At 30.6% G+C, this 71,171-nt stretch overlaps 7 protein-coding genes and 1 non-coding gene across 22 annotated transcripts in view; 6 read left to right on the forward strand and 2 right to left on the reverse strand.

Annotated features, from left to right (window-relative positions):
* The first annotated feature begins 5,605 nt into the window (after positions 1-5,605).
* LOC137808408 (S-adenosyl-methionine 4-1-methyl-2-pyrrolidinyl-3-oxobutanic acid methyltransferase) lies at positions 5,606-7,590 on the forward strand. Its single transcript, XM_068609499.2, has 4 exons — positions 5,606-5,824; positions 6,045-6,443; positions 6,563-6,817; positions 7,032-7,590. The coding sequence occupies exons 1-4, from the start codon at positions 5,750-5,752 to the stop codon at positions 7,407-7,409; spliced, it is 1,107 nt and encodes a 368-aa protein (XP_068465600.1). The 5' UTR covers positions 5,606-5,749; the 3' UTR covers positions 7,410-7,590.
* A 526-nt stretch (positions 7,591-8,116) lies between these two features.
* LOC137808896 (U1 spliceosomal RNA) lies at positions 8,117-8,275 on the reverse strand. Its single transcript, XR_011080769.1, has one exon. It is a non-coding gene; the product is annotated as a U1 spliceosomal RNA (small nuclear RNA).
* A 19,424-nt stretch (positions 8,276-27,699) lies between these two features.
* Positions 27,700-30,248, forward strand: LOC137808409 (S-adenosyl-methionine 4-1-methyl-2-pyrrolidinyl-3-oxobutanic acid methyltransferase). The gene is made up of 4 exons (XM_068609500.2): positions 27,700-27,832; positions 28,863-29,267; positions 29,345-29,608; positions 29,683-30,248. The coding sequence occupies exons 1-4, from the start codon at positions 27,758-27,760 to the stop codon at positions 30,028-30,030; spliced, it is 1,092 nt and encodes a 363-aa protein (XP_068465601.1). The 5' UTR covers positions 27,700-27,757; the 3' UTR covers positions 30,031-30,248.
* A 7,830-nt stretch (positions 30,249-38,078) lies between these two features.
* LOC137808410 (S-adenosyl-methionine 4-1-methyl-2-pyrrolidinyl-3-oxobutanic acid methyltransferase) lies at positions 38,079-40,449 on the forward strand. Its single transcript, XM_068609501.2, has 4 exons — positions 38,079-38,235; positions 38,463-38,861; positions 38,981-39,235; positions 39,459-40,449. Exons 1-4 carry the CDS (start codon positions 38,161-38,163, stop codon positions 39,807-39,809), a joined length of 1,080 nt encoding a protein of 359 aa, XP_068465602.1. The 5' UTR covers positions 38,079-38,160; the 3' UTR covers positions 39,810-40,449.
* A 2,074-nt stretch (positions 40,450-42,523) lies between these two features.
* LOC137805976 (toMV susceptible protein tm-1(GCR26)) lies at positions 42,524-43,992 on the forward strand. Of its 4 annotated transcripts, none has more exons than XR_016519570.1 (4): positions 42,524-42,890; positions 43,154-43,369; positions 43,481-43,602; positions 43,868-43,986. XR_016519570.1 is itself a non-coding variant. In XM_090300454.1 (3 exons), exons 1-3 carry the CDS (start codon positions 42,738-42,740, stop codon positions 43,550-43,552), a joined length of 441 nt encoding a protein of 146 aa, XP_090156580.1. In that variant the 5' UTR covers positions 42,524-42,737; the 3' UTR covers positions 43,553-43,621. The 4 variants fall into 4 exon arrangements, 2 of the variants coding, with proteins under 2 accessions (XP_090156580.1, XP_090156579.1); XR_016519569.1 differs by having other exon boundaries at positions 42,647-42,890; positions 43,469-43,602; positions 43,868-43,992; XM_090300454.1 differs by lacking the exon at positions 43,868-43,986 and having other exon boundaries at positions 43,481-43,621.
* A 9,341-nt stretch (positions 43,993-53,333) lies between these two features.
* LOC137808411 (S-adenosyl-methionine 4-1-methyl-2-pyrrolidinyl-3-oxobutanic acid methyltransferase) lies at positions 53,334-55,155 on the forward strand. The gene is made up of 4 exons (XM_068609502.2): positions 53,334-53,480; positions 53,708-54,106; positions 54,226-54,480; positions 54,688-55,155. Exons 1-4 carry the CDS (start codon positions 53,406-53,408, stop codon positions 55,027-55,029), a joined length of 1,071 nt encoding a protein of 356 aa, XP_068465603.1. The 5' UTR covers positions 53,334-53,405; the 3' UTR covers positions 55,030-55,155.
* A 7,222-nt stretch (positions 55,156-62,377) lies between these two features.
* On the forward strand, positions 62,378-69,113 carry LOC137808412 (TIM-barrel signal transduction protein). Of its 12 annotated transcripts, none has more exons than XR_016519295.1 (9): positions 62,378-62,653; positions 62,844-63,582; positions 64,222-64,428; positions 64,692-64,907; positions 65,019-65,226; positions 65,492-65,780; positions 67,557-67,735; positions 67,826-68,079; positions 68,808-69,113. XR_016519295.1 is itself a non-coding variant. In XM_068609504.2 (9 exons), exons 1-9 carry the CDS (start codon positions 62,522-62,524, stop codon positions 68,957-68,959), a joined length of 2,250 nt encoding a protein of 749 aa, XP_068465605.1. In that variant the 5' UTR covers positions 62,378-62,521; the 3' UTR covers positions 68,960-69,113. The 12 variants fall into 12 exon arrangements, 6 of the variants coding, with proteins under 6 accessions (XP_068465605.1, XP_068465604.1, XP_068465608.1 ...); XM_068609504.2 differs by having other exon boundaries at positions 62,929-63,582; positions 65,492-65,739; XR_016519292.1 differs by having other exon boundaries at positions 62,387-62,653; positions 62,929-63,582.
* Positions 69,114-69,515: 402 nt separating this feature from the next.
* The window catches only part of LOC137808413 (abscisic acid 8'-hydroxylase 1), a 4,497-nt gene continuing 2,841 nt past the window's right edge, over positions 69,516-71,171 (reverse strand). Inside the window, exons 4-9 of the mRNA XM_068609508.1 lie at positions 71,133-71,171; positions 70,750-70,836; positions 70,554-70,632; positions 70,336-70,442; positions 70,117-70,235; positions 69,516-70,034 (exon numbers count right to left, since the gene is read on the reverse strand). The exon at positions 71,133-71,171 is cut by the window's right edge and continues 213 nt beyond it. Of these exons, the coding sequence (XP_068465609.1) occupies positions 69,920-70,034; positions 70,117-70,235; positions 70,336-70,442; positions 70,554-70,632; positions 70,750-70,836; positions 71,133-71,171 (546 nt within the window). The 3' untranslated portion in view covers positions 69,516-69,919. The remainder of the gene's footprint in view (positions 70,035-70,116; positions 70,236-70,335; positions 70,443-70,553; positions 70,633-70,749; positions 70,837-71,132) is intronic.

Genomic DNA, 71,171 nt, shown 5'->3' on the forward strand with positions numbered 1-71,171 from the left:
AAAGCAAACAGTGTTATCTGAAGGTCATAAAAGCAAACTCAGTTTACATCCAGGAATGACCAAGATGTATCAAGATCTCAAGAAGTCTTATTGGTGGCATGGCATGAAGAATGATGTATCTAAGTTTGTAGCTGCTTGCCTGACTTGTCAGAAATCAAAGATTGAACATCAACGACCTGGAGGCATGTTAACTCAGTTAGACATTCCAGTGTGGAAGTGGGATAGTATCTCAATGGATTTTGTTACCCACTTACCACGTACTTTGAGGAAGCATGACTCTGTTTGGGTCATAGTGGACAGGTTGACAAAGACGGCACACTTCCTACCTATAGAATTGAGAATCTCTATGCGAAAGTTGGCCCAAATTTACATAGATGAAATAGTCAGATTGCATGGTGTACCCTCCAGCATAGTTTCAGATAGAGATCCTAGATTCACCTCCAGATTCTGGCAAACACTTCAAGAAGCTTTGGGGACTAAACTCAGACTTAGTTCAGCGTACCATCCTCAAACTGATGGACAATCAGAGAGAACTATCCAGTCCTTAGAAGATTTGCTTAGGACTTGTGTGTTAGATCATTTGGGCAGTTGGGATGAAATTCTACCATTGGTAGAGTTCACTTACAATAACAGTTACCAAGCTAGCATAGGAATGGCTCCTTTCGAGGCATTGTACGGAAGAAAGTGTAGGACACCTCTGTGCTGGTTTCAGGATGGTGAGAGTGTGTTAATTGGACCAGAATTAATACAACAAACCAATGAGAAAGTCAAAATGATTCAGGAAAGATTGAAAACATCTCTCAGCAGGAAAAAATCTTATGCAGATCAAAGAAGAAGACCTTTAGAATTCTCTGCGGGTGAGCATGTCTTTTTTAGAGTTACACCGTTCACTGGTGTAGGAAGAGCACTCAAATCCAAGAAATTGACTCCTAAGTTCATAGGACCTTATCAAATTCTCAGGAGAATAGGCCCTGTGGCTTATGAAATTGCTTTGCCTCCTCCTTTAGCTAACATTCACAATATTTTCCATGTATCCCAGCTACGAAAGTATGTGCCTGATCCTAGCCACATTCTAGAGTCTGATTCTATCCAGGTCAAAGAAAATTTGTCGTTTGAAGTGAAGCCAATCAGAATTTTAGATTCACAAGTGAAACAACTTCGTGGAATAAGTATTTCCATGGTGAAAGTATTGTGGGATCTCATATCTGGAGACTCCACTTGGGAAATTGAAGAGGAGATACGAGCATCATACCCCAATCTCTTTCTTGGTATGTTCATTTTCGAGGACGAAATTTTTTGTAGTTGGAGATAATGTAACAGTATAAAAAAGAAGTAGAAGCCAAAGACCCACCGTCACACACATTCTTTCTTTCTCTCTCTCTCTCTCTCTCTCTCCAATTCTCTTCTCTCCCTCTCTCTTAATTTCTCTCCCAATCTTCATCTATTTTAGAATCTGATCATACCACGCTGTAGCAGAAGAGTTAAGGAACATTTCTACCCGATCAGATTTTCAAACAGAGTAAGTTCATTTTTACTCTAAATATCCTTTGTTCTCTATTTTTCTTTAGGATTTAGTCATCAATCTTGGTGGGGTCAGTTGAGAAGTTTAATCCTCTCAACTTATTCTATTATATACTGAAATTTTGTTATGTTTGGATAATTTGCATTAGGCCCGTAAATCTTGAAGCTTATCCAAACGGTGAAAGTTGCTTGGAAAGCAAGCAATTGAGGTAAGGGAAGCTAAATTTAATTTTTAATAGCACCCTAGGATAGAAGATCTGAATGCGGAAGGGACGTGGTCCCAATATTCAATTTTTCTTGCAGGCATGTTGTGTGTTATATATATTGGGTTGTTTGTTTATATGTTATTTAAATTTGTAAAAATATTATATTTTGATGGTTTAATATTTAAGTATTGTTTTTTTATTTTAATTACGTTTTTTAATGTTGTGGATCGTGTTTGGAATGATATTGTATTGACGGAATGGTATGGAATTGAATTCATACATTTGGGATAATGTATGGACTGATGTTTGCTGTGTATTAAGTATTGATGTCTATGTGGTAACAGAGATCTCCGAGCTTCACTGATGATCTAAGTCACATAGACTAAGATATCAGGTGGTGAGAAGCTGATGGGGGAGTTCATGCACACCGTGACATATGAGATGCACGACTTGGGTTGTATTGAACTTACCCTGATCCTTTATGTTGGATTCGCTGGTAATCTTTGGATCAGGTGATAGTCTCTGGTAGGACTTACTTAATACGGGTCTTCCGGAAGACGTTGTTTGTTGAATATCTTGGATGTGTAGATCCATGTGAGATCTATGTGATTGTTTTAATGTTGGGATTTGAAGAAGATTGTATAATTTGAGAAATTGATCATGTAACTTGGTTTTCTCTTTTGATTTAATTGCGTATATTATAAAATTCTATTTTCACTAGCTTACCCTTGCTTTTCTTGTTGTGTTTGAACTGCGATGACTGTACTACGTACACGAGCAGATGATCTTACAGGTGTCTGAGGATCAGAAGAGTTTTAAGGCGTTGATTTTGAAACTTATATTGTGAATATTTGTATTTCTATATGTCCTAATCACGTATTAGGAATATTTTGAAAAACGGTAAGCTTGTATAGAAATATGTAGAACCGGTATTGTAATAGTTATATGTAAATTATGGGGTGTTACAGGTTGAAGTTGTTTTCAATTATAAATAGAAAATCACACAAAATACAATTTATCTTTGTAAACCACCATATATTCCACTCTGATTATAACATAAACTAAGGTATTATATGAACTTTTTTATATACATTCAGATTGCGACAGAGATGTAGAAAGGTCTTTCAGTAATAAAGGTAAATTTTTTTTTGGTATAGTGGATTCTGTTTGTTGGAGATTTTACATCCATTATGAGAATATTTTATTAACTTCACTCCATGAGCCGTTTTTATGGGATTGAATTATACTTAAAGTTTAGTTTGTAATTTTGTAATAATGTTAAAGATATATTATGTAGAATAGTGTTATAAGTGATAGTCTATGAAAACAGAACTTATAAGAAAAGCTTTCAAATCTTTAACTTATTAAAATCAAGTCTCAATTTTTCTCATTAGACAAAATAGTTTTTAGAAGAATGCAATTAATTTTGATTTAGAAATGAGATTATAAAGAATCAAAACTTGATAGTTTTAGTCAATCAAAACAAAGCTTAGGAGAAAAAAATTCAGAACTTTAATTATTAAAATTATATTTTAATATATTAAAAATCACCTTAAAGTAATTTTAATAAATTAATTTATTATTTAATCAATTAGAACAAAACAACTCTAACTTGACTTAAGACTTAAATAATTTTAATATATTAAAAAGTGATTTTTAATACATTAAAACATAGTCAAATGCTCACTTTCAAGGTTTATATTATTTTAATTGGTTAATTTGACATTTTAGTGGATTAAAATATTTCTTAAATTTTGTTCATCAAAACTAAGAACATCTAAATAGATTAAAAATATATTTTAATTAATCAATTAAAACCCAGTGGCATATGATTAAATCATGACAAACATAACACATGGTATCACAACCTATAAAATCACTATTGAAAGTCATCTTCAACAACCTTTGAGTTAGAAGTTTCACCACTTGGAGCTTTATCATACATGTGAATGCATTGTCAGAGTATTCAAAATGATCACTCCAATTTCCTTACATATAGTTAAATTTGGATGATAAGATGTAAGTTGAGAAATTAAAAATATATAAAAACATAAATGAAATTAAGATAATTTTTTATATTAAAATAACAAGAAAAAGGATACAAAATATTTTTATGATTTAATATTTTATCATTTATATGTTATTATTATTATTAATAAAAAACAAAAACAAAAAACTATTTGACGTGTGAGAAAGAGAGAGGAAGAAGAAAAAAAGAAAGTATTTGTGAGTGAAGATGGATATAGACTTAAAATGTGTGGATGTGATTCTATTGAAACATGTGATTTCATCAGTGTACGAAGATTGTGATGTCTATGGATTTTGCAACATTGTGCCTGGATTTAATTGGTTTCCAACTGATACATTTTTGACTTTTTGTGGAGTAAGTTGTTGTTTTATTATTAAAATCAATTTTTTAAATAATTAAAAATTAATATGTTTGAAGCACTGAATTTGTAATATATTCACTTTTGAATAACTATATTAATTATTTTATTTTTATTTAAAATGATAATTAAGAAATGTATATTTTATTTTTTGTAGTTAAATTAATATTTTTAAAAAAATAGAGAATGTAAGTAGCTCTTATTCTACCGTGTTACTTCAATCAAAGGTATAAGGAAGTAAATGTTAAATTCGATAAAAGGTTATTTTACGATCAAGTTAGTACTCTATATTAAGAATGTATGATGTATATTGATAAAAATGTACCTTACTCTTGTACAAAAAGCTTATTTATAGTGTTTAGTAATGAGCTATTTCATTCCTAGGTCGTATCCGACATATATCTTCAATAAAACAGTATTAGTTGATTTATCTCATAGCTCCCGAATTTGTCGAGGTACAACCCGAATGTATAGGACTGTTATTCTTATTTGTAGGGTGTTATCATACTTGTCATGTATCTTTTATTTACTCTTTAATGTAGTTAATAACCTAGGATAGTCATCAATGCAACTTAAAACATAAGTATATTAAAATAATAATATTAAGGATTGTATATTAAAACATAAGTATATATACTTGTAAAAAAAAAAGTAACTTAAGAAGATCACGCAACTTTAGAATCAATTTTTTTAAAAAAAAATTAAGAGAAAGATAATTGAAAGTAAAAAAAAAAAAGTAACTTAAGAAGATAACGCAACTTTAGAATCAATTTTTTAAAAAAAAAATTAAGAGAAAGATAATTGAAAGTAAAATACAAGAAAAAGTTTGTGAGTGATTTAACTTATATAATAATTTAAAAATAAAATAAAATGATATATTTATAAAAAAAACCAAACAAACACAACCTTAGAAATTTCAAACTTAAAGATAAGGTTAATCTTAATAGGGGAGAAAATATAATGAATGAAAATAAGAAAAAAAATGAGAAAAAAAAATGAAATTATAGCCATGACAACCCATTATGGGTAAAAGGGAAAAGAGTCATATACAGTTGACATTTATAATGAAAGAGAAGAAGAGAAAGGAACAAAGTTGTGTTTGTTGAAGAAGTATGCTACTAATTATCATTTTATTACAATTCCAACCTTCTTTTCTTTTATATTATTTTCATTGAAACACAATTTTTTACATTTTCCATCAGTTTCTTTTCTTGTTTCACTTTAATTTACTCCATTTAAAGAACCTTATTTCCCATTTTAATTACATTCTTCTCTATATTTTTTTCATTCCCTCACCATTTTTTATCCTAGGATCAAAACAAAAAGCTAAGGTCGTTATCAACTTCACTATTTTTGGTATGCTTCGTGACTTGAATGAATAGCCTAATGGTAGTTAATATAATTTGGCAACCAGAAGTTCTTAGTAATAAAGGACCCACATTGTACCAAATATCAATCACTTAAAGTCATAGCCACAACACATGATATTTTATGTTATGAAAACAAACCTTCTACAGTTAAAGACAGTTTGCACATCTATATATACAGGTATGTTATGAACTTGATGAGAACATAGAAACACATAATTAAGGAGAATATCCCAAATCGAGATAAAGAGAGATATAAAAGAAAACAATGGAAGTATCTCAGGTACTGTGCATGAACGGTGGCGTTGGAGACGCAAGCTATGCAAACAACTCTCTTGTTCAGGTATAGTGAAACATGTTCACAACACTCTCAGCTTGTCATCATGCTTGCTGTGTTCATTTCACCCATTAAAAACAAAGTTATAAATAGAATTTTGATTTGAAGAGCAATGTTATATATAATATACGCAATATTGTTTTTGTTTTCTCTCTCATTAGCAATAAGTTCAATTATCACTTAAAACGAATTTCATAGTACAATCATTGGTTGTTTTGTTATGCAGCAAAAGGTGATTAGTTTGACAAAGCCAATAAGAGAGGAAGCCATAACTAGCCTCTATTGCAGTAAACTCCCCAAAAGTTTGGCAATTGCAGATTTGGGTTGCTCTTCTGGACCAAATACTTTGTATGTTGTGTCTGAACTCATCGAGACTGTGGAGAAGCTTTGCCGACAGCTGAACCATAAATCTCCAGAATACAAGGTGTTTCTGAATGATCTCCCTGGGAATGACTTCAACAACATCTTTAAGTCCATTGACAGCTTTAAAGAGAAATTGCAAAATGAAATGGAAGGTGGTCCATGCTACTTCTCTGGGGTTCCCGGATCTTTCTATGGCAGGGTTTTCCCAAGTCGAAGTTTGCATTTTGTCCACTCCTCTTACAGTCTTCAATGGCTATCTAAGGTACATGCATATGCAAAATGGAGCATTTTTGTTAGTTATACTCACATTTGTATTTTGTAAGAGCTGGTAATATCATATATGAAGTATAAATAATAATTATGTATTGGTGATTATATTAGGTTCCTGAGGGTGTAGACAACAACAAGGAAAATATCTACCTAGGTAGAACAAGCCCATCAAGTGTTGTGAGAGCTTACTATGACCAATTTCAAAGAGATTTCAGTCTTTTTCTCAAGTGTCGAGCAGAGGAACTAGTTGAAGGAGGTCGTATGGCTCTGACATTTTTGGGGAGAAGACACGAGGATCCATGTAGCAAGGATGGTTGCTACATTTGGGAGCTTATGGCTTCGGCTCTTAATGATATGGTTTCTCAGGTAATGGATTACAGATCCAGTTTTTGAGGAGGTGAAAACATGACAATCTGACTTTTAACATTAAGAAGGGCTTCTTTTCTTTAGTATTCTCTTTCCTAAGTTTCTTATATAAAATTTTTATTGTTTAATATTAATTTCCTAAGTTGTCTGTTGAAACATATATATAAATCTGGCAAGATGCATGCATATAAATCTTTTCACTGTTTTGCTGCAGGGAATGATAAAGGAAGAGCAAGTAGATAGTTTTAACATCCCACAATACACCCCATCACCATCTGAAGTGAAATTGGAAGTTCTTAAAGAAGGATCATTTTCTATCAATCGTCTAGAAGTGTCTGAAGTGAACTGGAACGCTTTAGATGATTGGAACGCTCTTGAGTTTGAATCTGAAAGGTTTGAATCAGTTGGTGATGGTGGATACAATGTTGCACAGTGCATGAGGGCTGTGGCAGAACCTATGCTGGTTAGTCACTTTGGTGAAGACATCATTGAAGAGGTTTTCACCCGCTACCAACAAATCTTGGCTGATCGTATGGCCAAGGAGAAAACTAAGTTCTTCAATGTTACCATACTTTTGACTAGAAAAACATGAACAACAACTTTGCGTCTAAGGAGAAAATTGAGTTCATCAATATCACTGTATCATTGACTAGAAAAGAATAAGCAAGAAGTTTGTATCTGTGTGTATGGTTTGCTGGTTTGGTTTTTTGGCAATTATGTATAACTAGCAAAAATATTAAGTTGGAATAGAATAAAATTATTGTGTTTGTTAAGCCATTTTTTTTATATTTATATTTTATTATGAAATAATTTTTTTGGCAATTTAATAGTAAAAAATAAAATTTTATACCATCCACTACAAGAAAAATATGAAATAGAAACCAATTTAGAGACAAAAAATAATTAGTTGCTATAGTAACTAAATTAGAAACCATTTTAGAAACAAAAAAAATGATTTCTAAATTAGTTTATATTATTGCTAAATAGTTTCTAAATTGGTATCTAATTAACAACCAAGGTTTTAACTACCAATTATTTAGTTTCTAAATTTGGTAGAAAAACCTTGGTTGCTAATTAGAAACCATTTAACAATAATAGAAACTAATTTAGAAACCAAATTGTTTTGAGTTTCTAAAATGATTTCTAATTTAGTCACTATAACAAATAATTATTTTTTGTCTCTAAAAATTAGTTTTCATTTTATGATTTTCTTGTAATGATTTTTTTTTTGAATAAAATAAATAATATTTTTTTTAGATGTGAACTGAATGTAATAAATTTTAAGGTATATTTTTTTAAGTAGGGGTTGCACTAACACAAGTCTCCTATGATACAAATTATTGTAGGTTCTGTCACTTGGACAAATCTTAGAACAACACCCCTTCTATGTCCAATGAAAGTCATTGCTCTAGGCCATAGGCCTTTCAGATCACCCATTGACCCCGTGCAGATAAGTAACAAATTTTAAGGTATTATTGTCATTCATTATGTTATAAAATGATTTGCTTAAGGTTGTATAATGATTAATGGTAAATATTTAAAGTGTTGGAGATCATCGACTATGGAGTAGGACATTTAATAGTATATTAAGAAGTAAATTTTAAGCTTAACCTAATCTTATAAAACCGGCTTATAAGGTTAAGTTTGCACTTACTTATATAATATGAAATATCATACATTTTAATCGACGTGGGATCTTTAACATACCCTCTTACGTCGAGATTGTCAATTTGTGCGTTAGACTATAAATTTATGGTGGTCTGATAGCAGCCCAATAGCGGGTGGTCTGATAAGTTTAACAAATTCTCACTAGAATATAATAAGCGAACTTTAAGTCTAAATCAACCTTATGAAACCAACTTATAAGGTGAGTTTTACATTCATTTATATGTCCTACTCTTTAGTTAATATAGGACAAACAACCTAACATATTAATTAGAAAGTTAAAATAATAAAAAAATTCTTTATAATTCCTATAAGAAAATGTAAATTTGAAAAAAAGATCATAGGTAGTGACAATCTTGTTCCATCACCCATGATGATCTGATATGTAGGATTTCTTCATAGAGAATCATTTCATTGGTATAATAGGTTTCCATCTAGTATGTTTGTAGAATTATTTATGAATAAGTATAATCTACCTTTGTGTCGTTTTTGTTAAAATACGAGTTTTGGTCTAATCTCTACATATTTTTGTATTTTCTTTATTTTTTCTTTTTTTAATGTGATGACAGATGATTGTTGTAACTTGTGTCAGCCTAACTGAGATGTAAAGTTCATAAAGATACTTAACATGGAAGTTTTTATAAAAAAAAAAAAATAGGCTTCCTTTGCAACTTTTATGAGTTTTCTGATTTCTCATATTTTGAAAAAATAAAATAAAATTCTTGCAATGGTATGATCAATTTAAAAGTCATTTTTTTATATAGGTTATATTACTTTAGACATCTCATATAGTTAAACTAAAGTTCCACAATCTAATTATTATTATTATTATTATTTTTATATTATTATTACTTTTTATTATACAAAATATATTTTATTTACTCCTAACAAATTTATTCAATTATGTTTGTGCTCATTGACTTTTTTTATTGGGCAAAAAGCTTAAACATATATAATGGATTGAGTTTTCATTATAATAATATACTTGGAACCAGAGTATATTCCGCATTCACTTCACGAGAGTAGTCCGTTCTTCTTATTATTATTGCACTGAAATATTAATTTTTATTAAATTAATTATTTAAAAATGTTAGGATAAGATAATAAACTGAACTGACTTAGTAAGAACATGCATACATTCATAATATTAGTAAAAGAAAGGTGGTGGATAATTCACAATCAAATGAAAAAACCTAATTATTTTTTAATTAAATCATACATTTATACTACAATTTTTATCACTGTGTATATTTCTTGTTTTAATATTAATCCATCTTAATATTATTGGAAAGTGTGTGAAACTTGTCCAAACAAGATACAAAGACTTAGAATTATTTTTCATGGTATTATACACATGTGTAACATTATTATTTCTCAATTTCAGGAATCATGTTCTTCAATCAACCATGCATATTCATATTAAAATATTGAGAGTGACGCTTATCAATTAAACATGTTAGATAATTTCTTAAAAAATAATCACAGTGAAGATGCTCTTATTAAAAAATTAACACATGAACAATAAATATTTTATTGATATATGCCCCATTTTGTTGAGTAAATTGTAGAAACTTTACAATATTATTTTCATATTCCTCACTTATTTGACTTCAATTTAACTTATTTGATTTCAATTTATTTAACTTCAATTTATTGTGTAATATTATTCTCTTCTAAAATTGTACGCATCATTAAAAAAATATTAAATAAAAATTAATTTTAGTGATAAAAAATCATTAATTACTATGTTGACTGTAAGAGGAAGAAGATGAGTAAAGGTGAACTGTAAAAAGTGAATATTATTCAGTAAAAGTCTTATTACATAGGGTTGAACCCTTTAGTTATATATGGGAAGGGCCTATGTAAATAACCCACTACAACAGAAACTCACTGCTAAGTAACAGCACTCCCAGTATTATATCTAACACCCCCCATAAACTTATGGGTGAGTTATCAACCACCCTAAGTTTATCTTTGAATTTCTGAAACATTGTTCCTGATAAAGGTTTAGTTAGAACATCGGCGATTTGAAATTGAGACGGGAGATGAACAACCAACAACTGCTTATGCTGAACACGGTCACGGACGAAATGTAGGTCAAGCTCGAAATGTTTAGAACGGGAATGCAGAACAGGATTGACAGCAATATGAACAACACCTAGATTATCAGAATGGATTATTGGAGTGGAAGAAGGGATGCGCAGTTCTGTCAGTAGAGACTGGATCTAGGTAATATCAGCAAGGGCAGCAACAATGCTTCTATACTCAGCCTCAGTACTGCTTCTGGAGACAACTTTTTGTTTCTTTGAAGACCAAGACACAAGATTGCGACCCACAAATATGCAATAGCCAGTGGTAGACTTGCGATCATCCAAGTCTGTGGCCCAGTCGGAATCACTGAAACCAGTGATAGAATAGTTTGGTGAAGGGGTTAAGAGAAGACCGTGAGTTGATGTGCCAGCCAAGTATCGCAGAATACGTTTCACAACTTTCCAATGATGAATTTGAGGCTTATGCATATACTGGCAAACACGGTTAACCGAGAAGGAGATTTCAGGTCTGGTAACAGTCGCATATTGCAAGGCACCAACAATAGACCGATATAGAGTTGGATCATCAACAGAAGCAGATTCATCAGCAGTGAGCCGTAAAGAAGAGAGCATTGGGGAGGGTTGGGGCTTTGAGTTGACCATGTTGGTTCGACGTAGGAGATCGTTTATATACTTTGCTTGAGATAGATGAATAAAGTTGTTTTTGAGCCAAGAAACTTCGATTCCCAAGAAGTAATGCAGCGATCCAAGATCCTTCAAGGCAAAGGATAAGCCTAACTGTTTGATGAATTCCTGCACTAAGACCAAAGAACTGCCAGTAACTAAGATATCATCAACATAAATTAAAATAAAGATAGTGTGAGATTGAGTAAACCGTGTGAAGAGAGAGGTGTCACTCTTAGCAGCAACGAAGCCTAGACGAAAAGAGTTGCGAAGAGCTTGTCAAACCAGGCACGAGGTGCCTGTTTGAGACCGTATATGGCTTTATTCAGTCGACAAACAAGAGTAGAATCAGTGGAGAATCCAGGTGGTTGTTGCATGTAGACAGGAGATGATAAGTCACCATGGAGAAAGGCATTGTTGATATCAATTTGATGAATTGGCCACCGTGAAGTTAGTGCAATAGTCAGGACAATTCAAATAGTGGTTGGCTTGATGACAGGGCTAAAAGTATCAGTAAAATCACAAACTTCAGATTGTTGAAAGCCTTTGGCTACAAGCCGAGCTTTGTAGCGTTGAAGAGACCCATCAGAGTTGTATTTCTGTTTGAAAACCCACTTACAACCAACTAAATTAGCACCAGCAGGCAAAGAAGTAAGAGTCCAGGTGTTATTTTGAACAAGAGCATGATATTCAGATTGCATTGCACGAAGCCATTGGGGATGTTTCATAGCTTGTTTGTAGGTGGACGGCTGAAAAGAGTCATTAGTCACAACAGTATGGAGAATTTTGGGTTTAGATATACCTGCCTTAGCACGAGTTACCATGGGATGAAGATTGTTAACTGGAATAGGAGAAGTAGTCTGACAATGATTATTAGTAGTAGATATAGGTGATGACTGAGTGGGTGTAGGTGTAGGAGAGGAACAATTAGGAAAAGAAACCACAGTTATAGGTGAAGAAGAAAAGGAAGAAGCAGTAGTATTGCTCTCATTATGAATAACAAAAGGATTATCATGTTGGGAAAAGGGAAACAAATATTCATTGAAAATCACATGTCTTGAGATGATAGTCTTCCCAGACTGAGTTAGGCAAACATATCCTTTGTGTGTACTGTTATAACCAAGAAATAAACACAAAGATGACTTAAAATCAAACTTATGTTGATTATAAGGCCGCAAAAGAGGATAACAGGCACACCCAAAAATACGAAGAAAGGTATAATCAGGTTTAGATGAAAACAACTTTTCATGAGGACTTATATTATCTAAAACAGGCGTTGGTAAAAGATTAATAATCTGAACAGCGGAGATAAAAGCCTCACCCCAAAATTTGAGAGGAAGAGAAGCAGCAGAAAGAAGGGCCAAACTTGTTTCGGCAACATGTCGATGTTTGCGTTCGATAGATCCATTTTGTTCATGAGTATGTGGACAAGTAAAACGATGAGAAATACCATGATCATGCAAGACTTTTGTTAAGGAAATAAACTCCTTAGCATTATCAGTTTGAAGACTTTTGATGAGAAAACCAATTTGTTTCTCAGCAAGTAATTTGAATAGCAAAAAGACAACAGTAGCTTGAGATTTTGAAGTTATAAGGTACAACCAAGTATACCTAGAAAAAGCATCAAGAAAAGCAATGTAATACATAGATCCATCACGTGCAGTAACATGGGAGGGACCCCAGATATCAACAAAAACTAATTGAAGAGGAGCGGTATAAACAGTGTGTGAAAGAGGAAAAGGCAATTGATGACTTTTGGCAATAACACACGAATCACAAAAGAGAGAATTTTTATTACACAATATATTGTTCATTCGCATTACACATTGAACAGTCCTAGATGAAGCATGACCAAGTCTTTTATGCCACAATTCGTACGGAGTCATAACAGAGTTGTGAGAACTAATATTCACAGAGGGTAGCAAAGAGCGATGTAATGAGGGAAAAACATACAAGCCATTACGTATGTTTCCTTGGAGAAGAATCTCCTTGGTATCCTGATTTTTGACAAAGCACTGATTAGGATAAAATTCAAAGAACACATTATTATCACGTGCAAACTTAGAGACACTAATAAGATTTTTGTTAATGGAAGGAACATGCAAAAGGTTATGTAAACAAAAGGAAGCATTAGAACCAGAAGAACACAAAGAAGCAGAACCAAGATGTTGAATATTCATACCTGACCCATTTCCCAGTTGCACAGTATCATTACCAGAATAGTTCATTTTCTTGGAGAAAACAGAGGAATCATGCGTGATATGATGAGTGGCGCCGCTATCGGGATACCACAGAGGGTCAGTGACGATGGAAGGGGTTCCCAAAATTGAAGGTTCAGGGTCACCTACAGAGGAATGCTGAAAACTGGCAGTATTAGCAGAAACATTGGATGGTAAAATAGGAGCAGACCTGTGCCAACAATGAAGAGCAGTGTGGCCAAATTTGAAACAGAGTTGGCATTGAACCCGAAGAGGTTGAGAAGAAGAAGAATCGAAAACCCCACTCCATGAACTCTTCTGTGAGTCCCGAAACTGTGGTTGTCGTTTATTGAAGGAATGACGGGCAGAGCCACGGCCGTCACGCAAATTGGTTCCACGAAACGAAGATCGTGAAGGGGCCGAAGGGTTCCATTGAGTGGATGCAGTATTAGCTTGAATGAAAGGACGATCAAGAGACTTATGTTTGTCAAACCTCTCTTCTTGAGCCAGGAGCAAAGCTTCAATGTCCTCAACAGTGTAGGGATCAAGACGGGACGTGACAGAGGTGATGAATGAATCATACTCCTCAGGAAGACCATCCAAGATGGCTTCAAGATGATCTTCTGTGGAAACCTTAGAGCCAACAGCCGCAAGAGAATCGATAACCCGCTTGATGTCAAGAAGATAAATGCTGATAGACCGATCCCGCTTAGGGGTTTTCAACTGGGTTTTGAGCTTGCGAACATGCGCACGGGTATTGGACGCAAAATAGACATTCAGCTTGTCCCAAATTTGATAGGCCGATCGTAAACCCACCATTTTGGTTAACAAAGAACTCGACATAGAAGCCAACAGCCAAGCAACCAGAAGATTATCTTGTTGTTTATGGAGAAGAAAAAGGGGATTAGGGTTTTCTTTACCAGAAGAGAGAAATGGCGAAGGAGTGGAAAACGATTCCAAAAATTTGAGTAAATTGAGGCCTTCAACCTGCGCAAGAACCTGTTGACTCCAAATCAGGAAGTTGTCATCAGTGAGTTTCAGGGAGAGAGACGTAGGAAAGGTATGAAGTTGAGAAGAAGGAGAGGAAGAGGATGAAGGCGTTTCGTTCTCGGAAGCAGGAGAAGATGAAGAAGACATGATCAGATTCAAGAAAAAAAGGAACCTGCTCTTGATACCATGTAAGAGGAAGAAGATGAGTAAAGGTGAACTGTAAAAAGTGAATATTATTCAGTAAAAGTCTTATTACATAGGGTTGAACCCTTTAGTTATATATGAGAAGGGCCTATGTAAATAACCCACTACAACAGAAACTCACTGTTAAGTAATAGCACTCCCAATATTATATCTAACATTGATTAAATTATATAGTATTTTAGAATCACTACAAGAAAATCATTAAATAGAAATCAATTTTAGTGACAAAGAATAATTAGTTACTATGAATAAATTAAATACTACTTTAGAGACTAACAAAATTATTGGTATTTAAAGTAGTTTTTATTAATAATAAAATTTATAAACTAGTTTCTAAATTAATATCTAATTAGTTACATAAGATTTTAGTTACTAACTTCAAAATCTAATGTAGTTGATAACTAATTAAATATTAATTTAAAAATTAGTTTATAAAATTTTATTAATAAAAGAAATTGCTTTAGATACCAACATTTTTTAAATATATAAAATAGTATCTAATTTAATTAATATAATAACTAATTATTATTTTTTTAAAATTAATTTTTATTTAATGATGTTTTTACCAAGTATACATTTTGGTAGTGATCGTACTCTCATCTCTAGAATTTTTTTTTTTTAACTTTTGAGGATGTTATCTTCTTGACAACATTTTTGCACAGTACATAATTTACTCTTAAAAAAATTCTATTGACTTAGAGGATTGCTTTTGATTTGACCAACTATTTAGCATAGTATCTCCTAGTTCTTGTTTTTCCTATGGAATGTTTGAAACAATCCTTGGAAGAAGATATCAGCTCAAAGACTATTTATAGTTTTTTTTTTATCAGCAAGAAATATTTATTTATACTCATTGAACAATTTCAATATTTCTTTTATGTCCTCATAACGTCCAATTTAAACTTAATAATTACATTTAATGTATCTAATGCAACTTTAAATGTTATTCTTCTTTAGTTAAGACCGTGTCGTGTCTCTAAGATTGCTTAATACTACTAGAAAGATGAGTTATTTTGGAAATTATATTAATGGTATGATCAAATATAAAAAATTAAGCTAAAGTTACAGAATCATAATTATTGTTATTTTTAATTATACAAAATATATTTTATCTACTCCTAGCAAAGTTATTCAATTATGTTTGGTTAATGACTTTTTGTGGGCAAAAATCTTAAACATATATAATAGTTGATTTTTCATTGTAATAATATACTTGAATCCCAGGGTATATTCCACATTCAATTCATGAGAGTAGTCCATTCTTCTTATCAATAATTGCACTGTTATATTAATTTTTATTAAATTAATTATTTAAAAAGTATAGCATCATTCTAATGGTTTTAAAGTTAGGAAGACCACTGAACTGACTTGGTAAGAGCATGCGTACATTCATAATATTAGTAAAAGAAGGTGGTGGATAATTCACAATCAAATGAAAAAACCTAAATAGTTTTTAATTAAATCATACCTTTATACTATAATTTTTATCACTCTGTATATTTCTTGTTTTAATATTAATCAATCTTAATATTATTGGACAAGTGTCTGAAACTTGTGCAAGCAAGATACAAAAACTTAGAATAAATTTCAAGGTATTATACACATGTGTCTAATGAAAACATTATTGTTCAAAGAAATCATGTTATTCAATCAACCATCCATATGCATAGAGATTGAGACATTATCACTTCACCATGTTAAGTCACATTAGACAATTCCTTAAAAAATAATCACAAAGAAGATGTTATTATATTATATCAACTTCTATTCTCTTATTAAAAAAAATAACACATGGGCAATATTTTTTTCATTAATATACATTACAAAAAAAAACATTAAATAAAAATTAAATTTAGAAAATAATAATAATTAGTCACTATAATAACTAAATTAGATACTAATTTAGAGACTAAAAAATTATTCGTATCTAAAGTGATTTTTATTACTAATAAAAATTTATAAAATGATTTATAAATTGGTATCTAAATTAGCTATCCAGGTTTTAGCTACTAATATTTTAGATTCTAAATTAGTTTCTAAAAGACTAATAGAGACTAATTTAGAATATAAAGTAGTAACACTAAAAAAAAATCATTAAATATAAATCAATTTTAGAGACAAAAAATCATTAGTCACTATATTAACTAAACTAGATACTAATTTAAAGACTACAAAATTATTTCTATCTAAAGTGGTTTCTATTATTAATAAAAAACTATAAAATGATTTCTAGATTGGTATCTATATTAGCTACCTTGATTTTAGCTACTAATATTTTAGATTCTAAATTAGTCTCTAAAAGACTAATAGAGACTAATTTAGAATATAAAGCATATTAGATACCAATTTAGAAATTATTTTATAAATTTTTATTAATAATAGAAACTAGTTTAGATACCAATGACTTTTTTTAGTTTATAAAATGGTCTCTAATTTAATCAAATAATAACTAATTATTTTAATCTTTAAAATTAATTTCTATATAATGATTTTCTTGTAGTAATATACGTAACATTTTGTTGAGTAAATTGTAAAAAAAGTTCAACATCATTCTCATATAATCTCACTTATTTTACTTGAATTCATTCAATTTCTATCATTATATTAACTAACACAAGAATTTGGTTTGTGGATGAATATCTCATTTTATTATTTCTTTTTGAAAAGAAAAAAGGTGTGGCTATATTCTCTTAGGAAGACTCACTTTTTTTTTATATTTGATTATAATGAAAATTTTAATAAAAAAATGTTATAATTAACAAAATTTCAACAACATTTTGTATTTGACTTTAAATAACAGAAAATGAAAGTAAAACATAAAATAAACCATAAAGTATATGTTCAAAGATCATTACAAAATATAATCAACTCAAATTTCATAAAATATATATAAAATATTGATTAAAAATAATAATTAACTATAAAAAGTTATTAAACTGATAAAATTTAATTTTCAAATATCTCTTTGCAATTAGATTATGAATTTAATTATGCAACATCATTGATCAGAATTTTAACACATAAAATATGTTTACTTTATTGCAAATATTTACAAATATTGTTGCAAAACTTGTAAAAAAATAAATAAATATGATAAGAGATATGATGATAATTTATTTTATATTGGATCATCTAATTCGAGTTATATCGATTTTCTTTCATAAAATTCTTAAAAGATTCCATTATGTAGTCTAAAAATTATACATGTATTGTCTCTTATACTTTTGATTTATATAAATACATATAAAGTTGTTGAATCCATGCTTCATGTATATGATAAATCCAACTATTTCTAAAATACTTTTTTTTAGAATTGAAATGTATAAAGATTAGAAGAGTTTAGAAAAAAATAGTACTTTTCATAAACAATTAATTTGTAACAGTAGTTCCAACATCATTCATAATTGTAATTATAAAGATTTGAAGAATGGTAGTTATAGGTAAAATAGTGAGAAGTTATACCTAATTGAATTGAAGTTGAGTTGTTAAGTAGTCACATTCCATTCCACCCTTATCTTAAGCTGGGGCCTTACATGTCCCTGAAAAAACTAATGGTGGATCATCCTCCAGCCACATAAATCTGCTACGTCTATATAGCCATTATATTTCCCAATCAACTAATATCTCTTTACTCAATCTGATTGTGTTCTCATCAATAATTGAAATCAGAATATAAAAAATTATAAACTTTATTTTATTTTATTTTTTAAAACTAATTGTAATTTTTTTCAATTAATTAAATATATATATATATATATATATATAATTTTTATAACAAAGTTATTGAAACTTTCGTTTCATAAACTTCACAGTAATTAGTGCGAATTAATCCTAGGCATGATGAGATATTAAAGATTCCGCGATGAAATTAATTTTTTTTTCTATCTATTTATATAGAAAGACCCAAAAAATCTTTTGATAGAATGTTACTATTTTAAAACATATCAATACTTTAAAGTAATTGTATTCTTCCTTTTTATGGTATAACGTCATCTTTTGAAATTTTAGTGCAAGTCCAGGCAATTAAAGAGTTTCAAATTGCAATCCCAGAACCAATAATTGTTACTACATTTGCAATAATGTTATGCTATCTATAGTCTAAATATCCTTTTAAAATATCAATAGTGAAAAGGTAAAATTGAATTCACCCAAGAAAATATTTATTATTTTAAATTGATTAAGCTTTCTGTCATAATTTTTTTTTATTGGATGATATGACGTATGAGAAATTATACTATATTTCATGATAAAATTGATGTTTCTAAGACTATTTCGGTAATTAAAGATTTAACCTGTTTAGTGAAAAATTCGTCTAAAGCCTTTAATGAATAATGATATGTTGAATTTTGACGGGATTAAAATTTTTTTGTATTAATATTCGTACTAGTAAAGTTCTTCGTCTTCTTCTCGTTAGATGGGAGTTCCATTCACTAGGCTGAGTTAAAATTAACACTGATGGGGCTGCTAGGGGATAATCTTAGTCTTGTTACGTGTGAAGGTATTTTCCGTGGGAGTATGAGAGAGTTTATTGGTGTTTTCTCTGCGTTTCTTGAAGTTCAGATTGCTGGATTGCTAAATTTTATGGAGTTATACCTGTTATGGAGGAAGCTCAAAAAATGAGGCTTACTCATATTTTTCGTGAAGGGAATGAGTGTGCTGATAAGTTGGCTAATTTATGATTTATTCATAGAGAATAATTTCATTGGTAGAATAGACTCTCATATAGTTTGTTCTTAAAATTCTTCATGAATATGTATAGTCTACCTATGTGTCGCTTTTATTAACATATGAGTTTTGCCCATATATTTTTTTGTATTTCTTTTTTCTTTTTTTAATAATATTTTTTTATGTGATGACAAATGATTATTATTATTTGAGGTGTTAGCTTAACTGAGATATTAAGTTGCATAATAATACCTAATATCAAAGTTTTTATAAAAAAAATCTAAATTAAAATATCATGAGTGAAGCCATTGCAATCAGAGTAACACAAATAGTATAAGAAATTCCCAACAGAATAAATTCAAAATCAATTTAGAAGTCAAACAGAAGCAAGTTTATCAGCATTTGGAACAAAGGAAAAACATAAATGGATACATTGCAATTTCAGCTACAATATCAATGTTTTTGGACTCTCCTAAAGTGAATTTATTTTTTATCACTAAATAATAAGACATTTAAAGATGTTTCCATCCATATGTACGAAAAAAAAGAGGCCAATTACTTCTAACCCAAAAAAATTCCAGCTCAAGCCAACAACAAAACATAGATTGTTTCTTCCTGCACCTCCATATCTTCTTTTCTTCTGCCACCTCCATACACATCATGAAAATACATTTTTATCATTTTTTTGTCATCCTCATAAATTAGTTTCCAGATTATGTAATCCGGAACACATTTGAAAAAAGACTTCCGGATTACATAATCTGGAAGTTAAATAAGACTTCCGGATTATGTAATCTGGAAAGTAATCATGCATATCAAAAAAGACTTCCGGATTACATAATCAGAAGCTAAATTATAAATTTGAAAAATGACTTCCAAATTATGTAATCCGGAATATTATAGAGGGGCATTTTTGGAAATTAAAAAATTTATGGAGGTGAGAGAAGAAGGTATGGAGGTGCAGGAAGAAATAGTCCAAAACATAACAAAGATAACAAAGAGGAACATTTGCTTGTAATGAAAGTGTTCTCACAATTTAAAATTGGATCCTCTTGTGGAAAAGGTCTCTTTATTCCTTATTCATATCTTTATTTTAACTTCTTTATCTTTTAGTATTTATTTCAATCTTATTTAAAATAAAATATTTAATTTTAGAGAAACTAGAAAACAAATTGTCTATAACTTGAGTACTGTTTTAGAAGAACATGGAAGTAATTATGTTACAAATATATTAAAGATATTTGTGTTTTGTAAATTTAAATGATTCAAATTTTTACTTTATTTTATTTTTTATTTAATAATTTTCTTATGAAAAATTAATAAAATTATATAAAGTATTTAAGAAATGTTTGAGTCCGTTTACAGGAAATACTCTAATAAAAATGATAAAAGATAAAGAAACCTAAACAGTTGTAGAAAAAGAGATTTGTAATTTTTTTTCATTCTTTCGCTTCATGACCTTTAGCTGCATTTTTCCATTGCCATGGGCCAAATGTGAAATTCATTTCAAAGCCGGCAATTTCTCCCTCCACCATATCATATAAAAAAAATCACCCAATCAAAAATTTTAAATCCAACTTTACCCTTGTCACATATATTTACTTACGGATGTTAATATCCGGAAGTCATGTACTTGTCTATAGATATTGACATCTGAAAAGGTCAATTTTTTCTATGGACATTAATATTTGGAAGTGTTATGTTTGTCTACGGATATCGTCATCCAGAATTGTACTTTTTTATTGTAGATATCTTTATCTGAAAGGCACCATCATGCTTCTGAATATATATATTCGGAAGTCAATCATCCTCAGGTTTTATTTTTTTGCATTGCGATGATTTTGGTACTTTTAAGACATTAAAAACCCCTAAACTAAATCAGTTTGAAGAATATAAATAAAGAGTTCGTGATGTAATGAGTTGCTATGGTGTGATAGTGGATTGCTTGGTAGTGAATTATGAGTTATGGATATCAATATTCAAAAGTATTTTCTGAGTTTTTTCATATTCAAAAGTATTTTCTGAATTCTGAATTTTGATATGTGAAAGTTAGTTATAAGTTATGGATTTTTATATCAGAATTAAGTTTACCAAAATTAATATCTAGAAGGTTTTTCATATAATATTGTTGGTGCATTTCAAAAATGGTATGGTATAAAGTATGTCCAACTCCCAACAAACTTTCAAAGAACTAATCAATTACCGACATAATGAATTACCGACATTTAAATGTCAACGGGGAATTCCTTCACCACAAAATATGCTCACAGTGCACCTAATAAATTGACAATAACTCCTTCACCACAAAATATGCTCACAGTGCACCTAATAAATTGACAATAACTACTTTTGCTTTGTATCAGTGGAAGCTATTCAAAGCATGGAACGGAAAAAAAAAATGCCACTATAGTGTGTGAGAATTATAAATTAGGTAATAAAAGAATAATTCTTCAAAGAAAATGAAACCGAGAAAAATGAAAATAGATTAATTACTATAAAGATTAATTTAAAATTTCGAATAATTAATAGTTAATATTTTGAAAATTCATTCAATATAATAATTAATTATTATTTTTATCGTTAAAATTAATTTTTATTTAATAATTATTATAAATCATATTATATATATATATTATATATTAAAAAAATTATTAAATAAAAAATATTTTTAGAAACTAAAAATAATTAGTTGTTATATTAACAAAATTAGATATTATTTTAGAGACTAAAAAAATTATTGATATTTGAAATTAGATATCAATTTAAAAATTATTTATTTAGATACTAATAATTTTTTTTAATTTCTAATTTTGTTAAAAGATCAACTAATTAATTTTAAAAAAAATTAATTTTTATTTAATGATTATTTTGTATTTATATATATATATTTACATTATAATAATATCGATTTAGAATGATAATTAGTATTTATTAATTTTTAAAGTTAGTAGTTAAAATTTTAAAAATTAATTAAATAGTACTAATTAAAGTGTAAGTGTTAAAAAAAAAATAGGAGATATAATTTTATGAAACAGAACTTTATTGTAATTTTTTTTTCGAAAATTAATTGAAATACATGCATATGGTTTCACTCACGTACTGTAATAATGAAGTAGAACCAAAAATTGTGTCATTGACTTTCAGCAAAAGGCGATTAGTTTGTCAAAAGCCATAAGAGAGGAAGCCATATTCCTGGGAATGACTTCAACAACATCTTCAAGTCCCTTGACTTCAATATTTTAAACAAAGTTTTTGAAATTTTAACATATGAACTCCTCAAAAATTAAATAATATAGTTATATAAACTAGGACACCCACTCTCAATCACGTTCAACATACACATATCACAATTAGATATGGAAAATTACACTACATAATATATTCTACAAGAAAAATACTAAATAGAAATTAATTTTAAAAATAAAAAATAATTAGTTACTATATTAATTAAATTAGATTATTTTAGAAATTAAAAAAATTAATGATAGTTAAAGTATTTTTTATTATTAATAAATAATTTTTAAATTATTATTTAATTAGCTACTAAATTTTTAACTCGAATTGAACAAAAATTATATGATGGGGTTAATGTGTGGGATGGTCTACATGATGATGATATTGAGAAATCCTTTTCTAATAAAGCAATAGATAATATATCAAAGGGATATGAATGTACAAATGTGTTTACTACAAATGAGATAAAATTAAGTTTGTAAAGTATGTTTAGATTGTTTGTTATTTGGTAAATGAAATAATTTGTAGTGATAACTTTTGTAAATATTTCGTACTGAGAATGAGCTCTTGATGTGGGTTAGAAAAATTGCGTTTCACTTTGGTTTTGTTATTGTGATATTGAGATCAGATACTTCAGCCGGCCTATGAGGAAGGAAGACATTTGTATTATTAGGTTATGAGAGAGGAGGTAAATACAAACGATACAAGAAGGATTTATAGGTTACTGATAGTGAAAGTAGGAAATGTGCTTGTCTTTTTAGACTACGAGGGTATCCAGTAAAGAGTGGTGAATGATGGATATTGAAATTAGTTTGTGGGTCTCATAATCATGAGTTGGCAAATACATTGATTGATCATCCATATGCTGGTAGGTTCACATGTAGTGAGAAATCAATACTTATGGGCATGATAAATAGCGCAGTGAAGGCCATAAATATTTTGCTAACAATGAAAGAGCATAATGAGAAAATTGTGACCACAATAAAGCAAGTTTACAATGCACAGTATTCTTACTGGAAGCATCAATCCAAAATTGTTACCGGACTCACCAATCAGGAAGATTTACTAATTCCTAATCCGGGATTTTTGCGGATTCCATAATCTGGAATACGAAAAAAAAAATACAAATTTTGTATTCCATAAAACTATTGGACTGCATTGTCTGGAATAATACATATGAACTGCATAAATGAAAATTCGAAGAAAAAATAAACTACAGATTTGAAAAACAAAAAATTGACTTACCTTCTTATCCAACATCAAGAGAAATCACCCTTCTCCCACCAAGTTGCCGAGACACCACCCTAAACCACCAACAAAAATGCAAGATCGAATGACGTCGCTGAGAGAGAAATGAAGTTCGTGGAGTGTGACCGTGCAATCTGTGGGCAAAGAAGAAGAAAATAATAATGTAAGTCTTAAGTGCATTTTAGGTTTTTTAAAAATTAATAGGAACAATTTTATTTTTGCATATAACATTGTATGGGAGCCCTAAACCCTCATCTAATCTTAGGGGTTATCCCTATCCTTTAAAGGTCCAGTCATCCACTATCTTAAGCTGGGCCTTTCCTGTCCTTGAATAAACTAATGGTGGAGATTTACTCATCCTCCACCCACACAAATCTGCTAACTAATATCTTTTTACGGACTCTCTCATTGGTGTTCTCATCAATAACTTGTAATGAGAATATAAAAAATTATAAACTTTATTTTATTTTATCTTTTAAAAATAATTTAGTTTATAAAAGTTTTCAATTCATTAAATGTATTTTTTGTATAACAAAGTTATTGAAACTTTCCTTTCATAAACTTCACATTAATTAGTGCGAATTTATCCTATTCATGATGATAACAACGATGAGATAATAAAGATTTCACAATGAAAATAAATTATTCAAATTTTCACTTTATTTTATTTTTTATTTAATGATTTTTTTATGAAAAAAATTAATAAAATTATATAATATATTTAAGAAATGTTTGAGTCCGTTTACACTAAATACTCTATTTAATGATAAAAGATACTCTATTCAATGATAAAAGATAAAGAAACCTAAACAGTTGTAGAAAAAGAGATTTGCAATTTCTTTTCATTCTTTACTTCATGACTTTAAGGTCTCGTTTGTTTTTGGCTAGAAAAAGTAAATGTTTACTGCGAAAAGTAAAACATGAAAAACGAAATTATAAATAACAAAAGAATACGAAAAATGAAAATAGTTATACGTTTGAAACTTTATTCGAAAGAAGGAATTGTGAAGAAAGTTTCATATATGTATAGTTAATTATTTATAATTTATTTAATTAGTCTTTATTTAAATTTAAATTATTTTTATTTTTATTTAAAATAAAATTACAATTCAAATATAAAAAAATTATTATTATAAAATAACATAATTAATCATATTATATATAGTAAATTATAAATATAAATAATAAATATATTTTTTAATAATAAAAATATAAATTGATATAATAATTATATTATTATAAAAAATATAAGATAAAAATAATAATATTATATATATATATATATATATATATATATATATATATAAATAAAGCATTAGTTTGCATTTTTCCATTGCATGGGGTAAACGTGAAATTCATTTTGAAAGTACCTCCAATTATAAGAACAAATTTTCAAACAAATAATGATATTTAAATGTACGGGGAATTCCTTTACCACAAAATAGGGTTACTGTGCACCTAATTATCCGACAAGAACCACCTAATTAATGGACAAGAACCACTTTGTATCAGTGGAAGGCATTTAAAGCTGACGGAACGGAACAAAAATGCCATTAGTGTGTGTATTAGTGAGACAATTATAAATTATGTAATTAAAGAATCCTTCTTCAAACAAAATGAAACTGATAAGCAAAGAGAAATAAAACTAGATTAATTACTATAAAATATATATATATATATATATATATATATATATATATATAAAAGGACGATTACATTTTATATAGATTAACTTGCTCATTGAGTGTATTTAGTGATATAGTCATAACATATATTATATATAATAATGGAAGCATAGGAGCTTCTAAATGATGTTGTTAATATTGTTAAATTAAGATTTTTGGTTAAAAAACCTTTATTTTTAATTAAATATTAATTTAGAAACTATTTAACAATAATAAAAACTAATTTAAATTTTTTTTTTTAGTTTTTAAAATATTTTTAATTTAATTATTATTGTAACTAATTATTTTAGTATCTAAAAATTGATTTCTATTTTATTATTATTTTCGTAGTGTATAATTTAAAATAAATTATTCCTATGCATTAATTCCTTTCACTATTTTTTTTTATCTCAATATCATAGTTTTTTTAATCTTATTTTAAACTATTTCAATTTACTTCTACTATCAATGCACTAATATATTACTAATTACTAGGACGCTGCTGCTATGACATGTATGATTTATTATTTACAACATTACCTGTCGGTTTTATCAATAAATTAACTTTAAATCATAAAGTGTTATTTATTGTTAGTATATAATACTCTTATCATTAATTTGATAAAAAAAAATACAGAACTAATTTATTTTAAAAAATATGATCATATGAAAAACTTTAAAATAGTGGAATAAAATTTAAAAAAGTTATTTGAACATTAAAATTAAGTATATTTTGTGGACGGGAACAATTTAGTACTTTAAAGTACATAAAAAAACTGGCAATATTATACAACACTGAAACATATTAGATTAAGTTAAAGGTGAAGAAAAGGTTGAATTGGATATGCATTTTCAAAACATAAATCCTATTAACAATAAACTGTCAAATTCTTTGGAAACAGGGAATCAAATAAATATGATTTATTTGATGGTTTCATTGTTCAGTGTTCCTTCAGGATCTCCTACTGCATTTTAACTTCCTCTATACATTTTTCCACCATTTTTCCAATATTCACACCAAGAGGATGATTCCATCTTAAGACAAAATAATTATTTGATTTATTGGGATGATTGTAAAGTGTTATCAGAGAAAAAAAAGATGATAGAAATAGTGAAAGGCTTTATACTTTTCTTTATTTATGTGAAAAATTAAAAAAAAAACTCTTATCCTTTTCTCCATCCATTTCTCTATTCTCAAAATCATTGAAATAAACATAAAAAAACATCCACTTCAAAGAGATGTGTGGTTGGTAGATTGAATCTTTTGGCAGAATATATCTTCCAAAAGGATAAAACATTTCGTGAACTTTGGAAGCAAAAGAATATATAAAAGTATCAAAAGTTGAATAACTTTTATGTAACTTTTTATATTTGTCATCATTTTCTTTACATAGAAACATGTGGAAGATGAGAATAAAAACAGTGGACTTACCATTATAACAAGTTGGACTTTCCATTTACAGCAAGACACAGGAAGTGCTTTGTAAGGAGGAATAAAAGTTAGACATTATTTTTTTAATACACTCCTTTTCATATTCTTACGAAATATTTAGAAAAACAAAACACCTTGTCAAGAGAGAGGTTCAAACTTTCTTTCGAAGAATTTGAGTGAAAATATTATATAAAAAATAGTTTAATAGCATATATTAAGAAAGTCTTAATATAATAAATTATAAATAATTTTGATATTGTTAAGAATAAATTTTAAATTTAACTCAATCTCATACATTCAATTTATAAGATGGTGAGATTTGTATTCATTTATATGCTATAAATTATTTTTATTTTTTGTATGATCTTTAATAACATATAACATCGACCCTTAGTTATCATATTTTTTAAACTTGGAAATTGAACCTTAAAGGATACATATATTAGGAATACATTTATACAAAATTTGTGAACACTAGTGTGAAAAGAAAAGATAAAAATAAAATATTTAAAAATTAAAATTAAAATTAACTTATATTTTTAATCAGAATTTAATTATGCAAGTATTATTTTTATATGTTTAATTTCGAAAATAGAATCCTTTTCTAAATAAGTATAATTTTTTTGTTCACTTTAAAGTCAGTTGTTGTCATATTAAATTTTCGTTTTTTTATAAGATTATCCTGTTAAATATTATTGTACTTTTCTTCATAGGGATTATTAGCCTGAATAAAAAAAATTATAATTAGTGTTTAATTTATTTGAAATAAATTAAAATATTTCTTTTCACGTGTAAAACACCTATGGTATGTAAGAAAACATGATTTTGTTGTGAAAAAATGAGTATATATAAGTGCATGTAGTATGAAGTTGGATGACACGACAGAAGCAAAAGAAGGGAAAAGTTGAAGAAGATAAGATTGAAGAATGGAGCTAACACAGGTACTGCGCATGAACGGTGGCGATGGAAACACCAGCTATGCAAACAACTCCTTTGTTCAGGTACCTACATTAACATCTCTTCATTTTACTCAATTCAAAAACAAAATTTATATCATACAGATGTTAAATCAAGATTTTAGGATAAAATATGTATTCCAAATTTCTTACATGAGATGAGGATTGGTTTGTACTGACAGCTCGTACTAGGATAGACTTTAAATGAGTATGATACTATACTAAAAAGTGGATTTTAAGTCTAACTCAATCCCATAAAACTGACTGATGAGATGATGTTTGCACTCAATTATATACAATGAAATGTCTTAATCTCTGGTCGATGTTGGATATCCAACATTTTTCTTTTAATTTCTTTAAAATTGAAACATATTTTTTCTAAAATTTAATATGTTTTTCATTTATTGTTAGCGATAATAATAATAATATATGAAACTTTCACATGACGGAGACATCTTACCAAAATTTCTTTTAATAAATCGTAATCTGTATCAACTTTTTCGTCTAGCGTTGTTATATATGTAAATTTTAGAAGCTCAAAAGACAAAAAATGATATGCAAAGTTTTTGGAAAAGGTATTTACAAGGAAAAAAATATTTTATCCTAAAGATCAACACCAATAAAAAAAATCATTTTTAATACCAGTCAATATTTAGGATATTTTGATTGAAATAGTGGGTAACTTATTTACAAGTACCCTCCAAAGAGTTCCAAGTTGTGATGGATTTTAACTACTATGTTATTAAATTTATTAATATTGTTAATTTATATCTTGTACAAAATATCTTTGTGTTTTAAACCTAAAGTAAAGTTCATATATTCGTAATCTGCTATTAAAATAAATTAGTTCTTTAATGAAAAAAAACATTACAAAAATATCATTTTAATATTACATTAATCCAGTATTTAAAAAATATGCTTGAGGTGTTAAAAAAATAGGAGATATAATTTCATTAAACAAATTGTTTGAGTATTTTTTTTTTCTAAAATTAATTGAAATACATGCATATGGTTTCAATCACGTATTGTAGTACAATGAAAGTACAACCAAAAATTGTGTCATTGATTTACACAGCAAAAGGCGATTAGTTTGTCAAAAGCCATAAGAGAGGAAGCCATAACTAGTTTTTATAGCAGCAGACTCCCGAGAAGCTTGGCAATTGCAGATTTAGGTTGCTCTTCAGGACCAAACACTTTCTTTGCTGTGTCCGAACTCATCAAGACCGTGGAGAAGTTATGTCGGAAGCTGAACCATAAATCTCCAGAATACAAGGTGTTTTTCAATGATCTCCCTGGGAATGACTTCAACAACATCTTCAAGTACCTTGACACCTTCAAACAGAAATTGTGTGATGAAATGGAAACTGGGATTGGTCCATGCTACTTCTCTGGGGTTCCAGGTTCTTTCTATGGCAGAGTTTTCCCAGATCAAAGTCTTCATTTTGTCCATTCCTCTTACAGCCTTCAATGGCTATCTAAGGTACATGCATATGCATATGTTAATCAAATTATAAGATAATAATATATGGAATGGAAGTAATAAGTGTGATTTATTAGGTTCCTGAGGGTATAGACAACAACAGGGGGAATATTTACATAGGAAGAGCAAGTCCATCAAATGTTGAGAGAGCTTACTACAACCAATTTCAAAGAGATTTCTCTTGTTTTATCAAGTCTCGTGCAGAGGAAATAGTTGAAGGAGGTCGTATGGTTCTCACAATTTTGGGAAGAAGAAACGAAGTTGAAGATCCAGCCAGCAAAGAGGGTGGCTACCTTATTTGGGAGCTTATGGCTATAGCTCTTAATGATATGTCTCTGCAAGTAAGAACTTGATGCTATGCTTTAAATTCAGTGCACATTCATGAATATGAATCCTTTTACTATAATTGGTGCAGGGAATAATAAAGGAAGAGGAATTGGATAGTTTTAACATTCCACAGTACACTCCATCACCATCTGAACTGAAATTGGAAGTTCTTAAAGAAGGATCATTTGCCATCGATCGTCTAGAGGTGTTCGGGGTGAATTGGAATCCTCTAGAAAGGTCTGAATCAGTTAGTGAGAGTGGATATAACCTGGCACAGTGCATGAGGTCTGTGGCAGAACCTATGCTGGTTAGCCACTTTGGTGAAGATATCATTGAAGAGGTTTTTAGTCGCTTCCACAAAATTCTGGCTCATCGTATGTCTGAGGAGAAAACTGAGTTCAGCAATATTACAGTAATGTTGACTAGGAAAGCATAAGCAAGAAGATTGCAACTAGGGTTTCTCAAATGCGTTATTGTAGCTGTTGTGATTTTTGGCTTGCTCCATTCTTACCTTTTTCTACCATCAAATAGCCAGATGTTGAGATCAAGAAAATAAACAACACTATAGGAGTGTTTTGTTTTTGCATTTGGCCTATACCTTTATCCTTTTACGTTAATAATTTATTGAGATTGTAATAATTGTGTTATGTTTCATTTTGATTGTTCAGTGTAGCCAAACAAAACTTTTTTGGTCTTGAAAATGATATTACTATGCTCCAAACCACAAACATCTCATCAGATAAAAAGGGAGCACAACTTGTCTAGCACTTTAAAAATGCATGGTCTATCTACATCCTCTCATTGTTTGACATATGAGGCATTTGTAGGAATCCTATGGTCACTTGTAATATATATAATAATTTTATAAACATTTTAAAACGTGACAAGCATTCATATATGTTTGCAACGTGAGGAATGACAACGTAAATCTCATTCTTATTCTGAATTAAAAATTTATCTTCATTACTTATATCTTACAACAACTAAGAATTTTTTTGTCACATTCTCCTTCTCACTAAAACATATTAATTAAATAATTTTTTTTATAAAAAATAAAGATCACAATAAATAAAGGAAACATAATATTAACAAATGAAAATGATACAATTTTCTTTTTTTCCAATATTAAATAAAAAAATTATAATTATATAAATATAAAAATAAGAGTAAATTAAATAACAATTGGATAAAAATCACATAATTAAATGTTTAAATATATGACGTAGTAATTTATGAAACTAAGGAAAAAAGTTAATATAAGTTTTTTTATGTTATATACTTCATAAATTAAAAGGTATTTTAGTAATTTAAGATAAAAATGAGTATGAGAATGTGAGAATGAATATTGGAAAAGTATAGAGATGGAGACTAGATAAATATGTTCATACTCATTTCCGTTCTTATGTCCAATTAAAAAAATCAATATTGATATTTTTCCTTAATATCGGAAGGAGTTCAAATCATACCTACTAATGGGAGGTAATTTTTAATCGTTTATCAAAGATTATGAGAGATTAAATATTTTTTTTTAAAAAAAGAAAAATTACTTTTTAATCTTGTATGAATTTAGAATACTTCCGCTTAGGACTGTATTTTCTGTTGAGGCTTCATGTTGCAATTTCCTTACTATTTGAATCAATGCACCTTATGGATGTTTAAGTTCTTATCCTTGTTTAATTGAAGCTTCCAATTGATTGGACTTGTTTTATATACATCAAGATTCAAGTAGACAGGCCTTTCACCTAACTGTATACTTAGCCTAACTCTTGAGCATATTGAATGTTCTAAGAGAGAAACTTCATTTTTGCCTGGTCATTTTCAACCCTAACCAAGGAACATGGAGTATTTATTAAGCTCAATACCATATTCATTTGTTTTAGATATAGGGATATGTATTCTGTTTTGGGAATGTAATCTCTTAACTTTCTTTCACGTAATTGTGTGATCTGTGAGGTGAATTGGGATAAACTTTCTGAAGTCACTTGTATTCCCTTTTTTTTTTTTTTTCATTTCAGATACTTTGTATATTCGTGTCTCCTTTTTGTTCACACATATTCCTTTCTTTTGTTTTATTTAGGGTGTTAGTGACATCACAACGACAGAGGTAGCAGACTAATGGCTCGTGACAGTTCTCGTTTTGAGCACTAGACATGGTGAACTTTGGAACAAAAGATACTATACTATTCAAGTTTCAGCACAGAAATATATATAACATTGAAGTTTCAGCACACAAATATATTTCTAAAAATCAAAATAATTAATTATAATAGTAATTAAATTAGAGACATTTTAGAAACTAAAAAAAATATTTTCTAAATTAATTTATATTATTTTCTATTATTGTTAAATAGTTTCTAAATTGGTATCTAATTAGCAATCAAAGTTTTTACTACCAAATTTAGCGATAATCTGTGCTGAGGGCAAAGCAGTAGTCTTCCAGAGGAAGACAAACACACTTTTTCCCTCAACAGGTCTCTTAAAAGAGCCTAGACAGAGATTTTACCGAGAAACCACTATCCTTACCAGCCTTCCAAACTCGACTATCTGCAGAATTCAAGATAGGGGTCTTTCCATGCACTTCTTGTAACAGCTGGACTTCCTTAGCATTACTCCTTTGTTCTTGCAAATTTCTCCAGGCTCCGTATTTAGATTCAAGAATTTCTTTCCACAGACCATCCTTCTCAGTCTCCAGACACCAAATCCACTTTCCTAGCAGTGCCGCATTTAAAAACCTTAAATTCAAAATTTCATGACCACAGCCTCTCTAGGCTCGCACACCTTTCTCAACGAGACCCACGCTACTTTCCTTCCTTCATCTCCCCATCCCCACAACAACCTTCTCTGTACCTTTTCAACCTCCTTTAACACAGCAACATGCAATTTGTACATGGATAAATAGATAAAGGAATTTCTATATTAGGAGCAGGTGCAGGGACAGGTATATCTGCCAAGTCAGAAGAAGCTGGAGGGGTTGATATAATAGTTTTGTACAACTTTGGGCGCTTCCGAATGGCTGTAAGAGGTTCATTAGCCTGATTATTACCTTTTGCAGATGTTAATGTTGTTGTTCTTGACATGGTCAATGAAGTTTTGCCGGTATGCCATTATTTGTTTACTTGTTCTAGAAGACTTCAAAAGTATTGTCCAAATGGTAACTTCTGTTGAAGTTTTTTTCACTCTAAATGCCTCATTTTGCAGATGCTTCTTTACTTGAGCATATACTAATTTCAAGATTCTTGTTTAATATAGGTGGTGATAAGTGAAACTAAACTATGAAACATCACCAAATATGATTGGTAGTCTTTAAGGAAGAAGATTTTTCTTTTCCAAAATAATGTAAAATAGAAACCAATTTTAGAGACAAAAAATAATTAGTTGTTATAGTGACTAAATTAGAGACCATTTGAAAGATTAATTTTATTTTAGAGAAAAAAAATACTTAGTTGTTGTAGTGACTAAATTAGAGATCATTTTAAAGATTTTTTGTTTGTTTCTAAATTAGTTTTTATTATTGTTAAATGATTTCTAAATTGGTATCTAATTAGTATTTTATGACTCGAATTACAGCATTCCAATGAGATTTCCGTAGGGTCTATATATATTGACTTACGATTCGAACCGAAAATACTATGTCAGGCCGAGTAACGAGGTATATTAGTCGTCCCACAAGTCATCCCACAAGTTGTTTGTATTTGACTGGATCCTTTAATAACTCTCCACATTTATTTTCTTCTTTCGGAAAACAATTAGTAAATTTGATGTACTTTAGGACTTGAATTGCGACATCCCAATGAGATTTCCGTGGAGCCTGTATATATCACGGAAGCCTCGTTGGCATGCCGTAATTCGAGTCCTAAAATACTAATTAGATACCAATTTAAAAACCATTTAACAATAATAAAAACTAATTTAGAAAAAAAAAATAGTCTTTAAAGTGATTTCTAATTTAGTCACTTTATCAACTAATTATTTTTTTGTCTCTAAAATTAGTTTCTATTTTATGATTTTCTTATAGTAAAATATATCAATATTTATTATACCAAATTGATTATTTATTTATAAGTTAATATACTATTATACTTCAAATGCCGAAGACAAATAATTAAAATAAAAAACCTACGTAAACAAAAACTATGACACACAGTGATAAAAAAATATCAATTAGTTTGGCATTGATCAAGCATATAGTCATAATCATATATACCTTAACTAAACAACATCTTGCAATGTCTTTTTTTAATTAATCTTAAAATCTTATAAATTGATTGATTCAGCTAAAAAAATAACCCTTTTCATTAAAAATATTTTTTAAAAGAATTATTATTATTCATATTTTTAGATTATTCTAAATCATTAATTGTTTCAGATATTTTATTATATTAAAATTTAAAATAACACTTGTGGATCTATGGTTGTTATTATTATTTTTATTAAACGAAAAGTAGTATTGTATAAAATAAATTCAAGAAAAATAATTTTTTTTATTCATATTCGCAAAGATAAATAATAAAATATATTTTTCACCACAAAACTATATTTCTTCCTCCCTCTCATGGATCATGGTGGTGATTAGTACATTATTTAAGTATATACACTTTACTACATTTAGGTTTCTTACTCACCAACAAATAAGTAGTTGAATTTTTGTGAATATGATTCATAACTTTCATGATTTTTCCTAAAACCATTGTTTTAGACTGAGACAAGATTTGTACTAGTATTTTTGGAAATATCAATTAATACCAATCAAAATATTGTTGGCATGACCTGTGTATGGTTGGATCTCCCTCGAGTTATTAACTATATATCTACGAAAAAACATAGTAACTTGGAAAGACCACATAACCTTATAATTAATTTTTTTTAAATTAAGAGAAGATAATTGAAAGTAAAATATACACTATAAGAAAATAATGAAATATAAACTAATTTTAGAGACCAAAATAATTAATTACTATATTGACTAAACTAGAGACTATTTTATAAACTAAAAATTATTAGTATTTAAAGTAGTTTCTATTATTAATAAAAAATTATAAAATAATTTCTAAATTAGTATCTAACTAGTAAGGTTTTAGTTACTAACTACTTATGTTCTAAATTAGTCTCTATTAGTCTTTTAGAAACTAATTTAGAATATAAAATATTAGTAGTTAAAACTTTAGTGGCTAAATTTAGATATCAATTTAGAAACTATTTTATAATATTTTATTAATAATAGAAATCACATTAGATACTAATAATTTTTTAGTCTCTAAATTAGTATCTAATTTAGTCAATATAGTAACTAATTATTTTTTTGTCTTTAAATTTGGTTACTATTTAATATTTTCGTGTAGTGATAATGAAAACAAAGTTTGTGAATAGTTTAATTGATATAATAATTTAAAAATAAAATGATATATTTATAAAAATAACCAAACAAACACAAGTTTAGAAATTTCAATCTTTAAGCCAATGTAAATCTTAATAAGGGAGAAAATGTAATGAATGAAAATAAGAAAAGAGTAAATGAGAACAAAAATGAAATTATAGCCATGACTACCTATGGGAAAACAGTTATATACAACTGGCATTTATAAAGAAAGAGAAAAAGAGAGAAAGGAACAAAATTGTGTTTGTTGAAATATGTAGCACAAATAAAGAACAAAATTGTCAAAATTGTGTTTGTTGAAATATGTAGCACAGACAAATAACAAAATTGTGTTTGTTGAAATATGTAGCACTGACACAGATACTGATACGACATGGACATGGATATTTATATAACACACGGATACGAAGATACGTAAAATCTGTAAAATGTAGGACACGGAGACACAAATTTATATATTATATAATTATGAATTATATAAATTGACAATAAAAATTTATGTGCATAATATGTTTCAGATTATTTTTTGAAGTAGAAAGATGTTTTTTCATGACTGATTCACAAGAATTTGTTTCTTATTTTTATAATCATAATAAAAATTTATACAATAAAGTTTGAATTTTTAAAAAATTAATGTGTTTTTTATTTTTAAAATTGTGTTAGAACCGTACTACAATTGTCAGAAATCTAACAAATATTTTTTGAATTAAACACTTCACGGATACGTGTCCTACCGGTGTCAGATACGAGTGTCGGTGTCAGATACGAGTATCGAACACCGACACGCCATTTAAAAGGAGTGTCCGAGTATGAAAACACTTTGCTACTAATTATCACTTTATTGCAATTCCAACTTTCTTTCTTTTATATTCTTTTCATTGAAACACTTCCTTTTTCATTTACCATATGTTTCACTCTAATTTACTCCATTTAAAGAACCTTACTTCCCACTTTAATTATTTTCTTCTCTAAATTTTTTTCATTCTCTCGCCTTTTTTTATCCGACATCCAAGACTTTTAACGGAAACAATATGATAACCACCAAAATTCTAAATTTTTTAAAAATTTTATTGTTTATTTTTATTAATAATATTATTAAATACTTTTATTATATAGTAAAAAGGTATGTTTTTTTTTTCTTTTCTTACCACTATCATCCAAGCCAATAGTTACACCTATAAAGACGGTTGAAAGGGTCTACATCAAAGTACCCTATGTTTATAACACTTACAACTCAAGTATGTACAAGTGAGCATCTAAAGCATGTACAAGTGAGCATCTAGAGAGAGTGTCTACTATATACGGAGTATCTAATGTTTACTCAATGCATCAATTACATTTTTATAAATTTTAATTATTGTATTGTATCGTATTTTTTTTTCTTCTTCTTATTATTATTTATTTACGAATTGTGTGTTTGGTTTGTTTGGAAATTGAAATGTTTACATCATCGTTAAATGATAATTTGTTGAATTATCAATTGAGTGAAATGTGTTCACTCTCTTTTAATGAATGATGTTTGTTCCAATATTTTCACTTAGAAAATAATAAATTCATTTTTAAATATTTTGCATCAATTACCCTTAATTATTTTATTGTATCATGTTTTTTAATTATTATGATTTTACTCATTTACGAAAATTGTGTTGTTGGTTTTATTAGAAACACACCAATTTCTTATAATGTTAAATGATAATTTGTTAAGTTACCAAAATGTCATATATTTTCACTCTCTTTCCATTATTGAGGAGGTATATTATAATATTTGAATTGAAAAAAAAAATAGTAAATTCATTTTTAAATATTTTTGCATTTTTTATATTTTTATAATATTTAATTATTTTATGTATATTATTTTATAATTATTATTACTCATTTACAAATTACATGTTTGTCTCATTGGAAACTAAAATGTTTAGTACAATATTAAATGATAAATACTGAGTCACCAAAATGTGTACTCATTTCACTCTCTTTCAATTATTGAGATATGTTCCAATATTTTAATTTAAAAAACAATAATTTTATTTTTAAATATTTTTAAATATTTAATTATTTTAGTGCATCATATTTTTTAATTATTATTATTATAAATAGAAAAGTGATAAATAAGGTAATATGCTATAAATCTGGTAACACGATATTTCAAGTAATTATATTTTAGTAAAGATATGTATTAAGTACAACTCATAAGCAAAATAACACATTATGAGCACTATAAATAAGCATTGTCACACAAAAATAAGGTATGCTTTTATTAATATATAATTCACTCTTATATAAAAGTATTTACTTTATCGTTGGAGAACTTTTACCGTTTAACTTCCGACCGAGTATTAGAGAGCGAGTACAAGAAAGGGAAAGAGAAGTGATCCAGGTACAAGAGACAATGGTTCAAACCAGGGAAGATTAGACAATCTTAGAATCAATTTTTAAAAAAATTTAAATTATAAGAGAAAGATAATTGAAAGTAAAATACAATAATGAAGAAAAAATTTGTGAGTGATTTAATTAATATAATAATTTTAAAAAATATATATATTTATAAAAATAACCAAACAAACATAACCTTAGAAATTTCAACCTTAAAGATAAAGATAAGGTTAATTAATAGAACAAAAATGAAATTATAGCACATTATGACTAAAAAGGGAAAACAGTTATATACCGCTGACATTTATGAAGAAAGAGAACGAGAAAGGAACAAAATTGTGTTTGTTGAAAAAGTACGCTACTAATTATCATTTTACTACAATTCTAACCTTCTTTTCTTGTTTCACTCTAATTTACTCCATTTAATGAACCTTATTTCCCACTTTAATTATTTTCTTCTCTGTATTTTTTTCATTCCCTCACCATTTTTTATCCAAGCATCCAAACAAAGGGCTAAGGTCGTTATCAACTTCACTATGTTTCGTATGTTTCGTGACTTTAATGAATAGCCTAATGGTAGTTAATATATATAGTTTGGCAACCAGAAGTTCTCAGTAATAAAGGACCAACATTGTACCAAATATCAATCACTTAAAGTCATGATAGGCACAACACATGATATTTTATGTGATGAAATGTTAATGACAGAGTTTGCACATCTATATATACAGGTATGGTATGAACTTGATCAGAAGCATAGAAGCACTTAGTTAAGGAGAATATCCCAAATCGAGATAAAGAGAGATATAAAAGAAAACAATGGAAGTAGCTCAGGTACTGTGCATGAACGGTGGCGTTGGAGACGCTAGCTATGCAAACAACTCTCTTGTTCAGGTATAGTGTTAGATGTTCACAACACTCTCAGCTTGTGATCATGCTTGCTGTCTGTGTTCATTTCACCCATTAAAAACAAAGTTATAAATAGAATTTTGATTTGAAGAGCAATGTTATATACAATATACGCAATATTATTGTTTATGTTTTCTCTCTCATTAGCAATAAGTTCAGTTATCACTTAAAAAGAATTTCACAGTACAATCATTGGTTGTTTTGTTATGCAGCTAAAGGGGATTTGTTTGACAAAGTCAATAAGAGAGGAAGCCATAACTAGCCTCTATTGCAGTGCACTCCCCAGAAGTTTGGCAGTTGCAGATTTGGGTTGCTCTTCTGGACCAAATACTTTGTTTGTTGTGTCTGAACTCATCGAGACTGTGGAGAAGCTTTGCCAACAGCTGAACCATAAATCTCCAGAATACAAGGTTTTTCTAAATGATCTCTCTGGGAATGACTTCAACAACATCTTTAAGTCCATTGACAGCTTTAAAGAGAAATTGCAAAATGAAATGGAAAGTGGTCCATGCTACTTCTCTGGGGTTCCCGGATCTTTCTATGGCAGGGTTTTCCCAAGTCAAAGTTTGCATTTTGTCCACTCCTCTTACAGCCTTCATTGGCTGTCTAAGGTACATGCATATGCAAAATGGAGCATTTTTGTTAGTTGTACTCACATTTGTATTTTGTAGGAGTTGGTAATATAATATATGAAGTATAGCTAATAATTATGTATTGGTGATTATATTAGGTTCCTGAGGGTGTAGACAACAAGGGAAATATCTATATAGGTAGAACAAGCCCAACAAATGTTGTGAGAGCTTACTATGACCAATTTCAAAGAGATTTCTGTCTTTTTCTCAAGTGTCGAGCAGAGGAATTAGTTGAAGGAGGTCGTATGGTTCTGACATTTTTGGGGAGAAGCAACGAGGATCCATGTAGCAAGAATAATCTTTGCTACATTTGGGAGCTTATGGCTTCGGCTCTTAATGATATGGTTTCTCAGGTAATGAATCCACTTTCTGAGGAGGTGAAAACATGACTCAACCATACATGACAATCTGATTTTTTAACATTAATAAGGGCTTCTTTTCTTTAGTATTCTCTTTCCTAAGTTTCTTATATAAAAATTGTATTGTTTAATATTAATTTCCTAAGTTGTCTGTTGAAACATGTATATAAATCTGGCAAGATGCATGTATATAAATGTTTTCACTGTTTTGCTGCAGGGAATGATAAAGGAAGAGCAAGTAGACAGTTTTAACATCCCACAGTACACTCCATCACCATCTGAAGTGGAATTGGAAGTTCTTAATGAAGGATCCTTTTCTATCAATCGTCTAGAAGTGTCTGAAATGAACCGGGACACTCTTGACTTTGAACCTGAAAGGTTTGAATCAATTGGTGATGATGTGGCGCAGTGGATGAGGGCTTTGGCAGAACCTATGCTGGTTAGTCACTTTGGTGAAGACATCATTGAAGAGGTTTTCACCCGCTACAAACAAATCTTGGCTCATCGTTTGTCCAAGGAGAAAACTCAGTTAATCAGTGTCACTTTATTATTGACTAGAAAGACATGAACAAGAACTTTGCACCTGAGGAGAAAACTGAGTTCATAAATTTAAAGAATAAGCAAGAAGTTTCACTACAGAAAAAATAATTAGTTGTTATAGTGAATAAATTAGAGATATTTTAGACAAAAAATAATAATTGATTTCTAAATTAATTTATATTAGTGATAAGTAGTTTTTAAATTAAGATCTAATTAGCTACCAAAGTTTTTACTACCAAATTTAGAATCTAAATAATTGGTAGTTAAAACCTTGGTAACTAATTAGATACTAATTTAGAAATGGTTTATAAATAATATAAACTAATTTAGAAACCAATAATTTTTTTAATCTCTAAAATGATTTATAATTTAGTTATTATAACAACTAATTATTTTGTGTGTCTCTGATTGGTTTCTATTTAATGATTGTTGTAGTGTTTGTATCTGTATGTGTGTTTTGCTGGATATAACTAGCAAAAATATTAAGTTGGAATAGAATAAAATTATTGTGTTTGTTAAGAATAAAATTTTTTAGTTTATTTTCTTCTTAGTAATTCTTTTGTTTTGCCTCCGCATGGAAGGCTAAACCTTTTTTGTTGATTCCTTTGTAATTTTCCATTGAGTTTTGAGGTTTTGTTTAATAAAAGTTTCGATTTTTAATTCTCTACAGCAGTTGTTTTTATTGTTTAATCTCCTGGAAAACTTTGGTTTCTTAGTTAGTTCGCATTGTTCTAATTAATTTCTTGGACGCATGATTCAAGGGAGAGGAGGTAAGCATTCCCATGGAGTATACGCATGGAACAAAAGTGGGTATTGATTAAACTAGTAGACCCATGTTTTACTAGTGAGTTTTAGTTGAATTAAATTGGCGCATGTTCAATCTGGTTAACTCTATTGGAGGATTGAGAAAAAATTAATCTTTAGAGAAAATGGTGGAAGAACTTGGGATCAACCGCTTTTTATTTGCTATTTTAATCTCTTTTATATTTTCTGCACAACTATCTCAAACCCCATTTTTATCTTTATTGTTATTGCTAATTTTTATTGTTTGCAAATAAATTCTAAACCTGATTAACTGAATCACTATTTGATTCGTTGCGAGACGACTTGGGGTCATCTGGCTACAATTATACTATCATCTCTCTAGTGTTAGACAAGTCTACACTAAAATCATATTAATTTGACAGCAAAACGACAACTATCAATATATATCACATTTTGTTGAGTAAATGGTAGAAACTTTTCAACATCATTCTCATACTCCTCACTTATTTATTTGACTTGAATTCATTCAATTTGGATCCATTATATTAGTAAGAGAAGAACTTAGTTTGGAAATGAATATCTCATTTTATTATTTCTTTTGAAAAAAAAGGTGTGACTATATCCTTTTAGAAAGACTCATTTCTTTATATTTGATTAGAATGTAAATTTTAATTAAAAAAATCTTATAATTAGCAAAATTTCACTAATAATACCAAATGAAAGTAATGACATAAAATAAACCATAATAAAGCATAATAAAGTATATGCTTGGATATCAGTACAAAATATAATCAATTCAAATTTCATAAAATATATGAAATATTGATTAAAAATACTAATTAACTATAAAAGGTTATTAAACGGCTGAAATATAGTTTTCAAATATCTCTTTGCAATTAGATTATGAATTTGGTTATGCAACCTCCACTATAAGAAAATTATTAAATAGAAACTAATTTGGAAGATAAAAAATAATTAGTTACTTCATTAACTAAATTATATATTATTTTAAAAACTAAAAACTTATTAGTATTTAAATTAATTTCTATTATTATAAATAATTTCTAAATTGATATCTAATTAGCTACCAAGTTTATAATCTAAATAATTGGTAGCCTAGTTTATAATCTAAATAATTGGTAGCCAAATTTATAATCTAAATAATTTGTAGCTAAAACTTAGGTAGCTAATTAGATATAAATTTAAAAACTATTTATCAATAATAGAAACTAATTTAGATACCAATAATTTTTTAGTCTCTAAAATAATATATAATTTAGTTAATATAGCAACTAATTTTTTTTTCTAAAATTATTTTTTTTTTAATGTTTTTCTAGTGATCAAAATTTTAACAAAAAAATATGTTTACTTTATTGCGATTTTGTAGGAGTTATTTGATGAATAATGTGTTATCATAGGCTATAAATCATGTTGTAGTTGAAACTTGTAACAATAGAAGTAAAATAAAATATTCTAGGTTGTCAATCTTATTGGCTTAATATGTGTACAGGTAATACATATTCATGTATGGCTGATTTAAAAAATTTAAAAACTTTTATCTTTGCTATATGTTAAATAAAATAGGAAAGATTATTCAAGTCAGAGGTCTCCTCTTTCTTTTGGATGACTAGTTTTTTTCTCTTTTAAAATAATAGTTTTAAAGTTCAAATGTTGAAATTTTAAAATATCATTAAAAGTAAAATCGAAGCACAAAATGTGTATATCGTATTATATATATATATATATATATATAATATTGCTTTATCTTTTAAAATATAATTTGCAGAAATTAATCCTAAAATAATGTATTAGTCTATGTACTTAGCCTAACTCTTGAGCATATTGAATGTTCTAGGAGAAAAACTTCACTTTTGCCTGGTCATTTTCAACCCTAAACAAGGAACATGGAGTATTTATTAAACTCAATACCATATTCATTTTATTTTAGATATATGGATATGTCTTCTGTTTTGGGAATGTGAACTCTTAACTTTCTTTCACATAATTGTGTGATCTGTCAGATGAATTGGGATAAACTTTCTGAAGTCACTTGTATTCCCTTTTTTTTCAGATACTTCTTTGTGTATTCGTGTCTCTTTTTCTGTTCACACATATTCCTTTCTTTTGTTTTGTATAGGGTGTTATTGACATCACAACGACAGAGGTAGCAGACTACATAGTTGGAGGTGTAATGGCTTGTGACAGTTCTCGTTTTGATGCCATCATAGAGAATAAAGTCCCGTTAGTCTTGAGTGTGGGAGCACTAGACATGGTGAACTTTGGAGCAAAAGATACTATACCATTCAAGTTTCAGCACAGAAATATATATGAACACAACAAACAGGTGACTGCTCTTTATTACTTCGTTCTGTTTTGGTCTTTGCTTGAAAACTAGTCATATTTGCTTGTGATCCTCCAGAGGATTTTGTACGTCATTTTCTCCTTGAACTTGATGTTTATTTCCTGCAATCCTATGACTACTGTCAAAACTGGACTATTCACTATACACTTTATCATTCCCTGGAACTGAAGATGTTTACCATGTGTTAAAATGGCTGAAGACATTATTTTATGCTAATATAAGAAATCAATTATTTCTGTTTGCAGGTTTCACTCATGCGAACAACAGTAGACGAGAACAGAAAATTTGCTGATTTTATAGCAAATAAACTGCAGAATTCATCATCTAAGATTTGTGTGTGCCTTCCAGAAAAGGGTGTATCTGCTTTAGACGCATCTGGGAAGCCTTTCTATGATCCAGAGGCAACGGGCACTCTTCTTCATGAATTACAAAACCTTATTCCGACTAATGGTGATAGACAGGTATTATGGTTGCTCAATAGTATTATTTATCATAATTATCAGCTTCAAGTTTTCTAAATTTCATTTTATTTATTGCTGAGTATTTTGAAAAGTTAAAAGAGTTGTGTACAGGTAAAGGTCTATCCTCGTCACATTAATGACCTTGAATTTGCAAATGCATTGGTTGAATTTGCAAATGCGTAAGCTTTGGACCATCGTCTATCCACCTAGTGAATTCCCGGAAGCTAGAACAGGTTCTCATTTAATTTTAATTTGCATTATGTTAATCAGTGTTTTGCAAAAAATAATTAGTTTGTTTTTTCAATTTTCCTCTTATTTGTGTGTTTTAACACTTAATTTGTGTTGTCCTGAAAGATATTTATTAAAAGCCAATTGTATATTTTTGTGTTGAACAGCTGTTTAATTTTACTTAAGTAAGGTGCTCTCCAGAATTGCTTTTGGTGGAAAATATATTCATTATGTCAACTACGGAAATAATGTTTTCATTTCTGCTTGCAGAAACCTTGGAGAAAACACAGTTCATATTACAGCAACTGAAACATCAAATAGATAAAGGAATTTCTATAATAGGAGTGCAGGGAAACTTGTTGATCTATGGTTGTTATTATTATTTTTATTAAACGAAAAGTAGTATTGTATAAAATAAATTCAAGAAAAATAATTTTTTTATTCATATTCGCAAAGGAAGATAAATAATAAAATATATTTTTCACCACAAAACTATATTTCTTCCTCCCTCTCATGGATCATGGTGGTGATTAGTACATTATTTAAGTATATGCACTTTACTACATTTAGGTTTCTTACTCACCAACAAATAAGTAGTTGAATTTTTGTGAATATGATTCATAACTTTCATGATTTTTCCTAAAACCATTGTTTTAGACTGAGACAAGATTTGTACTAGTATTTTTGGAAATATCAATTAATACCAATTAAAATATTGTTGGCATGACCCGTGTATGGTTGGATCTCCCTTAAGTTATATTAAATATATATCTATGAAAAACATAGTAACTTGGAAAGACCACATAACCTTATAATTAAATTTTTTTAAATAAGAGAAAGATAATTGAAAGTAAAATAAATAATGAAATATAAATTAATTTTAGAGACTAAAATAATTAATTACTATATTGACTAAACTAGAGACTATTTTATAAACTAAAAATTATTAGTATCTAAAGTAGTTTCTGTTATTAATAAAAATTTATAAAATAATTTATAAATTCGTATTCAACTAGTAAGGTTTTAGTTACTAACTACTTATATTCTAAATTAGTCTCTATAGGTTCTATTAGTCTTTTAGAGACTAATTTAGAATATAAAATATTAGTAGTTAAAACTTTAGTGACTAAATTTAGATATCAATTTAAAAACTGTTTTATAATATTTTATTAATAATAGAAATCACATTAGATACTAATAATTTTTTTGTCTCTAAATTAATATCTAATTTAGTCAATACAGTGACTAATTATTTGTTGTCTCTAAATTTAGTTACTATTTAATATTTTCTTGTAGTGATAATGAAAAAAAGTTTGTGAATAGTTTAATTGATATAATAATTTAAAAATAAAATGATATATTTATAAAAATAACTAAACAAACACAAGTTTAGAAATTTCAATCTTTAAGCCAATGTAAATCTTAATAGGGGAGAAAATGTAATGAATGAAAATAAGAAAAGAGTAAATGAGAACAAAAATGAAATTATAGCCATGACTACCCATTATGAGGAAAACAGTTATATACAACTGGCATTTATAAAGAAAGAGAAAAAGAGAGAAAGGAACAAAATTGTGTTTGTTGAAATATGTAGCACAAATACTTACACAGATAGATACTTATACGGACATGGACACGAAGATACGTAAAATCTCTAAAATGTAAGATACGGGGACACGAATCTATATATTATATAATTATGAATTATATAAATTGACAATAAAAATTTACGTGCACAAGTATGTTTCAGATTACTTTTTCGGAGCAGAAAGATGTTTTTCATGACTGATTCACAATTATTTGTTTCTTATTTTTATAATCATAATAACAATTTATACAATAAAGTTTTAATCCCTCACGCCGAGACTGCCAACTCGTGCGTGGGACTATATATTATGGGTGGTCCGATAGCGGCCCGATAACGGGTGGCACGATAAGCCCAACACAAACACTCGCTAGGATAGGCTCAAAATGGCTCTGATACCATATTACGAAGTGGACTTTAAGCCTAACTCAACCCCATAAAACCGGCTCAATGGGGTGAGGTTTGCACCCATTTATATATTATGAAATGTCCTTATATCTAGTCGATGTGGGATCTCCAACACACCCCCCTCACGCCGAGAGTGATAGATAGAAGCTCGTGCGTGAGACTATATATTATGGGTGGTCCGATAGTGGCCCGATAGCGGGTGGCACGATAGGCCCAACACAAACACTCGCTAGGATAGGCTCGAAATGGCTCTGATACCATATTAAGAAGTGGACTTTAAGTCTAACTCAACCCCATAAAACCGGCTCATGAAGGTTGAGGTTTGCACCCACTTATATACAATGAAAGGCTCTAATCTCTAGTCGATGAGGTGTGTTGGAGATCCCACATCGACTAGAGATTAGAGCCTTTCATTGTATATAAGTGGGTGCAAACCTCAATCTCATGAGCCGGTTTTATGGGGTTGAGTTAGGCTTAAAGTCTACTTTCGTAATATGGTATCAGAGCCATTTTGAGCCTATCCTAGCGAGTATTTGTTGGGCTTATCGGGCCACCTGCTATCGGGCCGCTATCGGACCACCCATAATATATAGTCCCACGCACGAGTTGGCAGTCTCGGCGTGAGGGGGTGTGTTGGAGATCCCACATCGACTAGAGATTAGAGTCTTTCATTGTATATAAGTGGGTGCAAACCTCAACCTTATGAGCCGGTTTTATGGGGTTGAGTTAGGCTTAAAGTCCACTTCGTAATACAATTGTCATAAATCTGGAGTGTCTGATCTTCGTATTGAAACACTTTTGCTACTAATTATCACTTTATTACAATTCCAACTTTCTTTTCTTTTATATTATTTTCATTGAAACACTTCATTTTACATTTCCCATAAAAAAATTCTTGTTTCACTCTAATTTACTCCATTTAAAGAACCTTACTTCCCACTTTAATTATTTTATTCTCTAAATTTTTTTCATTCCCTCACCTTTTTTTATCCGACATCCAAACAAAGACTTTTAACGGAAACAATATGATAACCACCAAAATTCTAAATTTTTTAAATTTTTTATTGTTTATTAATAATATTATTAAATACTTTTATTATATAGTAAAAAAGTGTGTCTTTTTTTCTTTTCTTACAACTATCATCCAAGCCTATAGTTACACCTATAAAGACGGTTGAAAGGGTCTACATCAAAGTATGTTATAAACCTTATGTTGATAACACTTACAACTCAAGCAAGCATGTACAAGTGAGCATCTAGAGAGAGTGTATGCTATATACGAAACATCTAATGTTTACTCAATTTAAATTATTGAGATCTATTTCAATATTTAAATTTAAAAAATAATAAATTATTTTTAAATATTTTGCATAATTTACCTTTTTATAAATTTTAATTATTGTATTGTATCGTATTTTTTATTCTTCTTATTTTTATTTTTATTATTATTATTCATTTACTAATTGTGTGTTTGGTTTACACTAGTGCAAAAAGATTAAAAGAATACTCCTTATTAAGTGCGGGTTTGCGATTAAACGCATTCGTAAAAAACGCGCTGGCATTTTTGAAATTAATTTGATTTACAAATGCGGTTCTAGAGTAAAACCGCATTTGTAAATCAATGTGCACTGATTTACAAATGCAGTTTTTCATATGACCGCATTTGTAAATCATTGGCATTGATTTACAAATGCGGTTTTACTCTAGAACCGCATTTGTAAAATCTTTTTACCCTAAAATTTGAAGCGCGCCACTCAGTTTCAGACTTTCACTTTCTTCTCCGCTCTTCGTTTCCACTGTTCTTGCGCTCGCGTCCTCTCTGCATTTTCACCATTGTAAGTTTCGTTCATTCATTCATTCATTTTCGTTCCTTACTTCGTTGGCATTGGCATTTTCGTTCCTTACTTCGTTGGCGCATTTGCATTTTAGGTTACTGTTCCATTGATCTTCGCTGGTCTGTCCCTGCTCCGCCACCGCCACCGCTTCCGTCGCCGCCTTTGTCGCGTGCCTCTGCCACTCCGATCACCATCAAGTTGCTTCACGAAAAGGTTGGTGTTGTATTTAAAAAATTTTGAATTTTTATTTAATATTTTGAATTTATATTTTTGTGTATTATAATTTATATATTATTATATATAAATTTGTATTATATAATTTGTACTTTCTTAAATTTATATTATATATTTAGTTAGTTGTTAATTACATTTTAATAAAAGTTTTATGTTATGTTAGTTGTTACTTTTAGAATAGAATTGTCGTGTTTGGATTGAGTCCGGGGCGTTCGACCCTCGGCAAATGTGTGAGATAGAATACTAATTATTAGAAAATCCTTACTATTCCAAAATATATAATGGATCGAGGTTGAATTAATGTTGTTCGTATAAGTGATGAGTACGAAAGGGGAGTAGAGGAATTTATACAATTTGTGCAGTGTAACGCGATTATTAGTGGTCATGATGGAGCAAAGATCAGGTGTCTGTGCGTTAACTGTTTGAATGGAAGGATACTGGATGTGAATATCATGAGGGAACACCTGCTATGTGATGGGTTTCTTCGATCTTATACAACTTGGACATGGCATGGTGAATTATTAAATTTACCACGTGTTTCCGTAACTGAAGAATATGTGGGTTCTACCATGGATGAAACAGTACACAATGATGGAGATGATGATCGATTGGAGGACATGATTCGTGATGTGGGAGCTGAGATATGGAAGTATGTCAAGAGATGCAGAGACTCCTTTGTATCCTGGATCAACTAACTTCACACGGTTGTTGGTGGTGTTAAGATTGATGAATTTGAAGGCAATAAACGGATGGACTAATAAAAGCTTCACGGAATTGCTCCAGCTGTTGAAGGATATGCTTCCAAAGGGAAATACTCTACCTAATCGTAATTACGAGGCCAAAAAGATTCTTTGTCCAATGGGTATGGAGTACAAAAAGATACATGCATGTCCTAATGATTGTATATTATACCGGAAAGATTTTGAATTGTTGAAAAGTTGTCCGAGGTGTGGGTTATCACGTTAAAAGTTGAAACAAAAAGATGATGATTCTATTGATGAGATGGAAAAGCATGGACCCCCAATGAAGGTTATGTGGTATCTTCCCATCATTCCAAGGATGAAGCGTTTGTTTGCAAACTCAGACGATGCTAAGAATCTTAGATGGCATGCAGATGAGAGGAAATGCTATGACATGTACTGACATCCAGCTGATTCTATTCAATGGAAGAAATTTGATGATGACTTTCCAGAGTTTGGTAAAGAATCAAGAAATATCCGACTTGGTTTAGCTACAGAAGGAATGAATCCGTTTGGTAATATGAGTACAAATCACAGTTCATGGCCTGTATTACTAGTTATTTACAACTTACCTCCTGGATTGTGCATGAAACGAAAATACATGATGTTGTCTATGATGATATCCGGTCCGAAACAGCCAGGGAATGATATTGATGTTTATCTAAGTCCCCTAATTGAAGATTTGAAGTTAATGTGGGACTAGGGTGTTGAAGTATTTGACGGATTTGCTAATGAAACTTTCAAGCTTCATGCCATGTTATTTTGCACCATCAATGACTTTCCGGCATATGGTAACTTATCAGGTTATAGTGTTAAGGGTCACAAAGCGTGTCCAATATGCGAAAAAGACACTGCTTCTCAACAATTGAAACATGGAAGGAAAACAGTATATCTTCAACATCGGAGGTTTCTTAGAAGTCATCATCCTTACCGGAGGTTGAAAAAGAGTTTCTATCGCAACAAGTTTGTGCTGAGCCGATTGAACCCCTTGTTAGTCCCACTCCCAAGAGCACAAAGGGGAGTTGTGCGGCTCCTCCAACATCAGGGGATGATATCAATGGGCAAACAGAGGATTGTGAGCTACTGGTAGTGGGCGGCAAACTTCCTCGGGTGGTGGCCCTTGGAAAAGTCTATCAAAACGCCACCACCTTACATAATGTTCCTCTCTCCCCTGATGTGGCGAAGGTAACAGTTGAAAAAGTACGATTTCCTGATGCTCATGTTCCACTACCTTCAAATGAGGTAACCACTGTGGCCGATGCATTTCAGACATTCGTTGCCTAGCCCTGAGAGCTCATTCGATCTATGCCCAAATCTCATGTAATAATTTCATTTCATTATATTATTTTTTATTTATATTTATATATTACATATAATTTAATACAAATGTTGTTTATCTTGTAGAAACCTTTTCGGCCACCAAGTCCGGAAAAGAAGCGTGAGGTTCCAGTTGACGATCCTCTAGCTTCCTTACGTCTCATTGCTAGTCAAATTGGCAATGAACCTTTTCCAGTTCCGTGGGATGATACATTTTTTCAAATAAACACTGAACTGCCACTAATGATTTACAACACAGATTTATCAGAATTTATATCTGGGAAACAGGAGCTCAATATAAGTATAATTCAATTTTTTATGATGTAAGTATCTTTACCTATTATTCAATTTACTTTATGTTAAATTATTATTGATTATGCTTTAACTAAAAACTTGTAGGTTTTTGCATAGAGTCTGTATCACTGAGGGGAAGGAAAATATGTATGGATTCTTAGATCCTGCATATACTAATCCCGTTGGACCAAACTCATCTGAGACTCAAGCATACATCACTAACACCCTGGAAAAAGAGGGAAAACAAATTTATTTATGCCCTTATATTAATGAGTAAGTTTAATTATATGTCATCAATTATTATTATTTCATGTTTTAAATATTTACTAACTCTTTTCATTGATGATATAAGCATCATTGGCAGTTACTTGTCTTATCAATGGTTGATAAGACTGTTGTGTGGTTCTGTTTCCTACACAAGAAGATTCCCACAAAATTTAAGGATATCATTGATACGTAAGTACATTATAAACTGAACTTTGTATATGTTACTAATTAACCATCTACTAACGAGGTTTTTTGTATTAACCAGTTCATGGCGTGGATATAACATCCTAAAAGGTCGATCAAGTTCAAATAATTTGAACTGGATAAGAATAAAGGTTTGTAATTTTTTTCTTTCTCTATTATCATTGTTTATCAATATACTAACATATTACTTTTTATTGAATTATAGTGTAATAAACAACCAGGAAGCTATGAGTGTGGCTATTACATTATGCAATGGATGATTATCATTATAAGACTAGGTGTTAAAACTGGTTGGAAAGAGGTACTATATATGTTAAATCATTTTTATAATTCTTGAACATATATATATATCTAAAAACTAATTTATGTAAACTTTGCAATGCAGTTATTCACAGAAGAAACACCAATGAATGAGGAAGGCATTTCATATGTTAGAGATTCTTGGTCCACATATTTCATAAATTTTTATAACTCTAGCATAGGTAAACAATAGTGGTTTTATGTATATGTAATTTGATTACTTGTAAATGTAAATTTTGATGATCTCAATTGATTACTATATTTATGTATTTGTCTGGCTGGGTTTGATCATTATGCAGGTTATTAATTTATATGGTTTATGCACAATACAAACTGCACTTTAAAAAAAACACTATTTACAAATGCGGTCATTTACCAAAACCGCATTCGTAAATGTGATTTACGAATGCGGTTATTACCAAGACTGCATTTGTAAATCTTAAACCCCTAAACTCTCATCCCTCGTTCAGAATAATATACAAATGCGGTTATTTTAAATAACCACATTTGTAAATCTAATTTATAAATGCGATTCTATGACCGCATTTGTATATCTCCGATTTACGAATGCGTGCGGATCAAATGTTGTTCTATAACCGCATTTGTAGATGTAAAATAGCCGCATTTATTTTACATTTATACCATCATTAAATGATAATTGAGTTATCAAAGAGTGGAATGTGTTCACTCTTTTTTAATGATTGATGTTTGTTCCAATATTTTCACTTAGAAAATAATAAATTCGTTTTTAAATATTTTGCATCAATTACCCTTAATTGTTTTATTGTATCATGTTTTTTAATTATTATGATTTTACTCATTTACAAAAATTGTGTGGTTGGTTTTATTAGAAACAGAAAAATTTCTTAAAGTGTTCAATGATAATTTGTTAAGTTACCAAAATGTCATATCTTTTCACTCTCTTTCCATTATTGAGGTATATTCTAATATTTAAATTGAAAAAAAAAATAGTAAATTCATTTTTAAATATTTTAGCATTTTTTATATTTTTACAATATTTAATAATTTTTTGTATAGTATTTTTTAATTATTATTATTACTCATTTACAAATTGCATGTTTGATCTTATTGGAAACTTTTCGTACAATATTAAATGATAATATACTGAGTTACCAAAAGGTGTAGTCTTTTCACTCTCTTTCAATGATTGAGATATGTTTCAATATTTTAATTTAAAAAATAATTTTATTTTTAAATATTTTACAATATTTAAGTATTTTAGTGTATCATATTTTTTTAATTATTATTATTATAAATAAAAACGTGATAAATCAGATAATATGTTATAAATCCAGTAACACACAATATTTCAAGTAATGATGTTTTAGCAAAGATACGCAAAAGATGGATATTAAGTACAACCCATAAGCAAAATAACCCATTACGAGTACTATAAATAAGCATTGACACACAAGAATAAGCTATGCTTTTATCAATATATAATTCATTCTTATACAAAAACATTTACTTTATCGTCGAAGAACCTTTTATCGTTTAACTCCAGACCGAATATCAGAGAGCAAGTACAAGAAGGAGAAAGAGGAGTGACTGGGGAACAAGAGACAATTGTTAGAAACCGGTAACAGGTACAATCTAAAACCTATAAAAGTATATGTATATTTATTGTTGACATGACCCAAATGAAGTGTGTGGTTGGGATCTCCCTCAAATTCCTAAGTATATAACTGTGAAAAATAAAGTAACTTGGGATGACCACACAACCTTAGAATTAAATTTTAAAAAAATTTAAATTATAAGAGAAAGATAATTGAAATTAAAATACAATGAAGAAAAAGTTTGTGAGTGGTTTAATTGGTATAATAATTAAAAAAAAAGATATATTTATAACAATAACCAAACAAACATAACCTTAGAAATTTCAACCTTAAAGATAAGGTTAATCTTAATAAGGGAGAAAATTTAATGAATGAAAATAAGAAAATAGCAAATGAGAAAAAAAATGAAATTATAGCATTATGACTAAAAATAGCATTATGAGTAAACATAGCATTATGACTAAAAGGGGGAAACAGTTATATACAGCTAACATTTATAAAGAAAGAGACCAAGAGAGAAAGGAGCAAAATTGTGTTGGTAGAAAAAGTATGCTACTAATTATCATTTTACTACAACCTTCTTTTCTTTTATATTATTTTCATTGAAACACTTATTTTTTTACATTTTCCTTCAATTTCTTTTCTGTTTCACTAATTTACTCCATTTAAAGAACCTTATTTCCCACTTTAATTATTTTCTTCTCTATATTTTTTTTCATTCCCTTTCCTTTTTTGATCCAAGCATCCAAAGAGCTAAGGTCGTTATCAACTTTGCCATGTTTCGTATGTTTCGTGACCTTGAATGAATAGCCTAATGGTAGTTAATATAATTTGGCAACCAGAAGTTCTTAGTAATAAAGGACCCACATTGTACCAAATATCAATCACTTAAAGTCATAGCCACAACACATGATATTTTATGTTATGAAAAGACAGAGTTTGCTCATCTATATATACAGGTATGGTATGAACTTGATCAGAAGCATAGAAGCACTTAGTTAAGGAGAATATCCCAAATCGAGATAAAGAGAGATATAAAAGAAAACAATGGAAGTGGCTCAGGTTCTGTGCATGAACGGTGGCGTTGGAGACGCAAGCTATGCAAAAAACTCTCTTGTTCAGGTATAGTGAAAGATGTTCACAACACTCTCAGCTTGTGATCATGCTTGCTGGCTGTGTTCATTTCACCAATTAAAAACAAAGTTATAAATAGAAATTTGATTTGAAGAGCAATGTTATACATAATATACGCAATATTATTGTTTATGTTTTCTCTCTCATTAGCAATAAGTTCAGTTATCACTTAAAACGAATTTCATAGTACAATCATTGGTTGTTTTGTTATGCAGCTAAAGGGGATTTGTTTGACAAAGTCAATAAGAGAGGAAGCCATAACTAGCCTCTATTGCAGTGCACTCCCCAGAAGTTTGGCAATTGCAGATTTGGGTTGCTCTTCTGGACCAAATACTTTGTTTGTTGTGTCTGAACTCATCGAGACTGTGGAGAAGCTTTGCCGACAGCTGAACCATAAATCTCCAGAATACAAGGTTTTTCTAAATGATCTCCCTGGGAATGACTTCAACAACATCTTTAAGTCCATTGACAGCTTTAAAGAGAAATTGCAAAATGAAATGGAAAGTGGTCCATGCTACTTCTCTGGGGTTCCCGGATCTTTCTATGGCAGGGTTTTCCCAAGTCAAAGTTTGCATTTTGTCCACTCCTCTTACAGTCTTCATTGGCTATCTAAGGTACATGCATATGCAAAATGGAGCACTTTTGTTAGTTGTGCTCACATTTGTATTTTGCAGGAGCTGGTAATATAATATATGAAGTATAGCTAATAATTATGTATTGGTGATTATATTAGGTTCCTGAGGGTGTAGACAACAAGGGAAATATCTATATATGTAGAACAAGCCCATCAAATGTTGTGAGAGCTTACTATGACCAATTTCGAAGAGATTTCTGTCTTTTTCTCAAGTGTCGAGCAGAGGAAGTAGTTGAAGGAGGTCGTATGGTTCTGACATTTTTGGGGAGAAGCAACGAGGATCCATGTAGCAAGAATAACGTTTGCTACATTTGGGAGCTTATGGCTTCGGCTCTTAATGATATGGTTTCTCAGGTAATGAATCCACTTTCTGAGGAGGTGAAAACATGAGAATCTGACTTTTAACATTAAGAAAGGCTTCTTTTCCTTAGTATTCTCTTTCCTAAGTTTCTTATATAAAAATTGTATTGTTTAATATTAATTTCCTAAGTTGTCTGTTGAAACATATATATAAATCTGGAAAGATGCATGTATATAAATGTTTTCACTGTTTTGCTGCAGGGAATGATAAAGGAAGAGCAAGTAGATAGTTTTAACATCCCACAATACACTCCATCACCATCTGAAGTGGAATTGGAAGTTCTTAAAGAAGGATCCTTTTCTATCAATCTGTCTGAATTGAACTGGGACACTCTTGACTTTGAACCTGAAAGGTTTGAATCAATTGGTGATGATGTGGCGCAGTGGATGAGGGCTTTGGCAGAACCTATGCTGGTTAGTCACTTTGGTGAAGACATCATTGAAGAGGTTTTCACCCGCTACAAACAAATCTTGGCTCATCGTTTGTCCAAGGAGAAAACTCAGCTCATCAGTGTCACTTTATTATTGACTAGAAAAACATGAACAAGAACTTTGCATCTGAGGAGAAAACTGAGTTCATAAATTTAAAGAATAAGCAAGAAGTTTCACTACAAAAATCATTAAATAAAAATCAATTATAAAGACAAAAAATAATTAGTTGCGACTAAACTAGAGATCATTTTAGAAAGTATACAAATTATTTGTTTCTAAATGAATTTATATTATTGATAAGTAATTTTTAAATTGGTAGCTAATTAGATACTAATTTAGAAACTACTTATCAATCATATAAATTAATTTAGAAACAAATAATTTGTTTACTTTCTTAAATAATCTTTAATTTAGTCGCAACTAATTATTTTTTGTCTCTATAATTGATTTTTATTTAATTATTCTGGTAGTGTTTGTATCTTTATGTGTGTTTGGTTGGATTGTTTGACAATTATATATAACCAGCCAAAATATTAAGTTGGAATAGAATAAAATTATTGTGTTTGTTATGGGACTTTTTGTATTTATATTTTATTATGAAATAAAGTTTGTTTGCCAATTTAATAGTAAAAAATAATAATTCTATAACCGATTTTGGAATAAAATAAATGATAAATTTTTTTAGGTGTGAAGTGGATGGAATGAATTTTAAAGTATTATTGTGCTTCATTATGTTATAAAATGATTTGCTTAAGGTTATGTTATGAGTAATGGTAAATGTATTTTCAGTACTGTTATTCACTCGCCAAGTTGATTTAACTCAATGGAAAGTTTGACTTGTATTGAATTTATTGCTTTATTTCTTATCTGTTACAAAAATATTATCAATTGAAAAATAAATAAATAAAATAATTTAATGGTAGAGATTTCAAATCAATTAAATCGTTAAACACACATCTTCATGCTGAAATTGTCAAACACGTACGTGAAACTATATCCTTTTAAAAAGACTCACTTCTTTATATTTGATTAGAATGTAAATTTTAATTAAAAAAATTTTATAATTAACAAAATTTCACTAATGATACAAAATGAAAGTAATGACATAAAATAAACCATAATAAAGTATATGCTTGGATATCAGGATAAAATATAATCAATTCAAATTTCATAAAATATATGAAATATTGATTAAAAATACTAATTAACTATAAAATGGTTATTAAACGGCTGAAATATAGTTTTCAAATATCTCTTTGCAATTAGATTATGAATTTGGTTATTATCGAAACTCCACTATAAGAAAATCATTAAATAACATCCACTATAAGAAAATCATTAAATAGAAATTAATTTGGAAGATAAAAAATAATTAGTTACTTCATTAACTAAATTAGATACTATTTTAGAAACTAAAAACTTATTAGTATTTAAATTAATTTCTATTATTGATAAATAATTTCTAAATTGATATCTAATTAGCTACCAAAGTTTTACCTACCAAGTTTATAATCTAAATAATTGGTAACCAAGTTTATAATCTAAATAATTGGTAGCCAAATTTATAATCTAAATAATTTGTAACTAAAACCTAGGTAGCTAATTAGATATAAATCTAAAAACTATTTATCAATAATAGAAACTAATTTAGATACCAATAATTTTTTAGTCTCTAAAATAATATTTAATTTAGTTAATATAGCAACTATTTTTTTTTTCCAAAATTAATTTTTTTTAATGTTTTTCTAGTGATCAAAATTTTAACAAAAAAAATATGTTTACTTTATTGCAATTTTGTTGGAGTGATTTGATGAATAATGTGTTATCATAGGCTATAAATCATGTTGTAGTACTAGTTGAAACTTGTAACAATAGAAGTAAAATATTCTAGGTTGTCAATCTTATTTGTTAAGAAGTGGGCTTTAAGCCTAACTTAACCTCATAAAACCGGCTCAATGAGGTGAGGTTTGCACCCACTTATATATTATGAAATGTCTGTTGGGTTTAATAGTGCCACTTATATATTATGAAATGTCTGTTGGGTTTAATAGTGCCAAAGTTCAAGACGGGGTGAATTGACCTTTTAAAAGTTTATCGCATAATCAGTATTTATCACAGTTTACAGAAAATAAATCGATTTATTTGGAAATGAACAGATTTATTTTGGCATTGTTTGTGTTTGAAAACGTTTATACAGCCAAGTTAATCACGAGATTATGCAGATTGATTTTCCAGATATACACACACTGATATTAGGAAGAAGAACAGTGAATCACAAAACAGCAAGCTTCAATTTTAAGAGTGGTTAAGGTTCAATTGATAGCTTGACACTTAATTGAGTAACCTATTACAATCAACCTGTTCCAGTGGCTTTTAACAGATTATAGATGTTCTTTTCAGAATCAAACAGTTTTCCAGAAATTAAGAACAGTATGAAACGAGCCCAGCCCAGAAAGAACAGATTTATTTCTTGACAGTTTAACAGATATGCAGAAATTTAAGTGCAGAGATTAAGGGAGAATGAACACAAGGCAATTATACTGGTTCACTCAACTGAGCTACATCCAGTCTCCACCTAAACCAAGGTGAAATTCACTAAAACACAATTCAAACAAACACAAATCCCACTCTTCTTGAACCCTACAAGAACTTAGGTACACTTGCTGAAAAACTCTATTTCAGCATACACACTCTTCAAGAAACCCTATCAAGAAGAGTTTCCAACCACACTTTTACCAAAAATGAAATGTGAAACGAATACACCTGATAGAGGATGCAGAAATCTGCCTTAAACCAGTAGAACAGATCGCTTAAAACTGTAGCAGCACCTCTCACCAAGCTTTATAATCAAACAAGAACAAGCACACTTATGATTTTTGAAATCTTTCAAGAACACATGCTAATTCTCTGTAAATCCTTAATTCTCTGATGCAAAACTTGTTTTCTCAATTGTATGATCGATTATTAAACTCAGAAACAAGTTTTCATTTTATAGAAAACCAACTTATAACAGATTTTTGAAAAACAGTTAAAGCTTTTATAAAATGAACAGATTTAATTTCAAAAAGCAGTTAGAGAATTTGTTATGTGAGGAGACTTAGCCAGCCATTTTCATGCATCAGTTTAAAAATGAATCCGTTTATTTAGAAAATAACATTTATTTTTATGCAGTAAACGTGTTTTTTTGTAAAACATGTGAAAAACAGTTTAAGAAATTTTGTGCTTGCTCTTATCACATGGCCAGTGATTAGGAGGTGAGTTACTCAGCAAAAAGCCTATTCTTAAACAACCTCTAAACACTACCTAAGACATTCTTAAAGCAAATGTAAATATACATGAAATGTACATAAAAGTCTTCATCAAACACATGTCTTGAAGGGGCAGCAACCATCTTCAACAATGTCCTTATCTCTAGTCGATGTGGGATCTCCAACACACCCATCACACCGAGGCTACCAACTTGTGCGTGGAGATATATGTTATGGGTGGTCCGATAACGGCCCGATGGCGGGTGGCCTGATAAACCCAACAAATACTCACTAGGATGGGCTCAAAAATGGCTCTGATACCATATAAGAAAATGATAAAAAATAAAAATGGTAAGAAGAAGAGATGTTTCTTATTTTCTTATGTGTATATTACATCACTTCATGTATAGGAAATATATAGGGAGTTTCTCTCCCCAAATTACAATCTAATTAGGTAGGATACTAAGATTCTATAATTATTAAATTAATTGCATATAATTGAGTACAATATCATACAACATTGCATACAATAATTGCATATAATTTTATAATTATTATTTCCTTAATACTCCCCTCAAGTTGGTAGGTGAAGATCAAGAACCCCCAACTTGTGTCGTAGCGTCAAAAATCGTTCCTTGTCCAGTGCCTTTGTAAAAATATCTGCGAGCTGATACTGTGTCGGTACATATGAAGGACTGATTATCCCAGCTTGTAATTTTTCTCGTACAATGTGGCAGTTTATCTCAATGTGTTTTGTGCGTTCATGAAATATTGGGTTTGCTGCTATATGTAATGCCGCTTGATTGTCACAGAAAAGTTGAGCTGGCAAGTTACATGACACCTTTAAATCCTGCAACAGATATCGCAACCAAACTATCTCCAAATAAGTATTCTGCTTCCGCTGATGATCTTGATACGTTTGTCTGTTTTTTTTTACTTCCATGAGATAATAGAAGAACCGAAAATGCTATGTCAGGCCGAGTAACCGTGAGGTATATCAGTCGTCCCACGAGTCGCCTGTATTTGACTGGATCCTTTAATAACTCTCCATCGTCTGGTATGAGTTTTAAGTATTGTTCCATTGGAAGTTTGTCTGGACGAGCACCTGTGAGTCTCGTATCCTGCAAAATATCAAGCGCATATTTTCTTTGGGACATGTAAATACCAGCTTTGGAACGGGAAAATTCAATCCCTATAAAATATTTTAGGTCTCTAAGATCTTTAATGCGAAATTGTTGTAATAAACAATCTTTAACACGCTGAAATCATTTTCTATCAGAAGAATATCATCCACATAAATCAAAAGGGCAAGAAGAATATCATCCACATAAATCAAAAGGGCAATAAATGATGAGTTATTCTGTCTTGTGAATAGAGAGTAATCTGTCTTGAACTGTTGAAATCCTACAAATTTAATCACATGAGAAAATGTTGAAAACCATGTTCGAGATGCTTGTTTGAGACCATAAAGGGATTTGTTGAGTCGACATACAATGTTCTCCCCTGTCGATGATGCTGGGGCAAGTCCATGTAAATAATTTCATGCAATGTGCCATGTAAGAAGGCATTTTGCACATCTAGCTGGTGAGTAAACCAATTTATGGCTGCTGCAATGGTAAGGAGACACCTCAAAGTTGTTAATTTTGTTGTTGGTGAAAAAGTTTCAGAATAGTCGACACCTTCAATCTGAGTGTACCCCTTTGCGACAAGGCACGCCTTATATTTGTCGACGCTACCATCTGAGTTGTACTTTATTTTATAGACCCATTTGCATCCGATGGGTTTCTGCCCAGCGGGTAACGGTGTCAAGGTCCACGTTTGATTTAGCTGCAAGGCGGAAAACTCTTCGTCCATTGCTTTTTGCCAATTTGGATCAAGGATAGCTTGAGCATAAGTGTGAGGTTCTTTGGTGGCTGTGATGTTAGCAAGATATGCACTATGTGTAGAAGAAAATCGTGAATTAGAAAGAAAATGATGCATAGGATACCTGGTTCCATTCTGTCGGTCTTGGGCAGTGGTCGAATGATTGGCTTGGGATCCCGTTAGGGTTGATGTGCGACTGGATCGTCGAACAGGAAGGTCGGTTGGAGAAGGTTTGGTAATGGGTGTTATACTTCTTGGCATGGGAAAAGAAGGTTGGTATACTGGAGGTTCAGGTGTATTATGACGAGTAGGAGAAGAAGGTTGGTTTGATGGAGGTTCAGGTGTATTGTGACGAGTAGGAGAAGAAGGTTGGTTTGATGGAGGTTCAGGTGTATTGTGACGAGTAGGAGAAGAAGGTTGGTTTGATGGAGGTTCAGGTGCATTGTGATGAGTAAGAGAAGAATGTTGATCGAGTGAATGTTGGACAGGAGTGGGTAAGTCAATGTCAATAGTGGGCAAAATACCTTGTAATGGAGGTGAGGATTGTGTCTATGACTGTTGGCAGAATGGGAAAACACTTTCATGGAAGATGACATCCCGACTTGTAAAAAAAGTGTCTGCATCTATATCAAATAATTTGTATGCTTTTTTACTGTGAGGATAACCAATGAAGATGCATTGTCGGGCGCGCGGATCAAATTTTTGCTTAGATGAAACAACAGTTGCGTAACATAGGCAACCAAAAGTTTTTAGGTGAGAGAGTGAAGGTGGTTGATTATATAGTAGCTCAAAAGGTGATTTATTTTTTAGTAAAGGTGATGACAAGCGATTAATGATATATGTGGCGGTTAAAATGCATTCTCCCCAAAATTCTAATGGTAAATTGGACTGAAATAGGAGGGCTCGTGCTGTGTTTAAAACGTGTTTATGTTTGCATTCTACTACTCCATTTTGTTGAGGAGTGTAGACGCAAGTGCGTTGACATTCAATACCTTTTTTGAGAAAAAAAAATCATACATTGAAATAAATTCCAGTCCATTGTCAATAGATGCGTTTATGTTTGCATTCTACTACTCCATTTTGTTGAGGAGTGTAGACGCAAGTGCGTTGACATTCAATACCTTTTTTGAGAAAAAAAAATCATACGATTTTGTGCAAATGTAATGAATGACTCATCAAGAGATGTTGGATTTCATTGTACTCTGATACCATATTAAGAAGTGGGTTTTAAGCCTAACTCAACCTCATAAAACCGGCTCAATGAGGTGAGGTTTGCACCCACTTATATATTATGAAATGTCCTTATCTTTAGTCGATGTGGGATCTCCAATATTATTGGCTTAATATTTGTACCGGTAATACATATTTATGTATGGATGATTTAAAAAATTTAAAAACTTTTATCTTTGCTATAGGTTAAATAAAATAGGAAAGATTATTCAAGTGGGAGGTCTCCTCTTTCTTTTGGATGACCGTGTAATATTGATTATGCTTTAAAATAATAGTTTTAAAGTTCAAATGTTGAAATTTTAAAATATCATTAAAAGTAAAATCGAAGCACAAAATGTGTATATCGTATTATATATATATATATATATAATATTTTTTTATCTTTTAAAATATAATTTGCATAAATTAATCCTTACTATGGTTTTTTATATAATAAAAAAATTATCACTTATAATTAATGAATTCACTCACAATAAAACAGGCATAATTAGATGTGTTAGTTTTTACTTTATATTTATTTTTAAAATTTCTTATTAAATTCTTATCAAAAAAATGCAAAATGCTCAAATTAGTAAAAAAAATTGAATCGTGTTCTATCATTTGTCTTGCTTGTAAAAATTCCTTTTTCACTTGCCTATATAATCTACGGAGTCAAACTGATTCTTAAATAAAAATAAATACTCTCAAAAACATATACTCATTATTTTAGTACGGTTTAATTAAGTTTTAAATATTTTATAGATTTGAATATTTTAATTTACTATTTATAAACAAATATATTTTATTCAGTATTTAAATTTTTTTTTTTACCGTCAACTTTTGTCTTTTTATCATTAATAACGATTAACTGGCGTTTACTTTTTTTTAATCTTCTCGAAGTTCTCAGTCACTTGCTTTTAAAAGATGAATGGATGAGACAAAAGTCAACCAACAAAATATTTAAATAAAAACAAAAAAATTATTTTAACTACTCATATCAGAAAAAAATATTACCCATTCCATTAAAAATACCTAAATTTTCTATATACATGAAACTTAATTAATTAATTTAGTAAATATAATCTGGATTTGTACCGTTAATCGCTGTTTTTTAAATAATAAATAAATAAATATTCAAATGGTGAGGCCTAGTTTTTGTACCATGTGTCGAGAGCATGATTGTTTTTGAAGTAGTATTGATGTAATGAAGCGGTGAGCATAAATGATTTAACGGAGAGGAGAGTAAAGTGATGCCAATTGTAATGATTTTGTGAAGAAAGCTTATGGCACACCATAACCACTCTACGACTCTTCGTGTTTTCTGCGTCGGAACCCTCGACACCAAGCTCCACGAGCTCCGATTCCTCTCCGATTCACTTCGCTCCAATCTCCATCGCTTCTCCTCCTCCTCCAAGGTACTCACAATTGTTCACTTCACCCAACAACTACCACCATTGTTCTATTTTTTCCCGTAATTGGTAACTTTTGTTGTTTTTATCTGAATATAGAAATCAGTTCTTTAAGATGAAACTGTTTTTTAAGCTGATTAATTGGTAAAAGTAACCACATATTAGCAAAATAATTGAAGTTTTATGATGTAAACAGTCACTGCAGGAGCGCAATATATATTTCAGAGTCTAAATCGTGTTCGTAGTTTGATTAGTTATATTTTGATGGGAGTGGGTGACAGGTAGAGGTGGTGGTGGTTGATGTGTCTACTGGTTCGAATGCGCCACAAAGTTTGCAAGATTTCCCGTTTGTTTCCAGGAATGACGTTGTGTCTTCCTACAACACTGGAAGAGACGATGCCTTGCTTCTCCCGGATGACAGAGGCAAGGCGGTTTCCGTGATGAGCCAGGCATTGGAGCAGTTCTTGAAGAAGTCTCATGAGGATCAATGTCTTGTTGGTGTTATTGGTGTTGGGGGGAGTGGGGGTACGTCACTGCTGTCGTCTCCCTTCACCTCTCTCCCGATTGGGATCCCCAAGGTCATCGTCTCGACAGTGGCCAGCGGTCAAACGGAGCCTTATGTTGGAACCTCAGATTTGGTTTTGTTCCCATCTGTTGTGGACATTGCAGGCATCAACAGGGTTAGCCGGCTGATCTTGTCCAATGCCGCGGCTGCATTTGCTGGGATGGTTGTTGGAAGGTGTCAGAGCTTAAAGGATTCTTCTAGCCTTGAAAATAAACCTACAGTTGGGATAACTATGTTTGGAGTTACTACTCCTTGTGTTAATGCTGTCCAGGATAGGTTGCATGAAGAAGGTTATGAGACCCTGGTTTTCCACGCAACTGGGGTTGGTGGCAGGGCCATGGAGAATTTGGTTAGAGAGGGGTTTATACAGGTATTGAGACAACTAAGTCTGTCTGCATTTAATTTTGGGAAATTTATAGTGTTTTGAGCATGTTGGAACTTCACTGGTTTGAAATCATAGCATAATTTTTTTTATCCGGACAATTCTGCTTTAATCTTCTATGAATTTAGAATACTTCCGCTTAGGACTGTATTTTCTGTTGAGGCTACATGTTGCAATTTCCTTACTATTTGAATCAATGCACCTTATGGATGTTTAAGTTCTGCTCCTTGTTTAATTGAAGCTTCCAATTGATTGGACTTGTTTTATATACATCAAGATTCAAGTCGACAGGCCTTTGACCTATAAGCTACTTAGCCTAACTCTTGAGCATATTGAATGTTCTAGAAGAGAAACTTCACTTTTGCCTGGTCATTTTCAACCCTAAACAAGGAACATGGAGTATTTATTAAACTCAATACCATATTCATTTTATTTTAGATATATGGATATGTCTTCTGTTTTGGGAATGTGAACTCTTAACTTTCTTTCACATAATTGTGTGATCTGTCAGATGAATTGGGATAAACTTTCTGAAGTCACTTGTATTCCCTTTTTTTTCAGATACTTCTTTGTGTATTCGTGTCTCTTTTTCTGTTCACACATATTCCTTTCTTTTGTTTTGTATAGGGTGTTATTGACATCACAACGACAGAGGTAGCAGACTACATAGTTGGAGGTGTAATGGCTTGTGACAGTTCTCGTTTTGATGCCATCATAGAGAATAAAGTCCCGTTAGTCTTGAGTGTGGGAGCACTAGACATGGTGAACTTTGGAGCAAAAGATACTATACCATTGAAGTTTCAGCACAGAAATATATATGAACACAACAAACAGGTGACTGCTCTTTATTACTTCGTTCTGTTTTGGTCTTTGCTTGAAAACTAGTCATATTTGCTTGTGATCCTCCAGAGGATTTTGTACGTCATTTTCTCCTTGAACTTGATGTTTATTTCCTGCAATCCTATGACTACTGTCAAAACTGGACTATTCACTATACACTTTATCATTCCCTGGAACTGAAGATGTTTACCATGTGTTAAAATGGCTGAAGACATTATTTTATGCTAATATAAGAAATCAATTATTTCTGTTTGCAGGTTTCACTCATGCGAACAACAGTAGACGAGAACAGAAAATTTGCTGATTTTATAGCAAATAAACTGCAGAATTCATCATCTAAGATTTGTGTGTGCCTTCCAGAAAAGGGTGTATCTGCTTTAGACGCATCTGGGAAGCCTTTCTATGATCCAGAGGCAACGGGCACTCTTCTTCATGAATTACAAAACCTTATTCCGACTAATGGTGATAGACAGGTATTATGGTTGCTCAATAGTATTATTTATCATAATTATCAGCTTCAAGTTTTCTAAATTTCATTTTATTTATTGCTGAGTATTTTGAAAAGTTAAAAGAGTTGTGTACAGGTAAAGGTCTATCCCCATCACATTAATGACCTTGAATTTGCAAATGCATTGGTTGATGCATTTTTAGATATTAATAAGAAAAATAGTAAAGATTCTACTCGTCAACAAGTAGCCAATCCTGAATCTGTTGCACAAAATTATGTTTCAAATGCGTCAAGCTTTGGGACCATCGTCTATCCACCTAGTGAATTCCCGGAAGCTAGAACAGGTTCTCATTTAATTTTAATTTGCATTATGTTAATTAGTGTTTTGCAAAAAATAATTAGTTTTTCTTTTCAATTTTCCTCATTATTTGTGTGTTTTAACACTTAATTTGTGTTGTCCTGAAAGATATTTATTAAAAGCCAATTGTATATTTTTGTGTTGAACAGCTGTTAATTTTACTTAAGTAAGGTGCTCTCCAGAATTGCTTTTGGTAAAAAATATATTCTTTAGGTCAACTATGGAAATAATGTTTTCATTTCTGCTTGCAGAAACCTTGGAGAAAACACAGCTCATATTACAGCAACTGAAACATCAAATAGATAAAGGAATTCCTATAATAGGAGCAGGTGCAGGGACAGGTATATCTGCCAAGTCAGAAGAAGCTGGAGGGGTTGATCTAATAGTTTTGTACAACTCTGGGCGCTTCCGAATGGCTGGAAGAGGTTCATTAGCTGGATTATTACCTTTTGCAGATGCTAATGCTGTTGTTCTTGACATGGCCAATGAAGTTTTGCCAGTATGCCATTATTTGTTTACTTGTTCTAGAAGACTTCAAAAGTATTGTCCAACTGCTAACTTCTGTTGAAGTTTTTTTCACTCTAAGGGCCTCATTTTGCAGATGCTTCTATACTTGAGCATACGCTAATTTCAAGATTCGTGTTTAATATAGGTGGTGATAAGTGAAACTAAACTATGAAACATCACTAAATATGATTGGTAGTCTTTATGGAAGAAAACTTTTCTTTTCCAAAAAATGTATATAACAAGGGGTTTTTGAAGAGATAAAAGGAAACGGTGGGATGTTCAGGGTAAAGGTCCAATGGCGGAAGCAGAAAGCAATTTGGGTTAGGGCCATCACAACAGGGTAGTGAACCCTTAGGAGATAAATAATTCTTAGACTTTGCTGTTTGACTTCTTTGGTTCTTGTATAAACATTATTGGTGGTAAAAAAATTGTTAATTGACCCGCAGGAAAATGTCAGAATAGAAATGTAATCTAAAAGACCATTATTTGCTGAACATAATAGAGAAAGTAACTGAAGAGAGAAAGAGTGAGAAAAGATACTGAATTTTGTTACTGTTCTTACTTAAAAGATAGAGATACAGGGAATATATACACATGCCTATACTAGTGGCATGGCAGCTGCTAGCTGTATCCAAATTGTAACTAACCGTCAACTAACTGAGTGCAGTTGAGAACTGCTCTCTTTCATGTGGTATTCACACACACACCACGAACACAAGGTGGGTGGGAATCACAAATGATCTCAAAGTTTTGAGCAGGAATAGCTCTTTGGCAATGACTTTTTCTTGGACAACGAAGAGATCTAATTCCATGTTTGATCCTGGCATGAAGAACTGGATTGTGAGGCAAAGAAACAACACACTGACTGTCACAATAGACTATGGGTGAATAAGAAATTCCAAGTTCAATGATAACTGTCTAACACCATAAAATTTCTATAGTGACTTGATCTAGACTTTCGCTTTAGCTCCAGTACTTGACTGAGCAACAACTCGTTGCGTTTTAGACATCCAAGATATATATAAGATTTGGACCAAAATATAGACTATTTCACTAGAAGCAGATCGTTATCTGCACCCCAATCAGCAAAACATAGGGCTTGTATAGAAAAGGAAGAACTTGAGGCAGCAGGATGGAGATGTAATCCATAATGAAGAGTGTGACTCCCCCATAGAGGATCACTAAGCTCTGACACTGAAAATAATAGAGCGAAAGAAACTGACTTTTGTTATAATCTCAAAAGATTGAGATATGGAGTGTGCGCGTGTGTGTAGGCTTATACCAGTGACCGCTGTATCAAGCTAGTAACAGTTGTATCCAACTTGTAACTAACTGCTAACTAACCCTGTGAGTAGTTGAGAACTAGTCGCTTACATCAATGTGTATTGACCTAATAGCATATGCTTTTGGAAAGTTCCTTCATAACATAGTATCAAAGGCCCTTGATCAAGTGATCATAGTTTGATCCATCCACCTGATTCTTCTAATAAAAAGTTGAATTTTAACTAAAGGTAGGTGCACCCATTCTTGTCCACACTTCAAAGCCTAAAGTGCTCTTGTATGAGGCGATGTGTTAGAAATGTCACATAGAAGACTGTTCATGCACATTAACCTAATAACTTAAGTTTTTTGAAGAGTTCGTTCTTACTAATTCTTGAGGTCAGATCAACTAGCTATAAAATATTAACCTTCAATACCTGTCTTGGATAAAAAATAGTAATTTTATGTAATTATGAAATCCCCTTGCCAGGCTAGTACTATATCTCTTTCTTTTCCATTATGTTTGACTTAGTTATATTTTGTTTTCAGGTGGTAAAGAAGGTTCCAGTTCTTGCTGGTGTATGTGCAACTGATCCCTTCCGCAGAATGGATTACTTTCTTAAACAGGTGGAATCTACTGGATTCTCTGGGGTACAAAACTTTCCTACAGTAGGGTTATTTGATGGTAATTTTCGACAAAATCTTGAAGAAACGGGAATGGGATATAGGTGGGTATATGGAAAAGAATTTCTCATACCATATTAGTTAGACTATTACACCTCTCACAAATTTATTTCATTTTCGTATTAAATTATCAGCTTGGAAGTTGAGATGATCCAGAAAGCTCATAAAATGGGTCTCTTGACAACCCCGTATGCGTTCAATCGACATGAAGCTATTGAAATGGCTAAAGTTGGCGCTGATATTATAGTGGCTCATATGGGTCTAACTACAACAGGCTCCATAGGTGCAAAAACAGCCGTTTCACTTGAAGAAAGTGTAATTCGTGTACAAGCTATTGCAGAGGCAGCACATAGCATCAATTCCAATGTCATTGTGTTGTGCCATGGAGGTATGCAAGTCACCTCAAAAGCTTTATAGATGTATATCTGAAGATTAAATAGTAAATTAAGTGTTCACTAATCAATTATTATTATTTGGGCCAAGAGCCGAAGTGCAGCACGCTTATTAGCTAATAACTGAAAAGCATCTTCCTATATCTTATGTTAGAGCCATGTATTGAATCTTTTCATGTTTCCTGTTCATATTGAAAAACTTCTGTTTGGCTTAATTTGTATATGGCTAACCCAAAAGAGTGACAAAGTTAAACCAAAAAGAAAAGAAAAGTAAAGAAAAAAAGGCACGGGTGAGGAGGGTTTCAGTACAAAGGAATGGAAAAGGCTTTGATCTAAGTTTCAGATGATGAATGGAACATCCCCAGTGAGAAAGTTTTATGCAACTGTCTTGGATGATTTTTTAGCGAGTTGTTACTTGAGTATGTTGGTTTTTGGTGTGAGAAATTCGTTGAGAATGGTGAATGTATTTGTTGATGGTAAATTTTGTGGTGGGGGATGCGAGCCATGTCATCTTAGCCAGTTAATTGTGTTTGTTATTTATCTTGTGTGCTTAATTTCTAGTTTGTGGGGGACTGTTTTGCCAGTAACTTTTGGCTTCTAACGGCTGAGTCTTGATATGGTTATTGAACTTCACTTCATTCATTGTTTACTGTTCTTAAAAGAATAGTTGTTTGGGTTTGTCAACTTATAGTCCCAGCTCAGAATAATGTACTGGAATATGCAGGTCCAATATCTGGTCCAAAGGAAGCAGAATTCATATTGAAGAGAACCAAAGGAGTCCATGGGTTTTATGGGGCTTCAAGTATGGAAAGACTTCCGGTGGAGCAGGCTATTGCAAATACAGTTAAAGAGTACAAGTCAATTTCTATTCATTAAGGTTTAACATGTCTGTACTTTATTGATGCCAGTGTTCTGTTCACTACATTGCTAATATGGCTGTTTAGTCATTGCTTAGTACCTACCAAGTTTGTGAACATTATAGGATTTACTGATAAAATTTTGGAAATAATGAATCAAAAGTATTGTTCAAGACATTTGTTTTGATTCTCTAGTGCAGAGGGTGCAGTTTGAAGTGCAAGTAATAACCATTGACAGATATTTTTGAACGGGTTATAACAAACCCCAAGTTTGTTGTCCATAACCCGTATATCAACACTACTTTTTACTGTTGAAAGCGTGCCTTGCACTTCAAAGGATCTTGATCCACAATGTGGGATCAACCGTGTATTGTGTGGGGGACTTGCACAGATTATAGATTACTATTTGTTGACTGAAATAGCAATTTTATTTGTGTGTAAAACTCTGATTAGATAGATGTCAAAATACTTGGATTATATCAGTTCATCGCAATAGTTATCAGTTGTGTACTTGTGTCTCGTTGCTTCATAAGCACTTCCTGTTTTTGTGCGGATTATTGTAGTGGGCCACTAAAAAAGACACAAGACGACCTACCCTCCACCTGTATATACTGTGGTTGTTTTATATAAAAACCATACAAAATTTGTTAGAAGTAAAGCGGTTGATTTCTTCACACTCATTTTTTCAAGAAGCAGCTAGTTATTCTTGTGATTTCTCTCAGAGTTTGAACCGGACACATCATCATCTTCCACCAGGTAATTTTACATTCAATTCGTAACTCAATTCATTAAGAGTATGCAAACCTTAGATTCGAATTACCAATTCCTAGTAGTGTAATAGTATTGATAATATATAACTCTTCCACGGATTTATTATGTTATGCGCACCAAATCTCACAAACCCGCAGATATAGACAATTCTCTGCTGCTTTGTTCTTATTAAGCCTTCCCTTTTCTTGTAAATCTCCATGACCTTCTTTTATGCTTCTAGCACGGTTTTGCTCAAGGACTTCAAAGTTATTGGGCAACCGCTCCTTAGCCTAGGTATGTGTGCCTTCTTTTCTAAGCAAGTGTCTAAGTCATCAAGGGTCCACCTACGGAGTAGTATCTTTTAATTGTCGTTCATTTATAAAAGAAACGAAGAATAAGAATCGTGGCATGGCATAAAATACTCACGTATAACCACCAGCGAGCCTGTGTAAAAAGACTAACATTGTCACTTTCGCCATGTTGATCCCAAGGCATGTCCTAGGCCCTGATCCAAAAGGTATGAAACTGTACGGCCTTTTCTGTTCCTGCAGATATGATTACGAAAAGTATTTTCTTGACACAAGGGCGTGGCAAAAAACAATCGAGATAAAGAAAGCCAAAATAAATAGAGAGAGAGCTAATTACATCAAATCTTTGTGGGTTGAATTTCAACGGTTCCTTGTACAAATCAGAGTCGTGATGTATGTAAGTTGCATCGATGTTAACATGCCAACCTTTCTTTATTTCATGCCCTGTATGGTTTGTAACATAGTCACAGAAGGTCAGAAAAACTAATGACGCTTTCCTATAATTAAGCTAACCTTAATGAACATAATTGTATTGTTATCTTCAAACTAACTCACCTTCGATCGTGCAGTCTTGAAGTGCGACACGAGGAAACCATAGCAGGACGTTAGACATTCTCAATGTTTCCTTGACTACCTGGATAGAACACAAATTGATTCTTGACTTGGAAATTTTGTCGTAGGTGCTTCCAGTTTATGTATACAAGCAATCATTTCATAGCCTGTGCATCATTTCTAAAATATAAACTCTAACCTTCGAACCATAACGTATGTTGTTTAGATCTTCATGGTTAATTGAAGCTCCGTCTGGTTTCATTTTGGTTATAGATAACTGTTCTTCCTGTAAGTCAAGATGAAACTCTAGTCATTTTTTCTTGTGCAAGTGAGCGCATAGTTTTCTACAATGAACTTCCCTCTCGTATCGTATCTAATTCCACCTCCTACCCTTGAGAAAGAAAAACGGGCTTATCCCTTCCAAATAGCATCAAAATGACACTTACAACAATACTGATTATTACAGAAAATTCTACAGTTGATTCTGTTAAGTATAATACTAATACTCATGGTTTGTAATTAATCTTAGTTGGGTTTGGGTCCATGGTTTGACTAGAATCAATGTCTTGTGCAGCATCTCACCCTGAGTATGTCTTGTGCTTCTCTGTTGTCATGTAGAAA

Source organism: Phaseolus vulgaris, chromosome 3 (assembly GCF_051622355.1).
Source record: "Phaseolus vulgaris cultivar YP4 chromosome 3, ASM5162235v1, whole genome shotgun sequence".
Classification (NCBI taxonomy): Eukaryota; Viridiplantae; Streptophyta; class Magnoliopsida; order Fabales; family Fabaceae; genus Phaseolus; species Phaseolus vulgaris.

What these genes read in the sequence shown, in the direction of transcription:
- LOC137808408 (XM_068609499.2), top strand. Translation starts at nt 5,750, where the DNA reads ATGGAAGTATCTCAGGTACTGTGCATGAACGGTGGCGTTGGAGACGCA. An exon ending in CAAACAACTCTCTTGTTCAG is followed by an intron (nt 5,825 to 6,044) that starts GTATAGTGAAAC and finishes TTTGTTATGCAG; the next exon opens with CAAAAGGTGATTAGTTTGAC. An exon ending in TTAATGATATGGTTTCTCAG is followed by an intron (nt 6,818 to 7,031) that starts GTAATGGATTAC and finishes GTTTTGCTGCAG; the next exon opens with GGAATGATAAAGGAAGAGCA.
- LOC137808409 (XM_068609500.2), top strand. Translation starts at nt 27,758, where the DNA reads ATGGAGCTAACACAGGTACTGCGCATGAACGGTGGCGATGGAAACACC. An exon ending in CAAACAACTCCTTTGTTCAG is followed by an intron (nt 27,833 to 28,862) that starts GTACCTACATTA and finishes TGATTTACACAG; the next exon opens with CAAAAGGCGATTAGTTTGTC. An exon ending in TTAATGATATGTCTCTGCAA is followed by an intron (nt 29,609 to 29,682) that starts GTAAGAACTTGA and finishes TAATTGGTGCAG; the next exon opens with GGAATAATAAAGGAAGAGGA.
- LOC137808410 (XM_068609501.2), top strand. Translation starts at nt 38,161, where the DNA reads ATGGAAGTAGCTCAGGTACTGTGCATGAACGGTGGCGTTGGAGACGCT. An exon ending in CAAACAACTCTCTTGTTCAG is followed by an intron (nt 38,236 to 38,462) that starts GTATAGTGTTAG and finishes TTTGTTATGCAG; the next exon opens with CTAAAGGGGATTTGTTTGAC. An exon ending in TTAATGATATGGTTTCTCAG is followed by an intron (nt 39,236 to 39,458) that starts GTAATGAATCCA and finishes GTTTTGCTGCAG; the next exon opens with GGAATGATAAAGGAAGAGCA.
- LOC137805976 (XM_090300453.1), top strand. Translation starts at nt 42,738, where the DNA reads ATGGCTTGTGACAGTTCTCGTTTTGATGCCATCATAGAGAATAAAGTC. An exon ending in TATATGAACACAACAAACAG is followed by an intron (nt 42,891 to 43,153) that starts GTGACTGCTCTT and finishes TTCTGTTTGCAG; the next exon opens with GTTTCACTCATGCGAACAAC. An exon ending in CGACTAATGGTGATAGACAG is followed by an intron (nt 43,370 to 43,468) that starts GTATTATGGTTG and finishes AAAAGTTAAAAG; the next exon opens with AGTTGTGTACAGGTAAAGGT.
- LOC137808411 (XM_068609502.2), top strand. Translation starts at nt 53,406, where the DNA reads ATGGAAGTGGCTCAGGTTCTGTGCATGAACGGTGGCGTTGGAGACGCA. An exon ending in CAAAAAACTCTCTTGTTCAG is followed by an intron (nt 53,481 to 53,707) that starts GTATAGTGAAAG and finishes TTTGTTATGCAG; the next exon opens with CTAAAGGGGATTTGTTTGAC. An exon ending in GTCTTCATTGGCTATCTAAG is followed by an intron (nt 54,107 to 54,225) that starts GTACATGCATAT and finishes TGATTATATTAG; the next exon opens with GTTCCTGAGGGTGTAGACAA.
- LOC137808412 (XM_068609503.2), top strand. Translation starts at nt 62,522, where the DNA reads ATGGCACACCATAACCACTCTACGACTCTTCGTGTTTTCTGCGTCGGA. An exon ending in TATATGAACACAACAAACAG is followed by an intron (nt 64,429 to 64,691) that starts GTGACTGCTCTT and finishes TTCTGTTTGCAG; the next exon opens with GTTTCACTCATGCGAACAAC. An exon ending in ATTCCCGGAAGCTAGAACAG is followed by an intron (nt 65,227 to 65,491) that starts GTTCTCATTTAA and finishes TTCTGCTTGCAG; the next exon opens with AAACCTTGGAGAAAACACAG.